This window comes from Cygnus atratus, chromosome 14, assembly GCF_013377495.2.
Source record: "Cygnus atratus isolate AKBS03 ecotype Queensland, Australia chromosome 14, CAtr_DNAZoo_HiC_assembly, whole genome shotgun sequence".
Lineage (NCBI taxonomy): Eukaryota > Metazoa > Chordata > Aves > Anseriformes > Anatidae > Cygnus > Cygnus atratus.
Window position 1 is genome coordinate 12,757,157 of NC_066375.1, and position 69,395 is coordinate 12,826,551.

Below are 69,395 nucleotides of genomic sequence, written 5' to 3' on the forward strand. Positions count from 1 at the left end.
AACGGGGAGGCCAAGGCCCAGGGCAGTGACGTGCATTAATGCACAGGGAACAGTGATGCTGGTGGCAGGACTCCTGGTATCCGGAGGGCATGGGACGCTCCGGGAGGATCCAGGTAGCGGGCCAGGCAGAGAGGTCGAGGCAGATGAACCCCATGCTCCTACAACTCCTATGACACCCCCAAAGTGTGCCTGAGCAGAGGATGCGTCTTGCAAACCCCGTGTGTGCCCGGCCTCTGCAGTAAGGAGCACACTGACTGCCTGCGTCTCGTGTGAAATGGAAGCCTCTGGTCACAAGCGTTCTCTGAAGTTTGCCTTCTCCCCCCTGCTGCCCTGGGTGCACAGGGTCAGGGCTTGCTTGGCTCTTCCCGTCGCTCCAGCTCTCCTCCCTCCCAGGGGGACTGCCAGAGCCGAGAAGTCAAACCTCCTGTTGTCCCCAGGGAGTTTTGTTCCCACTCCCTATTTGGATCCTGGTTCACGCTGTCTCAGCAGGGTAAGCCCTGACAAACCTGCAGCTCCTTTCCCCACCCTTCCACGGTGGGCTTCGACCTTCCCTGGGCTTTCGCTTTGTATCCTCTGCTAAATTAGCTTCGGGAGAATTGCAGCCTGGAAAAAAACCCACGCACACAGACGTGGCGAAGCCAACGGCACTGATTAGGAGCTGAGATGGCCCCGCTGCGGGGAAGCCTGGGTTTTCCACCCAGCAGGGTCACTCCCCAGCCCCTGCCCAGCTGGGAGAAGCCCTGCCGGGGGCTGAGCTGCCTTCTTGCGGGGGAGATTTGGGGCTGAGACAGAGCCAGGGCTGCTCGGAGCCAGCCGGCGCTGCCTCTAGATGGTGCAGTCATCGCAGCCGAGCTGAGCATGTGTGCAGCGAAGGGAGCTGCGCAACAGGTTGCCGTAGCTCAGCGGGAAGCTGCTCCCATCCCCACGCTGCGGAGGAGAGGAAAGGACTTTTCCAGCATCCCGGCTGCAGTCCCGCAGGGCCATCGGAGCAGGAGGGTGCCGCTGGGCGAGGGGCCCCGAGGGTGCCTGGCGGTGCTGGGTGCTGGTGGCCACCCCAGCAGCTCCGGCTGACGAGCAGCGAGGCCTTCGGCAGGGCCAGGCTGCAGATCCCCTGCGGGGACACGGAGGCAGCGAGAGCGGGGACACCCCCAGACCACGCTGTCCCCAAGCCCCGGCCACGTTTGGGGCTTACACTCGCCCACCCCACATCCCATGGGGGGTAACGGGTGGGGTGGCACGGCTTCGTGCAGGCATTGCAAGGGCGGCAGGCAGGTGCTCGCTGCTCCCCAGCCCTGAGAGCCTGCAATAAAGGCGTGATTCACCCAGGTGGGGTGGGAGGGGATGGCTGATCCTGCAGGCCTCACCTAGGCAGGGCTGGAGGGGGGGGGGGATGCGAGGAGCCCTGCCCTTAACACTGCTGGGTGCGCCCCCCGCACACCCCTTCCCTGAAAGGGCGCGAATGAAACGAATGAATGAAGAAATTCAGGAAGAAATGAATGGGTCTAGCAGGGACCGAGCGGGACGCTTGCCCTACACCTGAGACCCAGGGGAGAGAGGGGCCAAGCCGGGGGCGGGTAGGGGGTGCTCCGTGGGGGGATGCTGCGACCCCCGCGAGGGGTTGGGACCGGGATCGGGCCCTCTCGGCCCGGCCGGGTTCGGGCTCGGGCTCGGGATCAGATAAGGAGCCGGAGCTCCACCTCCCCGTGGCGGCGGCGGGAGGCGGAGGCAGCGGGGACGGGGAGCGGGGGGGGACGGGCGGGCAAGAGGGGGGGGAAAGGGGCCGTGCCTGCGCTGCGCTTCCCTTGCACATCCTCACACACACCGAGGGACGGAGGCGGGCACGGACGGAGCTGCCCACCGGGGCTGCCGCCAGCCCTGCCGCCGCCGCTCCGCCGGAGGAGCCGCAGCCCCGGCCCGGGGGAGAGGAGGGGGGGCGGTTCCCACGGGGAAACACACATAGAAATATATATATATATATTTTTTTTTTCCACCCTCCCTTCCTTTTTTTTTCTTTTTTTTTTTTCCCCTTTTTAAAATTTGATTTTTCATCCGTGGATAACGAACCGGAGGAGCCGGGGGGGTGGGGGGAGCCCGGTCCCGGCGGGGAGGAGGCGATGCAGACGTCGCTGGATCAGCGCTCCGGGGACCGGCCGCATCCAAGTAAGAGCTGCGGCAGGGCCGGGAGCCCCCACGCGCAACCGTGGGGCTGCCCCGGGGCCGTGGGAAAGGGGGGGGAAACGGGGGGGAGGGGGCACCGGGGGCGCGGGGCTGGACGCTTCTCGCCCCGCTCCCGGTATTGCCGGGGCTGGCTGGGGCGGGCGCTGCCACTTGTTGTGCGGCACGGAGCCGTGCCCCCGCGTGGGTGCGTGGCTGGGCGGGGGGGGGGGGGGGCGCAGCGCGGGGGTGTTTTTTTCCCCGTCTGGGTGCGTATTTGGGTGCCGGGGGATCGGGGCGTGTGTCTCCCCCCCTCCCACGTCGGGGGTGGCTGTGGGTGTGGGCAGCGGGGGTGAGAGCGGTGCGTGGGAGAAGTTGCGGGTGGGCAGCGGGGCCGTGTCCGTGGGGGTCGCGGGGGGGGGGGGCTGGCAGGTGTGTTTGGTGGCCGTGGGCACGCCTGTGGCACCCGCGGCGTGTCCCCGTCCGTGTGCGTGTCGCCGGGGTGCGCGGCTGGTGCGCGGAGGAGCGTGTCCGTGGGGCGGGTGCGTGTGAGTGTGCGTGTGAGCGCGCGTGGCAGCGGGCTGCGTGTGCGTGCGCCGTGGGAAAGCCGCGTTCGCTGCGTGGGCGCCGGGCTAAGCGTGAGAGCGGGGCCGGCGGAGCGGCTCCCGTGGGTTTCCCACGGGTGTCCGCGCAACGGGCGCGCGTGTGCGCAGTGATGCGGGTGTGCGCGGAGCCGGCCCCCGGTCCTAGCGGAGAGCCGCTGCCGCCAGCTCCTGCGGAGGAGGCTGCTCCGGGCCCGCCACGGCACCGCCCGCCCCCGGAGCGGGTGGGATGGTGCTGGGGGGGCGCAGGAGCCCGCAGCATCCCGGAGAGGCTCGGGGGGGGGGCCGGGAGGGAGGACGGAGGCTGCCCCCCGGGAGGCTCTGACAGGTCTCTGCCTTGTCGCCCGGCCGAGTTGCAGCGGCGGGGAGCAGGAGGAAGGAGGGCCCTGGGCTTCGCCTTCTTCTCTTTCTCCATGTGGCTCCCGAGAGATGGTTTTGGGGGGAAGCTGTCGGAAGCGAGCGGTGCTGGGTGCTCGGCTTGGGGCGCCTGGGCCCAGCCCGCATCGATGCCGAGCAGCCGCAGTGGCTGGAGCCGAAGGAAGCAGCGCGTTGGGCATGGGACGTGCTGCAAAAAGCCGAGGGTTCGGCCCATCCGCGCCTCGGGTGTAAGAGTAAACATCGGTGGCTGTTTTTTGGGAAATATTGTCCTTAATCTCATCCCCATGCTGCTTGCTGGGATGTCGCTCCAGCTTGGAGCGCTGCAGCAGGGCTCGGGGAGGCCGGGGGGCTCGGTGCCTGCGTGCCCAGCGCAGCGTCTGGGTGGATTTGTGAGCAGGGCTCGGAGCGACGCCGCCAGCCTTCGGGAGCAGGGAGAGGGTGGACTTTGGTGCCCGTTCCCTTTTGGTGCTGCCGGCTGTGGAACGGGGCCAAGAGGCTGTGGGAATCACAGGCAGCAAAGGCTTGTTTGAGCAGTTGCTTGAATTTGCAGTGCTTTGTAACCTCTCCCTCATTAGGGCTTGGTATTTGGGGGGGAATGACTGAATTCTGTCAGATTTTGCATGCCACTGTCCTCTGAGAGCTTCCCAGTCATGCATTAAGCAGCGTGACTAACGCCTCTCTCATGTGGTTCGGGCTTTCTCGCACTCTCCCCGTAGGGAGAATTGTGTGTGCAGAGGAATAGTTGTTTTGGGAGGGGTTTTTATTTTTAAGTGCTCTGTATTCTGCCAGCAGGTCGGAAAAAGGTGGCTGGCACCAGAGAAGAAAGTGTGGGATGGTCCTTAGATCCCATGGGAAAATAGCCCGCTGCTGTGCACTGGCCCCTGGGAAGCCTCTGTCTCCTGCACAGACGTGCTTTTCCCCGACGGTGGAGCTTCCACCTCCTCCTCACACCCTGCTCCGGGCTCTCTACGTCGGCGCTGTGTCATCCCCACCCCAAGCACCCAGCGGGATTTGTTCCCCCCGTGGATCTGAGCGCCCGGCTCCCCCCTGCCTCTGCTTGGGGTGACGGTCGCGCCCTGCCTCCAGCCTCCCCACTTCAGAGGCTCCCTCCACCTGCGGGAACTTGGGGTTCAGGCTGCGGCCCCTTTCCCGGAGCAGATCGCGTGGCTGCCGGGCACCCTCGGTGACTCCCTCCCTGCCCCAGGCTCCTGGCACGGCCCCGCTGCTGGGTCCCTGGTGCTGGTGAGTCAGGGCCGTGTGACGGCAGAGCCGTGGCCCCACGCGGGGACTTTCACCTTTAGCTGAGATCCTCGCGCCCAGGCTTAGTCAGGAGGCTACGTCACCGGCAGCGGCCTCGTGCAAACAGTGCCGTGCCGGGTGCCTTTCCCAGACGGGGCACATTTCAGGTCCCCGTTCTCCTGCTCCCTTCTCCCCACCCCTCCTGCGTGGCCGAAGCGATGGGGTGACGATGCTCAGCGTGGGTCCGGACCCACACCCACGGGTGCAGATCCCCCACGCAGGGTGACATCGCACCAGCGCACAGCCCGCGGTGACGGGGGCACGCGCACGCTGCTCCCCCCGCGCAGGCACACGCGGTGCTCCCTGCACGCACACGTGCGTGTGGTGCAGCAACGCGAGCCCCGATCCGCTGCGCACACTCAGCTGGTGCGGGCACGGATGTGCACACGTGTGCATACCCTGCTCGTGCACACATGTGCTTTTTTCCTGCTCTGTGTGGGTGCACAAATGGATGCATCACACTCTGTGCACACGCGTGTACACGTGCACTCACTGCCGGGGCTTGCTTGGATCGATCCAAAGCCGTGTCGTGCTCCTGCTCATCTCCCTACCTCCATCCCTGGCCCCGTGCAGGGTGGGGATGGCTGCTTTTTCTCCTCCCTTCCACCCGGGACATGCCTCCGGGCGGCTGTGCGTGCCTTCAACAGGGTGGGAATGTCTGTTCCCTTGCAGGAAGGATGGTTGTAGGATGAGGGAGCAGAGCGGAGCTAGGCTTTGGGGCTATAGCTTTGTCTCCAGCAGCCGAGCTGCCTTCCCTCCTGCCGAGGGAGAGCTCCCCACTTCTTCATCCAGCAGACGCCTGTCCGTGGGTGAGCGCAGGGACAGAGGGACTGTGAGCTGCTGGCTTGCAGGAGGCAGGCACCAGGGCGGACAGTGCCAGATGCTCCACTTGTTGAGGGTCCACCCGATGCTGGGGCGAGCAGGAGCTCAGCACTGAGCTTGGCACCAGCCGTGTGGCACTGCACAGGGGTGATGCCAGAGGAGCACCCACCCATCCCACAGGCTGGGTGCAGCGTGCAGAGAGGAGCAATGGGGGTGGCGAGAGTGGGTCACCGCCGCGGGGCCGTGGCAGATGTTGCAGATGCTGATTTTGGGGCACGCAGTGAGGCCAGTGTGTCTGTTCCCAGCCAGGGAAGCAGGGGGCAGGGAAGCTGGTGGCCACGCATAGCACCGAAGCGTGTGGCTCGGCACAGAAGGGGGCAGTCCTCGTGGGGCTGGCGCTGCCCCTGCAGCTTTGGCACACTGGGAGGAGGTTTCCAGTGGCCGGGCGACTGCAGTGCAGCGTGCAGTGTGCGTCTGCAATGCAGGGGGGCAGCGCTTTGGGCGCCGTCTCTGCAGCGGGCAGCGTGGGCACTGGCACCCGAGGGCACCCCACTGCGTGCGGGCATCGTCCCAGCCTGGAGCGGGCAGCACCGGGAAGGAGCAGCGCTCCTGCAGCAAGCGCAGGGGATGTTTTGGGGCTGGCGCAGGGTGCGGGGTTGCCTAGTGACCGCGCAGCAGCGGGGAGATGCTGTGCCGACCGGCGCGGCGTGCAGGGGCTGTGCGGAGCCGCCGCGCCGCGGGGAGGCTCAGGGGCTGCGTGCGGGGTGGGCAGCGGGGCTGCGTCCCTCAGGCCCCGCGCTGGGCACTGCCCCTGATCCTGCGGGGCCGTGGGCAGGGGGCAGCGCCCCGCATGCAGTGTGGGGTGGGTGATGTGCGGGGCTCCTGCATCCCTGCAGCACCGGATGGGTGGCGCCTTTGTAGTGCGAAGCCTGTCCCGTGCCGCTCTGTCCCTGCTGTGGCAGTGCCCTGTGTCCCTGCAGTGCTGGACTCGTGGTGTTTCTGCAGGGCAAGCAGTGCCCCGTGCCCCTACGGTGCCAGAGGGGTGGCATCCCTGCAGTGCAATCAGTGCCCCATGCACCTGCAGCGCCCCACAGGTGTCATCCCTTCAATCCAGGCACAGCCCGTCCCTTTGCTGCCGCCACCATGCAGTGCTGGCAGGGCACACGGTGCCCTGTGCCCCCAGGGTGCGTGGCAGGCAGTGTCCCCGCAGCTTGTGGCACGCAGTGCCCCCATGTCTCTGCGGTGAGAGGCTGTGTCCCAGCCCAGCCAGCTCCCGTCGGGTCGCTGGCAGCAGGCTGCGTGCAGCCTGCCCCGTCAGCGTGCCTGGCTGGCTGTAATTACAGCTTGCATGCTGACGAAGAGGGTGGACGGTGGCAGGAGTGGCTTCCTGTCCCTTGCAGGAAGGGCCAGGGTTGCAATGACGGGGTTGCTCACTCGGGCAGGGTGGTGCAGGAACTTGGTACACCGGGACCAGTCCTCCCAGGCGCTCGTCTGTGGGGGCTGGGGCCGGGCGGTCCCCTGGTGCCCCTTCCCCTTGGGGACACCGCTTTGGGACCACGTCCAGTCCCACCGGCTGCACCCGAAGCTGCTGGGGCTCGCGCCGCTTAACCCACGGTGTCTGTGTCTCCTTGCAGCTCCCCTGCGGCGCAGGATGAGGCCCCTCGCCTCCTGCCTGGGCCTGTGGCTCCTCTGCCAGCTGCCTGCCCTGGTCTGCGGGACACGGGTGGTCTACAAAGTGCAGGAGGAGCAACCCCCCAACACACTTATTGGCAGCCTGGCCTCTGACTACGGCTTCCCAGACGTGGGGCACCTCTACAAGCTGGAAGTGGGGGCCCCGTACCTGCGTGTGGACGGCAAGACTGGGGACATCTACACCACGGAGACCTCCATCGACCGGGAGAGCTTGCGTGAGTGCCAGCACCTCCTGCCCGGCGAGCCCTGCTACCTGGAGTTCGAGGTGTCCATCACTGACCTGATCATGAACAGCAGCCCACGCCTGCTGGAGGGGCAGATAGAGGTGCTCGATATCAACGACAACACGCCCAACTTCGCCTCGCCCGTTCTCACCCTGACCATCCCCGAGAACACCAACATCGGGGCTCTCTTCTCCATCCCCCCGGCCATGGACCGCGACTCGGGTCCCAACGGCGTTGCCTCCTACGAGCTGATGGCCGGCCCCGAGGCGCAGGAGCTCTTTGGGCTGCAGGTGGCCGAGGACCAGGACGAGAAGCAGCCGCAGCTGATCGTCATGGGGAACCTGGACCGGGAGCAGTGGGACTCCTATGACCTGACCATCAAGGTGCAGGACGGGGGCAGCCCGCCGCGGGCGAGCAGTGCCCTGCTGCGCATCACCATCGTGGACATGAACGACAATGCGCCCAAGTTCGAGAAGGCCCTCTACGAGGCAGAGCTGTCCGAAAACAGCCCCGTGGGGCACTCTGTCCTCCAGGTAAGTTTGCGGGGGCTTTCTTCTCCTCCCCAGCTCTCCTTGCAGGGACAGCCTGGGGGATTCTCTATGGCCACGTGCTGCCTTGGGAGGGAGAGCTCAGAGGAGCCTGCAGCCTCACCCTGGGATGTCACCTCCGCTGAAAAGCGTTGGGACGAGATGCTCGGGAAGCTGCAGCCAGGGCAGGGGCTGCAAGACCATGGCTTAGAAGCAGCAGCAAGGCTGGCGGGTCTGCAGGAGCACAGCTGCAGGTTTTGGGGAGGGCTGGGACTCACGGTCCATAGAAGAGCCTGGCTTCACGCCTGGCTGGTACAAATGCTGTCCGCAGACAGGACATTGACCCATTTGCAAGTCACATTCCCATGGCTGCTCCCTGGAAACTCAGGAGACGGGGGGTACCGCCTGCAGATCCGGGGGTGCTTTGCTGTGCATGGGGCTCTGCCCCATCACGGGGGGCTCTGGGGGGGGGGGGTTGGCAATGAGATAGCAGCCGACATCTGTTTATCTGCAGCTGCCATCTTAATAAGCGGAGCGTGGCCAGCTCTCATCTGCTAATTCTGATGTGGATTTTTAAGAATTCATTTTTCACTGTTAAGAGAATGGAAGTTGGAAGCAGATAAGGGAGCCACGCGGCCGGGAGGAGAATGGGCTGAGCTGCTGCCGCTGCCATTGCTCAGCTTTTATCTTTCGGGGAAAATGACTTCCGCCTTTTTTTGTGAGTGGAGGTAAAAGGTGGAATTTACATTTAACAACTTTCGTTCTCCATCCAAATCTGCTGAGCAAGATAACAGCGGAGCAGCAAATGGTGCAGAGAAGAGGCTGCTCGGAGAGCCGATTAGGGAGGCAAATGTTAGACAAACCTCATCTTATTTAGAAAGCAAATAATAGGCAGGTTTATGCGAACGCAGAGCTGGTGGGCTGGTGCACCCCTGCAAGCAGGGAGGGAGCTGCAGTGGCTCTGTGCAGCATTGCCATCCTCAGCACCATCCTCACTGGGGCCAGGCGGCTGCTCAAGCCCCCCACTGTGGCTGCGGGGTGATGGGAAGGGAGGGTCTGGGGGAGCAGGGGCAGCCAGGGCTGTACCTCCCCGGTGCTGCCTGGGTCTGGCAGTGCTGCTCCCTGGAGGATTCCCTGCATGCTGGAGCGGGCCGGGAGGGGAGCTCAGCCCGACCGGCACAGCCGGTTTCTCTGGAAGAGCGAGGGACAGCCTCCGTGCCGGAGAGCCACTCCCAGCCGTCCTGCCGGTCCCAGGCTCTTTGCCCCATAGGTCTTGGCCCTAGAAGAGGAAATCCAGGTTTTTCCCCCCGGCCTGGCCTCTCCTGCTCACTGTCTTCTCCCTCTGTCCCACAGGTGAAGGCCAACGACTCGGACCAGGGCGCTAACGCCGAGATCGACTACTCCTTCCACCAGGCCTCAGACATGGTGCGCCGGCTGCTGCGCCTTGACCGCGCCACGGGGCTCATCACTGTCCAGGGACCCATCGACCGCGAGGACGTCAGCATCCTCAAGTTCTCCGTCATGGCCAAGGACAAGGGGGCCAACCCCAAGAGCGCCCGCACCCAGGTGGTGGTCACCATCAAGGACATGAACGACAACGCGCCCTCCATTGAGATTCGGGGCATCGGGCTGGTCACGCACCAGGATGGCATGGCAAATATCTCGGAGGACGTGCCAGTAGAGACAGCAGTAGCTCTGGTGCAGGTGTCCGACCGAGATGAGGGCGAGAACGCTGTGGTGACATGTGTGGTGGCTGGTGACGTCCCATTCCAGCTGCGGCAGGCAAGTGAAACTGGGAGCGACAGCAAGAAGAAGTACTTCCTGCAGACCACCACGCCACTGGACTACGAGTCGGTGAAGGACTACACAATCGAGATCGTCGCGGTGGACTCGGGGAACCCGCCCCTCTCCAGTACCAACTCGCTGAAGGTGCAGGTGGTGGACGTGAACGACAACGCGCCAGTCTTCAGCCAGAGCTTCACCGAGGTGGCCTTCCCCGAGAACAATGAGCCTGACGACCTGGTGATGGAGGTGAGCGCCAGCGATGCGGACAGTGGCTCCAACGCCAAGCTGGTTTACTCACTGGTGACAGACCCCTCGTCCAAGGGCTCCTTCACTATTGACCCCGACTCTGGGGAGATCCGAGTGAAGGCGGTGCTGGACCGCGAGCAGCGGGAGCGCTACGAGTTCTTGGTGGTGGCGGCAGACAAGGGCAGCCCCAGCCTCAAGGGCACAGCGTCTGTGGCCATCAACGTCATGGACAGGAATGACAACGACCCCAAGTTCATGCTAAGCGGCTACAACTTCTCGGTGATGGAGAACATGCCGCCCCTCAGCCCTGTGGGCATGGTGACGGTGATCGATGCTGACAAAGGAGAAAACGCCCGCATCCAGCTGTCGGTGGAGCAAGACAACGGGGATTTTGTCATCCAGAATGGCACTGGCACCATCCTCTCCAGCATCTCTTTTGACCGGGAGCAGCAGAGTACGTATACTTTCCGGCTCAAGGCAGTGGACGGTGGGGATCCTCCCAGGTCTGCATACGTGGGGGTGACCATCAATGTCTTGGATGAGAATGACAATGCCCCCTTCATCACTTCACCCTCCAATGCCACCTACAAGCACATCCTGCCCCACACGAGCCCTGGCCAGCAGGTGAGCAAGGTCAAGGCAGAAGACATTGACTCCGGCGTCAACGCGGAGCTGACCTACAGCATCACGGGAGGCAACCCCTTCGAGCTCTTCCAGATCTCCCCGCACAGCGGAGACATCACGCTGGAGAAGGAGATCCTGCGCAAGCACCACGGCCTGCACCGCTTGGTTGTGCGCGTCAACGACAAGGGCAAGCCCTCGAGGCACGGCACGGCGCTGGTGCACTTCTATGTCAACGAGACATTGGCCAACCGCACGCTGCTGGACACGCTGGTGGGGCACAGCCTGGACACGCCGCTCGACATAGACATCGCTGGAGACCCTGAATATGAGCGCAGCAAACAGCGAAGCAACATCCTCTTCGGAGTCATCGCTGGCATCGTGGCGGTCACCTTGGTCATCGTGCTGGTCGTGCTGGTGCGCTACTGCCGGCAGCGGGAGGCCAAGAGTGGCTACCAGGCAGGCAAGAAGGAGACCAAGGACCTGTATGCACCCAAGCAGGCCAGCAAGAGCGGTAAGAGCAAGAACAAGGTGAAGAAGAGCAAGTCCCCAAAGCCACCCAAGCCCACGGAGGACGAGGAGGAGACGGGGCTGCAGAAATCGCTCAAGTTCAACCTCATGAATGACTCTGTCAGCGACAGCCCTCGCATCCACCTGCCCCTCAACTACCCGCCGGGCAGCCCGGACCTGGGGCGCCACTACCGCTCCAACTCGCCCCTGCCCTCCATCCAGCTGCAGCCTCAGTCGCCCTCTGCCTCCAAGAAGCACCAGGTGGTGCAGGACCTGCCGGCCACCAACACCTTTGTTGGCACCGGGGACAACAACTCGACGGGCTCCGAGCAGTACTCGGACTACAGCTACCGCACCAACCCCCAGAAATACACCAACAAGCAGGTAGGAGAGCTCATCCTGAGGCCGGCAGCGGCCCCCCCGCTGCACCGGGGAGCCATCTGGACCGAGGTGTGGGAGTGAGCCTGGACTGGCCCCCGGCGCACGTGGCCGGGGGAGGCTGGCGGAGGACGGCCACCGTGGGGAGGGGACAGGGAAGGGGACAGAAAAATGTCACAGCCCTCGTCACGGCGCCCGGGGCTGGGACCTGGGTGGCGGTGATATGAAGGGCGCTGCATGCCTGTGCCTCTGCATGGGGAGCACCGGGGGAGGGAAGCCCACCCGCCCGGGTCCCTTTTGGGGATCGGCACCCAGCAGGGCAATGCCACCCCGGGGAGCACGGAGCGAGGCGCTTGCTGTGGCCAGCTCCCTGTGCAAAGCATCCCGAAAAAGGGAGCTCTGTGGCTGCCCGGGCAGGCGGGGCTGGGCTGGGGAGCAAAGCGCTGCCTTTTTCCCAGGCTCGGGTTCTGCCTTCCCCGGGGCTTGGGCCCTCTGCCATAAGCTGGCACGGTGAAAATCCACCTCGGTGCGAGCAGCAGAGCCCGGCGGCTTTTCTCCACGCAGGGCTCCTCGCTGGTGGCACGGGGCCGGCAGGGGAGGGTGGCCGAGGAGCGGGGCACTGGGGTCTCTGCTGCGTGCTGCGGTCGGGTCACTGCTCTCCGTCTGGCCAGGGACTTCTGCGGGGCAGGGCGGAGGAAGGACTTGGCTGCCGAGCGGGAAGGGCTGCTGGCTGGTGTGCTTGGAGGTCGCGGGAGGACCGCAGGGGTCCGGAGCTTGCGGGACCTTCTCTCCTTGGGCTGTCTGGCCAGTTGGCTTGCACCACGTTTCTGCTTTGGCGCCTGTCGGGTCTGTCCTTAGCGAGCTAGGGAGGGAGAGCAGGGACGGGTGCCTCTGGCTTCACCTGTTCCCGGCCCCATGGGTGAGGACCGCCCGCTCCGCCCCACGCCGTGCTGTAACCCCGTGTGCCCCGTCAGCGGCAGGCTGGGCTCCTGCCGTGGGGCTGAGCTCTTCTGCCCTGTTGGATTTGACTTCAATAAAGTTTTCTATTTTTGACCACTTGTGCCTTATTTTCCGTGCTGCCCCTGAGGCTGCTCTGGCTCACGGCCATTTCCCAGGCAGCCTTCCCCTGGCCCCAGCACCCAGAAGAGATGCGAGTGTGGGCCAACATTCCCCTCTGCCCCCAGCGTGGCCCCCACAGAGGTCTCAGTGTGACGCCATCTGTGGGGGCCATCTGTGTTGGCCCCCTTGCTCCACATCTCCCATCTCCAGCCCTCTAAGAGGAGACGCCTTCCCCAGGATGTGGTGCACCATGCACACACCCCGACACCCCTTGGCTGTGCTCATTCCCACATCCACTTGAGACCCTCCATCTCCCCAGGCCAGCACGTGGAGGAGCAGAGCCCTGCCTGGGTAGCATGACCCAAATCCTGCCGCAGTGCTGCAATGAGGACGCGGATGCAGATGGAGCCCGGGTGCGTCAGCAGCGCTGGGGGGGCACCCGATGCAAGGCACTCCCCGCCCTGCCATGCAGCGGGCACCCTTGCAGTGGAGGAGATGTCCTCCCAAGCAGGCCTGCAATGGGGCAAGGTGACCAAGCTCCCCTAAGACCATAGTGCCCCCCTCCCTGGCCACCGCATCCTCATTCTCAGGGTTTTTGGTTCAAATGGGGGCGCGGGGGGGCACCGGATTCACTTCTTCCCCAGGGGCTCCAACCGGCCCCACCAGCCTGCTGAAGGAGAGGAGGTCTGGTGCTTGGAGAGATTAGATCATCCGGGGAAACCAGTGCTTCTGGCTCTGGTGGTTTCAGCCCGGTGCCAGCCTTGGCTCTCTCAACCTCCTCGTTTGTTTTGCTAACAGCGTAAGGTTTTATCTCGAACCGCTCAGGAAGCGTCTGGGCCTCCTGGGCAGGCATGGCTGGGCCCCGCGGGGCGATGTGGTGGCTGCAGAAGAGGAAAGGAGACGGCAGCACCCACCTCCAGCCCAGCCCCTGCAGGGCTGGGCCGGGCAGGCTGGGGACCTGGCTCGGCGCTGCTATCTGCATCCCTTTGGGAACCGTCTGAAAGCCATTTCCCTTCCTTCCTTGCCCTCAGCAGCTCTTTGATGAACCTGGAGCGAGAACGCAACCTCTCAGGTGCTCAAGTTCTTCTGCCTATCTCCCAGCCTCCATCCTTTGGGGCATTTTTTGTACTTTTTTTTTTTTCTCCTTTATCCTCTCACGGCTGCACAGAGCCGGGGCTGCCCCAGGTCACTGCAGCCCCCCACCACTCCAGAAGCTGACTGGAGTGATGTTGGCTTGGGCATGCTGCTGCGAGCTCAGCAGAGGCACCTGCACCTGCCTGCAGGCTCAGGAGCACGGCGCAGCATTAATTACTCTCCGCGGGTGAGGGGGAATAGGAGGAATATTGTAGCTGTAATGGACAGAAATGAAATTGTCTTGTTGTAGAATTTTGCTTAGAGTCTCCATAAATTGCAGGTTTAGGTGTTGGCAGATGTTTGGGAAAGTCTCCTGCTGTCCTGGGTCAGTGGATTTTCTCAAGGTCGCTCACGTGGAATGAGCTGATAAATGGATCCAGCGCCAAGCTGCAGATGGAGCAGAGGGTTCAGGGAGGACCTGCCCTGTTTTCTTCTGCTCCGGAAAGATTTCCCAGTCTGCAAATCAGCTCCTGCTCCCCACATCATTTGGGACTGGTGTGGATTCAGCACGGTTGTGGGCACTGGGGATGCAGTGCAGGGGACCCTGAGCATCCATAGGGAGCATGAAAGGGGCGAGGAGCGGGGCAGGTTGGGGTGCTTGCAGCCTGTAGTCCCCGGCCACAGGCTGGGGTGCCAATGGGGTGCAGCCTGCATCCCCTGCAGGAGGAGGTGGCACGGGAATGGGAACCATGCTGTCCCAGGAGGAGGTGGCAGGGGGTTGCATGCAGGCTGTACGACGCAGAGAGGTGACAGTGGAGTGTGCGGAGCACGGTGACTCCTCAGTGTGCATCCAAGGGGGCCGTGGTGCTGACCTGGTGCTGACTGTCCACATCCCGCTGGGGAGAGCATCGGGTTTCTCCTGATTGAGGCCCCTGGCCCCGCTGCCACTGGGGACCTCACCCTTTGCTCCTCTGATGGCTTGCAAGGAATAACTTTAATCTCTTCCTCTGCATGGAACCCCTGTGCCCTGCGCTCTCCTCGCCGTTGCTGCATGCCGGGCTGCCTGGGGGGCTCTCAGCTCCCCAGACCCTCCAGCTGCAGCCGGTTCCTCCTCCCCACCCTGCTGAGCCAGGTGCTGGCCCGCTCCCCCCTCTTCCCTTTGCTTCTCAGTCCCACCCCCCACCGGCTCTCACATTTACGCCTGCCCCCTCCTTCCCTCTCCCCTGCTCTCTCCCCCTTCCTCCTGCTCCACCCAGGCAGCGATCTCCCCCTTCCCGGTTGCTTTCCCCTCCCCAAACCCCAAGGGATGCTGAGCCCTGCTGAGTCCCTGCTGGCTCCAGCGGGTCCCCAGCGCGATGAAAGCACTGGCTGTGGCCAAGGCGCACTGATTGATATTCCCGGCACCGCTCTGCCCGCTCGGCCGGGCTCTCAGCTGCAGTGCTGCTCCCGGACCCGCCTGGAGCAGGGCCCAAGCCTGCAGCCTGTTTAATCAGGCACCCTGACTGGGGAGGAGGGGGGAAGAGATTTCTGCAATGCCAGCATGTGTCCCTGGGCATTTTCTCATCCCTCTGCAAGAGGGGAGAGGCGAGGATGCATCTTTGGGGTGGGATGCAGCAGCAGGAGCAGAAGGAAGGGTGTGGAGGGTGGGGTGAGGACAGGGCTGGGACATTTTGGGAGGGGACGGAGCGGAGGCTGGGGTAATGCGAGGGTTGGCGATGTAGGGCAGGATGGGGTGGGGTGGTTGGGGAAGGTGCGTGGAGCAAAGCAGGCAGCTGTGGGTGGGGAGGGCAGCCCCACGGCAGCACGGGGCAGCAGTGGCGAGGTGACCGCTGGGTGCTCGTGTCCGCCCCAAGGCACGGCAAGCAGGGGCTGCCCTTCATGGCTGGTGGGCTCCAGGGCACTCAGGGGCCCCGTGCGACCCCACCAAACCCCTCTTTTATGTTCTTTTGAAAGACAGCTCCGGACCTGAGCCCTAAGGCAAGCCCAAAGCGTTTCCTCCCTCCCCGCCCTCCATGCCCACACACACTGGCCATGCCCACGAATCCCAGGCTCAGCCCCTCTCCAGGCAGAGCCGCATTCCTGCCCAGTGCCCTGCCAGCTGGGCCCTCCCGGCTGCGCTTGCACAACCCCGGTGCTGCTCCTGGGAGGCACCGAGGTGGTTGGCGATTGTTGCAGACAGGACTTCCCACGGCCCCCCTCTCCCAAGAAGCAGGCGCTGTCCTCGGCCGGGATGGTTGGACTTGGCTGGGGCAGGGCAGGGTTGAGCTCAGTGGGGTTTGTGCCCTCTGCTTCCCCCACAATGGGGCGAAAAGCCCTCGGCTTCTTCTTGTCACCTCGAGCTGTGGTGTCCATCAGGTCTGCCTGATGTCACCTCTGTGAGCCAGCGTCAGGCCCCTCAGCCCCCCCACAGCGGGTTCCCCATTGACCCTGTCTCCTCTCCAACTTTCTGGAGGATTCAGGAGGCCTCAGTCTTCACCCTGGAGGCCCTTGAGAAAGAAAACTCTCCAAGATCCCTTAAAAACTCATGGTTATTTTACACCGATGGCTTCCACGGTGGGAGCTGCCTCAGTCCTTTGGATGCTCGCAGGATACGGGGTGGGGGAGAGCAGCGACCTGCAGGAGGGCAGGGCAAAGGCCACACATCAGCCCCTAACTTACAGCCCGCTTCAGCGCTCACAGCCATGCCCCGAGGATCCTGCTTGGAGACCACAAAAGGTGCCCCCCATTAGCAAACCCCCCTTCTGAGCCCCTCCTCACCAGCACGGTGCCTGCTCTGCCATCGAGGCACAGCACCGCTGGGCAGCCGTGCACCTCGGCAGGATTCATCAAAGCCATCTTTAGGGCCGTCATTTTGGGAGGGCAGCAATTCGCCACCTCTCCCACAGGACCAATCCTGCTCCATCGCAACCAAGTCGGAGCAGAGTGCCCTGATTCGGCTCCTGTGAGAGATCTCTGAAGGCCCAAGCAACCTGAAAGCCTGGAGCTATTTTGCTCCCACATGGCCTGGTTTTCACATGCTCCCAACTCCCCCATGCTCTTGAGCATCTGCAAAGCTGCTGCCAGGGAGGATCTGACAGATATCAGTCCCTGCTGCGGGGGTAAGGCTTGTCTGAACTCAGACTGCAATCCTGCTTTAAACATCTTGCTAATATGATGTCTGATGTTCCCTTACACTAATCTGTTAATCTTTCTGCTTTTTCATCAAATGTGCTCAAGCCCACTAGAAGGGAAATCAGTATTTCAGATGTCTGAAGAGCCCTTCTTTGTTGTTCAAGGCTGGGTGAGACCTTTCAGGGTGTTGTAACACTGATTTAAGGTGCCTGGAGGGGCTCAGGCTGCTTTTCCCCAGGATTTCAAGAATATGACAGTTTATTAGGGAACATCTCTTGCACAGAGAGCGGAGCTCAAGAACCTTTATTGTCCAGGAATTTTTTCAAGAGCCACGGTCTGCAAGGTCTGGACCAGGACCTGACAGGATTTGAGAACTGGATCAGAGATTAAATTAAGGACAGCAGATCTGCAATACCATTAGGGTGTAGCTGGGATGTTTCTGACTCTCTCACTCATCTGGGAAGATACTTGTGGGCTCTGCACAGGAAAGAAGTGAAGCAGAAGCCGGTCCTTTGAGATGTGCTCCACAGCCTGGATCCTTCCACTCACTGCTCTTTAGAACTGCAGTTTTACAGGGGAATGGAGAGGGGCAGGCACTTGGGACATCCTCAGGGAGCAAAAAGGACTCTGAAGTTGTGGCCTACAACAGCCTCGTGCTGAGAGATCCTGACACTGGGCGAGACACATTTATTTCACAAGTGTCCTCACCCAACTGGCTCCCTTTGGTGTGACTCCCCTTGCTCTTCTTGCCAGTCATGCCAGAGACAACACTGCAACAGGCTTTGCACCTTACACTTTCCCTCTTGAGTGGCCTCCTTCAAAATTCCTGCTTATAATGGGCAGTCAAACCTCTCTTGTCCAACCACACCTCCATCTCTCATGTTGGGAACCAGCTCAGGCATGAGACGCAATGCTGGGCAGGATCCTCATTGCCATCAGGCACACGTGGGTGCAGCACACAACCCAGGGCATGACAAGGGCGCTTCCCTTCTGCCCACACTTTTCGGGTGCAGCCTCCCTTCTGCCCCAGATCCCCCTGAGGCCCCTCCGGCTCCCTGCCCTGTAGCCATCCTGACTTCCCCCACCATCCCCACCGCCCATCACCATGCAGGTGCTCCCAGAGGCAAAAACACCTCCCTGCTCATCCATACGTATCCCATGGTAGCAAGAGATGCCGGATAGAAGGGGACCAAAGCCTGGCCATGTTGCTTGTCTCACCTTTTTGATCACTCCAAACGAGGGCAATAGCTCGTGTCCTACCCTGCATCGTCACCAGGCGCAGCTGGTTGCAGAGCACCAACGTCAGGGCTCTGCTGAGGTCCAGAGCTGCAGGGCACAGGCTCGTGGGTCAGACACGATTCCTCGAACAACCAGGAGAAGCTTCTGCCCTTTGCCGGTGGAAACAGAGTTGGTTAGGAAACAGGCTTGCCATTGGGGAGAATTTTGCACTTAAAAACAAACCAGGAAGAATTGATAACCATTTTGCTCATTTTGGCTCAAATCAGTCAACAGAAGATAGATAGGTAGGTAGATAGATAGATAGATATACAGAGAGGTAGATAGAAAGATAGATAGATAGTGAGATAGATAGATAAATAGAGAGATAAATAGATTTCCTCATAATTTATGGAGGCAAAATTTCTGGCTGACTTTTTAATTTAATTTTGTAACAAGTACTAGGCTTGAATTCTGAAGTGAAAATTACCTTTGCAAGAGCATCATTTTTTTTTCCTTTTTACACTCCCCTTGCCCTGGCTTTGAAACGAGAAGCCCATTTGCAAGAAGATCTGATTTCAGCAAATTGACATGTTCTCCAAGCAGAGTCTTCTGCTGAAGCATCCCTGGTTCTCTCTTTAAGAGGCCTGAGTCTACTGCTGGGGACCCCCTGCTCTCCTCAGAGCCCTCCGTGCTATCTGTCAGCTCCACTGGGTGCAACTGGGAGCCAGATTAGCTCATTATTTTCCCAGCATTATTTTCCCACTTGGCAGCTGTTGGACTCCTTGAGGGCTTTGTTCAAGTGTTTCTCCCAGTCCTGGAACCTTTTCCTCCCTGGGATCTTCAGATGGTTTTAATGCGATGATGAGACCTCCCTCTGTGTCCCGAGCGATTTCTGCTCTGTACCAACCATCTACAGTATGTCTTTATTATCAGCTTGAAGGTGATAGACATTTCAGGACACCATGGTCAGTACAATTTAGACATTATTCCATAAAGATTATGTCCCCTTTAGATTTTACGATTCACCCTTCTGATGATTTATTTCCATATTTTCCTTTCCAGTCCTCATTTCAAACAAAGAAAAGCCAAATTGCACATCCTTGATGGGCTTGGAGCTCTGATAGGCTGAGAGGTTAGGCAATCTCTGTCCCGAGGCTGTCTAAATGGGTTTCTAATTGCGTTAGATCTTGCTATGAGTTAGATAAATTCGATCTGACCAGGCAGGTTGGCACCGGGCTTTGGCGGCTTCTTTGAGCAGCATGCAAATTTTGGGAGGCTTCAGGGCACCTGTGCGGAGTCAGCCCACATTTTACCCAGACTTATTCATTAAACAGTGCCTCGGCATCTGATGTCCATTTCAGGACGGCTGTTCTGCTATCATTATTTCAGCAGGACTGGTAACACCTCTCCTCTGAATGCAAGGTCAGCACTTGCTAATTGCCAGAAGTGGAAGCCATGCGAGCAGTCACGCAGAAGAGCGAGCAGGTGCTTCTCAAATAATGCCTGCTTTTGGGAAGTGTGATCCGCGTGGATTCCTCTGTGTCTTCCCTGCAGTTGTGGGTTCCTTCTGTGGCCTCCTCTGTCCATAGCCAAGGAGTTAGAGGGTTGTTGGGAAAAACCTCACTTCAGACACAGGGAAAGGGGTGGGCACGAGGAGCAGAGCAGAGCCGAGCCACCAGCCAAAACCTCATGGACCAGAGGGGGACCAGAGCAGGTGGCCCCATTGCTAACGCACCTTATGCGACCACGGTAGATATGGCAGAGGTGGCCCCAGCAAACCGCCCGCGGGGAGGCCAGACGGGTAGATCAGGAACAGGGAAGGGCTGTCCGCCCCATGCAGAACACCAGCAGGCACACCCACAGCTGCTCGGACGAGCTGCAAAGCAGTCAGCTACTGATGGCCACGAGCTGAGCTTGGGTCCTGTTTCCTCACGGTAGAGCCTAGCCTTGAACTGTTCTTGGCAATTATGGTCCTGCTTTCCTAGAGCCTCTGGATTTGGTTTCCATATTCCCCTCAGCATCCTGCTCCGGAGCCTGTGTTGCATTACAGTGGAGCTTCCAGGCACAACACTAACAAATAAAATAATTCCTGCATGCAGCAAAGCCTCTGTATGCAACAAGTTGGAGCTCTGTGGTTTTGGGCACAGTCCCTGTACTTATCTTCTTATTTTTTACTGTAACCAGGGACGTCGCAGAGCTCCAGGTTGCTTTTAAAGGCAAGAGGAGGTTCGTGAATTAATCTGAAGTTGGCTAACTCCTGGGCCACAATGGCTCCCTTGTCACTTATTTTTATATTCTGGGCATCGGGTCTGACATTGCCTTTCACTCGCAGCCCTGTGAGTTGCTGCATTGTGGCGGCGGCCGGGGAAGCAAGCTCCTTTGGCAGAGGGCTGAGAGGCTGGGGAGGCTGAGAGGCCGGGGAGGTGCGGGAGCAGGCAGAGGCTGCTGGACCAGCCCCAGTCCCACTGGCGGGGCAGCAGCGAAGGGGTTAACAATTTTGACGTTTCCACGGCTCCAGCATTAATCCACGCCCGCACAGCTCCCGTCGGCAGGAAAAGGGCGCCTGGGGCGGGTTTTAAGGTTCCTTTTGTGCAAATTGGGATTTCTGGGATTTCTGGGTCAGTGCCGCAGCACGGGGCGACACATGCAGTTGGGGCGCAGCATGCCCCAACCCTGCTCCCTTGTATCCCATTGCCGCTGGTTTGCAAGCAGAATCTGCTTGGTGCATGCCCGGCTGCGAGCTGGAGACGTTTGCAATGAAGCCGAGAGGTGGGGGGGAGCAGAGGGGGTCTCCTGGGTCCCCTCCAGCAGCCGTGGTCTGTCCTGGGGACCCTCATGATGGAGAACAGTATGAAGGAGCCCCTTGGTGGGGCTGTATGAGGGGGTTGTTGCTGCAGGATGCCGTGGGGGCTATTCTAGAGCAGTAGCAAAGTGGAGGCAGCAGTTAGAAATAGAAAAGCAATAAATACCAGCAAACAAAGTAGGGGGGGGGGGGGGAAGCATATAACAATTAGTAGAAATGAGTAGTTTTGGAGTGTAAAAAATTGACAAGGAAAGCCAAAAAACATTGGGGGAAAATCAATTTTGACAAGCCGAACACAATAAGGAGCACTTTAAAAATGCACTAGGAGGAGGCAGCACCAGCAATTGTCATTTCCAAATGGAGACTGCAAAATTGTTAATTATGTAGAAAAATGCAAAAGTATTCAGTAAATAGTTCTAGTAATTTGGACCGAGACAGAACAAGGCAGGATGCGGTACCTGCCAATGCGCTGATAGCAGAGAAAGACATCCAAAATACTGTCTCCTTGGAACAGCAATAGTTGGAATAATGCCATGGGCCGACTGGAGAAGCGAGGGGACGCTGGGTGCGACTGTGCCGCCTGGGAAGGGCTGGGTTAAAAGCCCCAGCGGGGGACTCGGTGATGGAAACAGAGCTGACGCCAGTCAGCGCAGTGTGATGGGAAAGGATGCCGGGCAGCGTCCTTGCATGCTGGGTCCAGCTCCTGAGCCTCTCCTTAGGCATCTGCTCCTGGCCACCGCGAGGAGCAGGATCCGTGCCAGACGTGCTGGCGGGGCCACAGCGGCAGGGCTCCAGCAGGGAGCTTCGCGCTCATGCAAGATTACAGCGTGCAGCCGATCGCCCCGGAGTTTGATGAAGACGCTGAGTTGATAATGCTTTATGTTATTATTATTATTATTTTGAATTAACACTATTCATTAAATGTGAGGCATTGTCAGCTAGATGAAGATCTGGTTTATCAGCAGCTTTGGGGAGAAAAGCAGGCGCTGGCTGGGAGTCCTGGTGGAACCAGGTTCTCCTGGAGGAGCTCTTCGGCAGCACGATGGTGCCCGCTGCCATTCAATGTTGCAATCAACGATCTGGAAATAAATATAAAATCACCGCTGATAAAATTTGCAGCTGACATGGAGATTGGTGGAGTGGGAGATCATGATGAGGATAGAGCAGTCATGCAGAGCGATCCAGATTGCTTGGTAAACTGGGCCCATTTAAACAAAGTGCATTTTAACGCAGCCAAATGCAAAGCTGTATGTTGAGAAATAGGGAATGCTGCTGCGTACCCTGGAAAGCACCAGCTCTAAAATGAATTAAGGGTCACACAGCACGAGGAGCTCAGCATGGACCAAAGGGCTAACGTTGCCCTCGGGGGAAGAAACCGAGAGGTGGGAGCAGAGGGAAAGCCCTGGTAAGGTGGGCTCCCTGTTACAGGGATCACCCCAATGAGGAATGGAGGGCAAGCCAGGATGAGGGCCACAAAACGGACTTACTGGCTCAAAAACTGCCTTGCAGGTTGAGGCTTATGGAAGACGGTTTGTTTAACTTCACAGCAGAAGATCGAGGGGTGCCTTGGTTGCCCTGCACAAGCAGCTTCTTGTGTGGAAAGCACTGCTGGCTGAAAGGCTCTTTAACCTCGCAGAGAAGGGTCAGACAAAACCCAATTTCTGCAAGCCCGTGCCAGACAAATGGAGCCAGTGTCTTTCTGCGACTCCAGAACAAGGCTCTCCGGGCAGAGAGATTCAGCCAGACACAAGCTGCTATTATTGTGGAAGCGCACTGGTCACAGCATGGTGGGGCCCTGAGCCCGGCCGTGCCACGCCGGCTCGGCCCCGCAGCGAGGAGCAGAGCCCGTGCAGGGCCTCCAGGCAGGATCTGGCCTCCGCAAGAGGTGTCCTGCAGGTAGAAGCCATGCCCCTCAGAAGGAGGCCTACAGGGGCCAGGGCTCCACAAGGTGTTTGCTTTACTGCACACACCCCACGGAGCCCTCGTGGTTTGTCTGGGGCTCTATGGCACAGTGAGAGTGGAGGGTTTGAACTGGGCGGGGGGGGTCATGGTGCCAGCATGAAGGCTCCCAGATGGGCAGTGGGGTTGGAGGAGGGAGCGGTGGGGCAGCACGGCCGGGCACGGCCTGGAAAGCTTCGGTGGGCCTTGAGAGCTGTGTGTGATGAGCTCGGCTCCTGAGCAGCACACGGAGACCTCCTCGGGGGAACTCAATCCCACTCGGGAAGGGTGACACCGTCTGCTTGGGCAGCACTTGTCAACACCTCCCAGGGCAGTCCTGTCGTGGGGAGCCCTGGCCTCCCTCGCTGCAGGTGCAGGCCGCTCCGCCTTGCTTACATGCAGTCGAAAGCAGCAGTCCACCCTGTGCAGAAGGCTGTATGAGCCCCACAGCTGCTGCCTTTGGGCCCCTTCAGCTTCCTCCTCCCCAGCCTCCTTCCCTCAGCCTTCCCTGGCTTATTGGGACTCTTCTCGTTCCTGTCCCTGTGCCTCTTCACCTCACTGGCACACGCGGCCTTGAGCGCGGTGTCCCAAAGGCACTACTGCTGCAGCCCCGCTGGAGCCCAGCAGCGCAGACAGGTCCCTGGGTGACCTCAAGACAAACATCCTGCTTGTGCATCCTGATATAGACACATTTTTTGTGAGGCTTTGATGCTGCTGATGGATCGTCGACCCATGATCTGCTGTAACCCCCAATCCTTCAGCTAGCCTGCTGCTTCTGTGGTGATTATTTTTCCCAAGTGTGCAAATGTGACAGATATATTCCACATCTGTCATCCGAGCAGTTAATGAAAATACAGGCTAGCAATGGACTCGGGACACAACCCGAAGAATTTCATTTGATACATCGTCCCAGCTGAAAGACCTGTCTTCAGTAATTACTTTCTGAATACGACTTTCTAAATGCTTTGCATCCACCCTGCAGCGAAATGCACTATATTACCGAAGCAGAGAAGTACTATGCTGCACCTACACTATTTTCCTGCATTACTTATGAGAATATCATCTAAAATAGTGTCAGAAAACTTCCTAAAGCCAAGACATAACATTTACTGCTCCTCCTCCATCCACGAGGCCTGATGTCTTTTCAAAGGAAGAAGTTCAATGCCTTGACATGTTTGTTTGTGACAAACCTACAGTGGCTGTTACTCATTTCCTTGTTATCTTGTAGGTACTTACAAAGAGTTCTTTTATCTGTTTCAGTATTTTTCCAGGAACTGAAATTAAGCTAACTGTTTTATAATTCTCCAGCTCTTCTTTTTTCTCATCTTTATAGACAGGTGCTATTTTAGCTCTCTTCCACTCTTCTGGAGCCTCCCTCATTTTCTACAAATTCTTAGGAAAAAAATAAAAAAATAAAAAAAAGAGAGAGAGAAAAAAAGCCCTAACAGCTCTGAAGTTACTTAAATCAGGTCTCTAAGCACCTGGGGTGAATTTAATCAGGCCCAACCAACCTAAAAGCAGCTAGCTCATTTAAATGCTCCCTGTGTGTTCCTTCCCTTGGTTAGGTTTGATTTTTTCCCCTTCCTCGTTGGTGCTAGCTGTGTGGGATGCCTGATTGCCACTCGATCTTAGTAAAGGCTGCAGCAGAAAAGGTATTTAGCCTAAATCGTGCTGTCTTTCAGCGTGTTGGCTCCTCTGCCTCCCCACCACGTTCTGGTCCCGTCGAGCAGCTCCTTCCCATGTTGATTTTGTGTGTCATTCTCTCTCGGTGTTTGTGTTCTCATCATCTTGCTTTTGCCCTGTGAACTCGAGCTACCCTTTCTGCTCTTCGGTAATCATGACAAAGAGGGATTTTCTGGAAGGATTTGAGGAGGCTGATGATGCAGCTTAATGGCTGTTTGCGATGAGCTCCTCCCTAGCATGAGGCAAGGCTGGGGAGAGCAAGCGTGAAGTAGGGCTTTGAAATCTTTAACGAGCAGACAAAAGAAGCGATTGTGACCCTTGATGGAGAGTCTGTTGCAATGAGAGATGGCAGAGGCTGGGTCAGAGGCTGGAAGGTGAGGCGAGTGTCACCGGAGGCCTTGTGCTGAGCACTGATCCCATTAGAGAGGCTCTCGGCAGAGGTGGGTCTCCAAGAGCATCAAGGGTGTGTGGGAGGTCTGCAGGCAAGGTGGGGGCACCTGATGAGGGTGGGGTGGGGGCCAGCCCACCACCCGAGGCCCAGTGCCACTGGGGAGCCTGCCCTGAGCATGCCTGGGGACTTCATGTCCTCTGCGGGTGGCAACGGAGGCTGGGGCTGGAGGAGCTGCTGGGCTAAGGCACGCAGGGGGTGCTCCCAGCTGGGATGGAGCCTGCAGCCCTGGCAGGGGGCTGGTGCTGCTCCCTGCTGCTGCCAGGAGCTCTGCCTCCATTTTGGGGTCAGAACTGCTGACCCCCTGCCCTGTATCATCGCTTGCTGCCTGGCTGACACATGGGCTTATCTCTTCTTCCAGTTACCTCATCGCCGAGTGACGTTCTCTGCGGCCAGCCAGGCCCAGGACCTGCAGGACCCCTCCCAGCACAGCTACTACGACAGCGGGCTGGAGGAGTCGGAGACCCCGAGCAGCAAATCATCGTCGGGACCCCGCATCGGGCCGCTGGCCCTGCCCGAGGACCACTATGAGCGCACCACGCCCGACGGCAGCATCGGGGAGATGGAACACCCCGAGAATGGTAGGTGCTGGCGGCATGCGGCTCTGCACCCTTCCTGGGGACCTCCTTCGGCCTTAACGCCTCGAGGCCCGGGTCAGGACAGGCTCGCCTTGTGCAGTCTGGTGGGGCTGGGGGGCTGGAGCAGAGGCGAGGCTGAAAGCAAGGGAGCAGCAAGGATGCGGTGGGGTGGGGAGAGGGGTGAGGGCAAGGAGGTCTGGGAGGAGGCCAGGAGATGAAGGGGGGCAAGGGCTTGGCACAACGTAGAGAGAGGGGTCCCAGAAGGCTGCTCTGAGATGGCAGCGAGAAGGCTGTAGCCCAGCCAGTGGTGAGGTTGCAGCCGGGGTCCTGTGGGTGCCAGCTCCCACGGCACAGCAGAGGGCAGGGGAAGCCCTGCAGCTCCAAGACCCCAGGGAGCAGAGGGAGAGGAGGTTCAGCGGTGTAGGGAATGCATGGAGTGAAGGATCCAAGAGCAGGGGTGGAAGAGCCGAGGGTGACAAGTCCTGTCTCTGGAAGCCTTCGGGTCCCCTCTGGCTTGAGTCCCTCTGCAGCTGAGAACCCCCTGGCAGTGCCAGCAGCCTCACGGTGGGACAGCCGGCTTTCCCCTGCTCTGGCACAGCTTTGCCCCTGGTTCTGCTCCTTGTGCTGCCTCTGTGCTGCCTGTCTGGCTACCCACAACCAGCCCACTCCCTGAGCTATCTTCTCTGGCCAGCTTAAGTTGGTTGCTTCCTTGGACTTGGCTCTGGCTGTGCACATAACATCTACTTTCCTGTACCTGCTGCCTTCTGTGCTCTTGTACTGAGGGGGAGCTTGCAGTGGAGCTGGCAATTTCAAAGGAACCCCTGGGAGGGGAAGGAGAGGTAGTGTGAAGGGTCTTCCCAAAGTCTCCTACTTCTGGGAGTATCCTTGACTTTGGGACAGGGCTGGGAGTGTGTTCAGATGGTCTCAGAGCTGGAAATCTGCTGGGTCCCTTTCCTAAGGAATGTGATGTGCCCAGAGCAATTTGTGGTTCTGAAGGTCTAGCAGAGCATCTGCCACTTCTCCCCAGGTGCATTCCTGGGGGAATGCTGGAATTCCTGTGCTGTGATTGCTGAAGCAATGCAAGATGGTGCCAGGTCTGGCAGGACTCCCAAATCCGTGCATTGCTCCAGCAATATGAGGCACCCTCCTGTCTAGGAGTGTATTACAGACCCCTTTCTTCCCTAAATTACCAGCCAGTCTGCTGGGAAGAGCAATGTGGAGACTTTCCTGGAACCCTGCTGCAGGACAGTGGTAGCGGGCTCCTCAGATGTCCTTGGGCACCAGCCATGTGCATGTGGGAGGCTGAAGGCAGGCATGCAGAGAGCTGCAGGTGGCTGCCCTGATGGGTGTAGGAGGAGTGGTGGTGGCTGTGGGGCTGGGAGAGGAAGGCTGGAGCTTTTGAAGGCGAAGGGTGACCCGGAGAAGATGAGGGAGGCGCAAGGTGAGAGAGGAGAACCTGGAGGGGCTGTGGCAGAAGACGGAGGGTGGGCAGTCTGTAGTTACTGCAGTGTTCGGTGCCTCCCTGAGGGGATAGCATGGGGATAACAGACCTGTGGGTGTTCAGAGGACAGGAGTCACCACACCCCACCACAAACAAAGCCAGGCAGGACAGAGGTGTGCACAGGCTCCTAGGGACGCCCCCAACCTGTTCTGCTCCCTGCACGTGGCAGCCGTCCTGCCCTCCACAAACCCAGCTCCATGCAGAGGCCGTGGCAGGGCACATCTCTGGGGATTAACCCTGTAGTCCTGGTGCACTGCAGATAATCTGGCAGAGGCAGTTCAATGACTGCGAGTGGCTGGGGTCAGGGCTGTGAGGGGAGCCTGGCGCTGGGCTGTGCCGTTTGGCCATCATGAGGTACCCGTTGTGTTGGTTTGTTGGGTCTGTGTTTCCCATAGCCAGCCTCAGACCTTGCTGCGACATGGGATGTGTCTCCTTTGCCAAGGGTTAGGCCTTGCCCCCCAGCAGCAATGGTGTGGGACCATCGTGGTCCCATGGGGAGAATCCCACTGTGCTCCTGGAGCCACTCGAGCAGCAGCAGCCCCACCGGGGGGGCAAGGCCCTGTTCTCGTGGCGCTGAGGAGACTAAGCTGCTCTTGACCTTATATTAAACCGAAGAGACTAATTGGATCCCACACACCCTATCTCGCGGCACGAGCTCAAGACTGACACGACTGTGCATTTTCTAGGCTTTCATCTAGTTATAAATATCCAACATAACAGGGCTTCCATTGCTTTCTCCAGGAGATTATCCCTGCAGCCGAACCAATCTGATAAGCAAGTATGCAAGGCTATTTATAGCTCTTCAACTGGAAGACAGATCCATGCCTCTTCTTTGTAGATGGTTCTTCACTTGATTAACACACAAATCAGTGTCCTCCTTTTTTGGACACCTTTTACTCTGCAGACTGCAGTAAAATGCTGTATTGCAGGGGCTGAGCCAGGTCCTTTTCAGGAGGAATTATGATGTTACTGATGGAGACTTCTCCAGTATCTTGGCACTGACGTGCCAGCTCCCCAGTCATCACTGGCATTTGTCATCCCTGCTATTTTATCTAGCTGCCCACTGCTTCCTCCCCTGCATTTTGCCACTCTGTTGCCCACTACTGTGAGGATGCTGGGCTTGGTCTCCCACTTGGCTACCAGCTGCCTTCCCTAAAGACAGCTACTCCTGCTGTCTGGCTAAAAGGGAGCCTTTGATAAGGAGCCTGGGAATGATTCTGTGCCACAAAGAATCTGCCCCATCGTAGCACACGCGGAGACTGGATGATGCAGGTGTTGCACTCGTTCCTCTCTCCTGTGGTGTGCACTTGGTAAGACTGCAGGACCAAACTGCAGTTTAGGAAGCATTACATGAAAGCTGTTAGATGTTACCTGAAGGCTGTTTCTCTCCATTGTGTGGTGCGGAGGTTCCTGAGATGACAATATAGTGGTTGAAGCATTCCTGAGTCGTGTTCTCTAGCTCACAAAACAGGGGAAATGTTGAATTTGTTTTATCCCCGTTATTTAAAGTGGGGACCCCATGCCACTATTAATGCATGCCATTACAACCCCGCACTGAATCTGTAATTATCAATCATCCCACGAGCTTTTGCAATGCACTTAGTGCAGTAGTATCTGTACTTCACAGATGTTAACGAGCTGATCCTCACAGCTCCCCTTCCGGGGAGGAAACTCCACTATGGGTGGGGGATGACGCACAAAATGATAATCTGCGTTTCCTGGGAGGTTTGCTTGGGCTGCATGCTCGGCCCTGCTCTGAAGGCACCTCAGCTCAGCCCGAGTGAGTGAATCAAAACACCATTCCCAGGGCTTGGCTGCTGGGCTTAATAAGACCCTTTAGGTCTGGATTTCTTTCTTTTGAGAACGATTGGTGGGTTGATGGCAAAGGCAGGAGGAGCAGCTCGTCCAACTCCTGTGATGCAGGTCATGCAGTTTGACCCTGTGACTTTGGCAGCGTGCCGTGGCTGAGTGGGAGCGCTGCTTTGAACAGATCCGGCTGTGACAGCAGGCTGGTGGTGAACGTGTGAGAGCCCCGGTGAGCTATTCCAGCTGCGGGTCCTCTCTGCCCCCAGTTTCACAAGCCTGTACTTAAAATTCCACTTGAGCGGCTCTAGCTTCCATTTCTATCCATTGAACCTGACAGTATCAGAAGATGTCTCACTTCATGCATGCTTGTGGATCACGTGCAAGCAAGTCAACATCTAAAGTTCTTTTTGATACACTCGAGCTGAGTGAAGTCTCTTCCTGCGAGCAGAGCCAAGGCAAGACGTTTTGGCAGCTGGGTCCCTCTTCCTTTCCTCCCACCCTTCCTCTGGTTCTTCCCAGCCACGGCCATCTGCTCGCGATGCCACTGTGGCCCTGCAGCCCCATTCCTGGGCAGCAGCAACATCTGGCAGGGCTTGGATGTATGTGCTGCTTGCTGGCAGCCCTTCCAGGCAGCCTGGGGAGATTTTTCCTCCTGCTCCCCTTTGCTACACGTCTGATTGTAGCTCATGTCTTCCTTTCCATCATATAATTTCTGTCTCTGCATGACCTCCCATTTGCTAACAACCTCTTATCGGTGTGGATGCAGCCAGATGATGGCCCACAGCTTCCCAGCACCACCTGTAGCACCACTGGGCGCAGACGTAACGTGGCTGCTGGCATTTATCCTCTTGCCTTTGAGCACAAACTGAGCTGCTTCTGGTGGTGCTGGGCTGCGTGTGCCCCATCTGCCCTGGGGGAGCACGGGTGGCTCAGGAGAGCCCTCCCCATGCTCGTGGTGCTGAGATGTTTTTTGCAGAATTGGGCAGCTGCTTTTCCCCATCTTCTGCTTAGTTTCAGCCTGGTCATGAGCTTCTCTTTAAGTGCCTTGCTATTATTGTTGTTCTGTTCCTTCCAGCCAGCAGATGGGACAAAAAAAATTACTTTGTCTCCTCCAACACAGATCTGCCAGAATGAAGTCTCTAGATCTTAAAACCTATTCTTCTTTTTTGCATTATCTTTAAATGTCCCTTTTGTCTCGCAGAAAGTGTTCCAAGCACATGTTCAGTCTGCGGATTTTTTTTCAGCCGTACCCTGCAGCATTTCTGCTTTGTTGCAGAGCGCCGAGGAATGCTTTTGACTGGGCTCCCTGCTCAGCTGTGGGATTCTAGCTGGCTCTGTGCTGCTCCCAGCCAAGCACCAGTGAGCCTGGCTAGGACATGTGGGGCACCGAGACCCTTCTGTAGCGGAAGAGGTCTTACCTCGTTGGATGTGGGTGGGACAGGGTCAATGCTGCTGTCTGTAGAGCGAAGAAACATGGTCTCTGGCTGGCACTGCATGCCTGTGTCCCCTCTGCTGGGGACCACAAGGTCACCTCTGACCACTGGCTTGGGTCTGGCTGGTGCTTGGACTCTGTAGCTGAGATTTCTTGAGATTTACGTCTTACCAATCTGTAGTCTCCTGCTTTTTAGCACTCAGTGACATCAGGGTTGGAGCTGCCCATTGTAGGTGTTACACTGTTACGAGTGGTTTCCAAGCCTTGCTCTTGTTTGTTTAGGGTATGTGTTACAAAGGGCTCCCTATGACCATCTTCCACATCTCGTCTGCTTCTACAAATTAGATCTGGGTTTCTCAGTGGTCCTCAGGTCTGCAGACACCTGCACTTCTTTACAAGAAATCATGAGCTTCTCTGCTTTCTTCACCTAATGTTGGTTCATCCCAAAAGATAGCGTCTGATTTTCCTAATAGCTCCTTAAGAGTGGTGTGGGAAAAGATTCTTATCGTGAGAGACAATCTGAGAGATGGCTAATGGTCATGGATTACATCATCCTGGTTTCAACATGCCATTTCTGTCTGAGCTATTATTTCAAACTCGTTCTCACCCTATTTCTTCTTTTCCGTACTTTCCAGCACCTTTGTCTGGGTAAAGCGGCTCTTACGAAAGAGTCATTCAGGTCAGAGCAGCCGTGGCATGCCACGCCACCCGTGTCACCTTCCTTAATTGTACTGAGGATCCCAGGGGGAACGGTACAGCTGTTTTTTCTTCCCCCGACTCAATAACAAATACATTGCTACCAGCTACAGAGAGTGCCTTTAATCCTCTCAAGACCTTCTGAGGAGGATGCCACTTGCTTCAGAGGCTGTCCAAAATAGCTTTAATAATTTATTTGACATTCTCTTTTGTCTCACAGGATTATGTGGTAATGCACATGTAAGATTGTCCTGAAGTTCTCCAAAGATCCTTGGCAGATCCTGGACATCTCCAGAGGGGTTATTTGAAGGAGCCAAATTTCCCTGCTGGATTCTGATGACTTTTTTCAACCTTTCTGTCCCTGAACTGTGGCTGCAGCTTATGAAAAATCTGGGCAGGACAGTTGCTCTGAGTCAGTGCCCCAGAGACAAAAGCTTCATATTTCAGTAGGAAGGTGCCTTCTCTTGGAGAATATATCAGTCCCTGTGGCTGTGTGTGTGTCTCCTGCATTTAGAATGGGATTCCTGAGATTTCTGCTATTCTTTCCAGCCCTGCGCTGGGCTTTGGCATCTTCCATTCCCTTGTGCTCTCTGTGGGAGGACGATGGAAAATGTCATCTCCCTTCTCTTATGTCCTTTGCATTCTTCCTGCTCTGAACTTAACCAGGTGGAGCAAGTCCCATCATTTTTCTTACATCTATTCCTTCTTCCATTTGGAAGCACTTCAAAATTTTACCTTATTAAACCAAAACAAATGAACAGGGAAGAGCAGTTTTGGAGCCACCAGGCTCGGTCAGCTCCACAGCGATTGCTGAGACTTTTCAGAGAGGAGCCTACTGCAAACAGATGAGAGGAGACAGTTGTTATCTAGGACCTATAAATGAGCTTATGCAGGGGAGAAGATTCCTGCTGTCCCAGACAAGGGAGGATTTCCCAGCCCACCAGGCGATGCCACGTCCCTGCTCCGGGGCAGGAATGCTTTCCTCCATCAAGGCATCCCAGTGGGGCTGGCTCCCAGCTCTCACCTGTCTAGGCACATGCTCTGGCAGCTCTCTGGCATTAAAATGGGGAACTCTTCACCTGCACAGTGTCAGCTGCAAGGGGAGGTGTAGGTTACAGCCACTCAGCCCACGCAGGGGTTAGGTTCTTTGCTATTGCCTGGCGATGGCTGCAAATGCCAAAGTGTACCAGTCATCAGCAGCTATTCTTATCTGCACCATATCTAAGCACCCTTTCTTCAGTACCAAGTCTATTTGCCAAATAATAGGTTGTCATCCCCAAACTATTTGCGGGTTTGGGGCCAGGTCATTTAGCTTTGTTATTGGAAGAAGCTTAGAATCAAGTCTACAGCAGGGACAAGAGCATGGGTCCCGTCCCTTCTTCTTTTCCAGCGTGTTGCTCCTCCAGAGAGGACATTGCTGAGAATGAAAGGTTGGATGAAGCTCCTTCAGGCTCCTTGTTTGCGTTTTCTGTAACACTTTGAAATATGCATTTGAACAGGGCTTGAGACCTATTGTCCTGTACTTGTTCAGACAGGTGCTCTGGAGCAGTTGCAGATGGTCCATGTGACATCTACAGGAGATGGAGAGGCAGCCAGCACCTGAGTTAGGTGCGTTTTGGTTGCCAAACCTGCTCACCACAGCCAGAACCCTGTCTGTTTTGTTAGCAAGGGTGCCAGAACAGGCAGCTCCCCTCCTCTGTTGCATTTTGCCCATGCCTGTCCCTGTGCTGTGTTGTGCTAGCACGGCTGTCCGGCTGGCTGCATGGCAAACTGGATGGGGGAGCGGAGCAGGTTGGTGTCCTGCTGGATTCCTTTCTGCTGTTGTGGCTACTGTGGGGCTCCTCTGGGAGCTGAACTTGCAGGAAGCAGGGCTTCTGCAGAGGGGCGATGAGCAGCCGGGTGAGGTCGGAGCTCAGATTTAGAATATGTCTAAACCAGAATAAGCAACGGAGAGTAAAAGCAGTAGACAACTAGGATCCCTCAGCAGTCCCAGACTATTTGTTGTTTTCAAAGAGCTGCTCCCTTAGAAAGCTCCTTTTGAAGTAATTTGACATGCCATTTCCAGCTCCTCTATGATCTAACTCGGTTATTTCCCCTTTATCTTTCTCCGAATGCACCTGAGCATCTCTATAAGCCTGCCTGCCTGCCAGCACCTCCTCCCATGTAGAGGGACCTGCATTAGTGTGGGATTTAAACTTAATGCCCGAGAAGCTTATGAACTCTCCTATTTGAGCTTCTTGAGGACTTCACACTGCATTTTTTTTCTCATAAAAATAGCATGTGCCTGAGTTTGAAGGATCGGTCAGCTGTAGATCCCTCAAATGGAAAATCCCTCTTGTCGGCGTGAGATAGAGGATAAAGGATTCATTCCTGTCCCCAGTGAAATCAACGTGAGCTTTGCTATTGAGACAGGTCAAATGTCAGTCTCAGTTGTTCGCTCTTCCCCAGGATTTTATCCTTTGTGCTCTCACTATCAATGAATCTCTCTTCCTGTCTCCTTCCCACAAGCTCTCATCCATCCTGATTTGAAGTCACCTCCATTAAGTGGTTGTAACGCTAGCTCTTTGCTTTACTTGCAGAGAGGACACTCCATAAATCTAACATTAGTCATGGCATCTGGCGAGAGCTACCAAGGATAGGCTGCTTTGACTCAGAGGTTATCTAACCGTATCGGCCCCTGCGTTTGCCTTTCCTCTAAGGAAGCCAAGGCTCCCCGGCAGGATCTAGGGCTCATTTCATGTGAGCTGATGCAGCCCTGCAGCCTGCTCGGGGCCGGGGCCCATGTGGCCGCTGAGCGGTCAGCTCTGTGTCTGGGCTCCCTCTCCATCCCCCCTGCCTGCTCTGAGCAGCACAACGAGCTCCTGCAAGCACCTGCAGCCCCTTGTGTGCTCTGCTTGTTTCGCTGCCTGTGCGTGTTTGCTGTGCCTGGGGATCGTGGGGCTGCGGGCATGGGGCTTCCCAGATAGCCTGCAGCGGGTGAGCCAGCAAAAGTGCTACGAGTCAGGAATAAAGCAGCTCAGCTGGCACGTATGTGTGCCTCTGGTTCAGGCTGGCTGCAGCCATTTACTTATTCAGGTTGTAAAAAGCAAAATGGTCTTTTGTGGATGGCCGTCGTCCCTCTGCAGGGGGGAGGCTGGGGAATGGGATGGGAGAGAAAAGCAGGATGCTGGAGCTGCATGGGCACGGGCGCACGACAGCAGCAGTTCTCCATCGGTTATGTGACTGTGTCTGTTTTAAAATGCCCTTGATCGGAAGTGAACAAGCGAGGAGGCAGCGAGAGCAGGGAGAGGGTTAGGGTCTGATCTTTGCTCAGGGATGCGTCAGAACAGCATGTTGTGTTGTTTTATAGCTGCTGAGGAAAGAGAAGATGGAGTAGGGAATGTAAAATGACAGAGAGTGAGTAGACATGGTATTTGCCTGATGTATTTTGCTAGTAATTAGTATAACACCAATTAAACATAAGTCAACTTTTTTTTTCTTCAGCGGTATAAGTTATTGCTTGAAAATATGCCAGCTAAAACCAAGATATTAAACTTTGAGGGATATGGAGATCTCTATTCCTAGAGGATCTCTAGATGAAATTACCCAGACAACAGGGATCTTGACAAAAGCAAGACTTATTATTATCTAGAAGGAAAATGAATAAAAGCAAAAGAAATTGTGTATTCCACATCTAGCGTCTTGCTGCTCATTACACACTCAGGAAGGGGCACCCACAGAGATGCAGATACATCAGTGAGCGAAAGCAAATATCTCACTTTCCCGAAGACAAAGCTGCTTTGCCAGTATTGTTCCCCCCATTGTTTCCCTCGCTTGCCCGCCTTTGGGCTCTTCTCCACGGCACTTCTGCAGGCAAACCCTGCTGCCCGTATGCATTTTGCTTTTTTGTTCTCCCAGCCCTGTTTTCCCTCTCTGCTAACCCACGTCATGAGACTCGGGACGGCTTGCCTCTCGGTCACTTGGCACATAAACCTCCTTAATGATGATTAATAGCTTCTTCCTGAGGGTCAATTGCTGATCTTATACATCTCAAATTGCAGATGCTTTTGAGCTCTCTACCTGGCCAGGTCGGGGCTGCTCTTTCCAACAGGTTCGCTGCTGCTTTGCTCAGTGCTACACACTGATTTTTTTTACTGAACTGTAAGAGCTGCTGCTATTATCTTCTCCTCTTTGAAAAATAACCTGAACAAATCTTGCCCTTGGACCCATTCGGGAAGTTCTCATCCATCTCTGGTGGACCATGAAATCAAAATCTCCTCCTGATAGTCCTGCTGTTCCCTTGTGCTGTGCATTGGGGGTGTTGGAGCTGGCAAATCCCTTCGGCCAGCGTGCCTGAAGTGTGAGATGAGGATGTGTCCCTTAGGCCTTGCTAGGTGTAATCCTTGCTCCTTCGTTAAGCATGTGTTATTCATTCAGTGTCTGGCAGCCCTCCTTACAAGGGTGCAGGCTTTGTGGTGTCCGACCCGCAGCCAGCAAGCTGCAGCACCCAGGGGTGGGAAGGCTGGCATTCCCCCTCAGAGAGGAGATTGCCCTTCCCCTTCCCGCTCTCCCATGAGGCTGACTTTCTGCCATCCTAACAGCAAGCGTAGGGCAGAGCAGTTTCCATCAGTGTCAGATGAAGGCTGATGAATGTTTTTTTTCTTCCCCCAAACAAACCGCAGTCTGCTCTTTTTCCCATTCCTAAACCTCCCCGTTTTCGGAGATGAGCTGATGTCCTCCCGTGCTTGCTCACCTTTAGCAAGCTGCAGTGGCGTTGACGCCTCCTATTTTTCCAGGAGATGAGATCTCCCCAGTCACGGCCATCAGCTGCAAAGCTCCCCGTGCCTCCGTGGGGAATCATGCCAGCATGATGGCAAGCCGTTTAATTCAGAATCGTTAACCACCTGGGCTGATTCCTTGGCAGGAATTTTGGCTGCACTGCGGGAGGGTTTGGCCAGTGTGCGCGCTGCTTCTGCCGTGTGCCAGCCACAAAAATCTTTACCATTTACCGTCCACTGCGGACTTCCAACCTGTGAGCGCGTGGCTGTTGGGGAGCGAAGGACGTGCGTTTTCAGCCGGCCTCAGTGCCTGGTTCGTGCTCTCCCCCAGGGGCTGCTCCTCACCTTCCAGCAGCTGGCAGCCTGACACCCTCCTCTGGTGCCGGGGTGTTCCTCGTGGTTTCTTGGCTGTGTTTTCAGGGAGGGCTATTTGTGGTTGAGCACGCCCTACCCCCTCGTCTCCTCGTTCCAAACCCTTTCTCATTTTCGCTGTGATAGCCCCTAGCTGAAGCCTTGTGCGGGGTCTCAGCTTCAGGGCCATGTCCCTGCCTTAATGCTCACCCAAACTGGTGCATGCCGCATTTCACCTGCGTTGGGCTCTCAGGCTGGACGTGGTGCTGGGTGCCCACACCCTGTGGTGCACAAGAGCATCAGGCTGGGTCTGGTGCCCATTCCTTGGCCCTCCAAATGCCCACTGCTCGCTGCTGGAGCCCTGCGGGGACCTGCTCTCTGCATTTCTCCCTCCTCGGGGTCTGCGATACTGTGCAGGCAACCAGCAGGCTGTTACAGGCAGACTGCAAAAAAGGTGAAACAACAGGAGCCTGTGCTCTCTTTGCTCTTAAGCATCCCAGGAAAGACCCTGGAAAGGAAACAAAGCACCAGCACACAAATCCATGCTGCTGATTCCTCTCCAAGCTTCATTGGGGTTTAGGCTTGAGCCCCTTCCAGGGGCGGCTTCTCCTCCTCCCCCTGCTCTGCGTCTCCCCCTTGTGCTCTGGGGTTCCTTTGTCTGCAGCCCCCCCCCGGCTGAGGCCAGCCCTTTTCATAAAGTTGTGATTTCTTTTGTCACTTAAACACCTATGTGACTTCAAAGGCCTTGAGCAGCGCTTTGCTCCACGGCTCCTGGCCCCCCTGCAAGAACAATTTCCCCTGATTCATTGTCCTGCTAGTGAAAGATTATTAAATTGTTGATGGAGCTTAACAATGGTTTTGTTCAAAGGCAGACACACGTATGCCAGTTCTTTTCTCCTTGACACAAGAGCCGCAATACAAGCATACAATGAAAGGCAGCCACCGAGGAGCAAGCGCTGAGCGCTCGTAAAGCCGGCGTGGTGTCCCACGTCCTGGTGCACCTCGCGGTCACCTCCTGGGCTGGCGTGCGGCTGTCCAACGCCAGCCTCTAGGTGAGGTCCAAAACCCACTGCAAAAAGACTTTTTTTTTTTTTTTTTTTCCTGTATTAATTCTCACTCATACGCTTAGGGGGCTGGGAGGGCCGAGGAGCCAGGAGGCGAGCAGCGGTGGAAGGAGCACGGCACGGTCACCCCCTTCCTCCCCTCGGAGTGTGCCGGGCGCGCGCCCGCGTCTCCACTCACAACCTGCGGTGGGGATCATTATATAGACCGCACAGCCCCGGGCTGCCTGACATTTTACATTGTACAGACTTATTTCCAATTGCTTATCACTTCAGCAGATTTCCAACACTAAAGCTTAAATTTTCCATGCTGGGTTTCCCTCAGGTTGATTTCTTTTTCTTTCTTTCTTAAGTTTTAGCTAAGGCATTCCAGCTGTTTTCTGAGAACAAGACATGCTGTCTCAGCCGTGCTAACAAACTGGTTATAAAAATTTCCTTTCAAGACACATTAGCTTAACTATGCTTTGGAAGAGAGGTGTGGAATTTGGCAGAGAAGCTGTCAGCATCGGCTGGGGGTTGTTTACCCCAAAAGGCTGAGGTTTGCACCGAAGGGATGCCAGCACCAACCCCCCGCATAGCTGCGCCCACACGCCCTGGTGCAGCCTTCAAGCAGCACGTGGGGGGGGGGGGTCACAGTTTTTTTCTGGGGGGCTGGTGCTGCATGGCATGGGCTGCTGCTTGCATGGAGTGGGGCTGAGAGCGGCTTGCCCAAAGGGACTGCCCTTCTGTCGGCTTCTCCCTTTTTTTGGCGTTCCCAGGGCATGTCTCCTGCCCTTCTCCCGCTTCCCACCGAGGCTGCCGCAAGCTCCAGTGCGCTCCCTGATGAGCTGCTGCCAGGAAGGGAAGCACGGCTGCAGCTTTAATTAAATGATAAGGGCAGAGCCCCGGAAGTGGGGAGATAAGTGCAGCGGTGTCTGCCACCGCACTTGCCTGGGCTCTTTCTAATTAGCTCACAGAAGCTCCGATGAGGAGAGTTAACCCTTAGAGGGAGGCTGGCTGCAGTGGCAGGAGGGTGCCAAGGCTGGCCCCAGGGGTGGGATGCTGCAGTTCCCATGGGAGCTGGGGGGGACCCCTGTGTGTCCCCCACGCCGTGCCACAGCAGCAGGATTAGACCTCCGCCTTTCACAGGCAAAGTAAAGCTCTGGGATTAGCCGGCCAGGTTCCTTCTGTCTGAAGCATTTGCTGCTTTAACACATCCTGTGCCTGGTGGGTGGCCTGGGGCTGCCATGCTGCGCTCGTCCCCTCCTGGGGACAGTGGCAGGGGTGCGGGGCACGATCCTGCCGCAGGAGCCATGGGAGAGGTCTGTGGGAGCTCTGGGAGGGGAGGAAGGAGATGGGGTAAGAGGACTGCTGTATGTGGGGAGATGTCAGCAACCCATAATAATAAGGACCGGGAGCTTGCCGGGGCCTGGTGCTACAACAACATAGCCTCTGCTCTGCTGCTGTTCACCCAGACACGGGGCTGCAGAGCGCATTGCTTCAGAGGGCCAGCGAAGGGCTCCTCGGCTGTAGGGCAGCAGGTAGCTGGAGCTCGTGGTGGCCTGGCTCCTTCTGGTCACCTTGTCCCATCAGCTGGAGCCCCTGGGCCATGCTTCCATGCGTCCCCAGAGAGCCCTGGTGGGACAGGGGGACAGGTCATCCCCACGGACACAGGCTGGGGAGCATCTGGGAAGAATCCTGTGCGCAGGAGGCGTTGGCAAAGGCGAGGTGGGAATGTGCATGCGGCATTTGTGTCGGTATTTGGGCAGCAGGAATGCGCACACGAGGCATGCATGAGCTGACAGCCCCTGGGGACGGCAGGTGTTGTTCCTGTGTGGATTTACATAACCATCATTAGCTCCAGCTAGAGAGGACGATGCAAAAGGCAGAAGGGGAAGAGTGGCTGAGGAACCAGCTGCGAGCTCCTTGTCCAGACCTCTGTGTGCTCCAGAAGGTGTCACAGGGGCTGGTGCTCCCTTGGGTACTGCAGGGGCGAACGATGAGACCAGGAAGGTGATTTGGGTACGGCACGGTTTGGTTGGGTTGCTGCGTGGCTGCCCAACCTTCCGGGTGGTCTTTTGTTGAAGGTCTGTCTTTTGTAGGAGTCGTGAGGAGTTCCTGGCTGTCCAGAGGACAGTGTTTGGGCATTATAGGCAGTGGGGTTTCATCTCAGAGGGAGACTTGTCACTCTGTTTGATAGAGCACAGGTGAGGAGGGGTGCCCAGTAATGCCCATTATTGGACTCTTTACGTTGTTTGGAGTTTTGGCAAACCTGAATGACAAGGAAATGGTTTTTCATGGTGGATGTCTGTGGCTTACCAAGTATTTTGAAAAGTGTTGTTGAAACCTGCCCAGATATCTTGCTTCCAAAAGGAGATAGGAAAGGAAATGGCTGGGCTTACTCCATAGTAAAAGAATCCCGCTGCCCCCCAGCCCCAAGCTTTGAAGATGCAATTTGCTGTGATTTCCTGACCCTTTCATTGTGCCTTCTCCGGTTTCCACAGCCCGTGGGGTGGAGTCTTACTGGCAAAGGCTCTTGCCCCTCCCCAAAAAGCCCAGTGCATCTCCCAGGTTTTCCTGTCCTTTCCCCTGCAGCCCCAAAGGACCCCAGGGAAAATATTTTCCACCAGACAGTGCCTCTGGTCTGCCTCGCGAAGCAGACTTTCAAGAAATGAATTAAGACTGCAGGGACAATCCTAATTTTGGCATTTCCTAACCTTTGAACCCCCTAATCCTATTAAGGTAGTTCTTAATGTAATTATTCTGTAATTTAATGTAATAATTCTGCTTTTTATAGCCCAGAGAAGGTTGAAGCCCCGTGGTGCCAGGGTAGGAGATCATCCAGGCAGCACCACAAGTGCAGAATCTGTTACAGGGGATGGGATTTGCTTCCCTGAGTACTGCAGGGATTGCGGTGAAGTTGGGGGGCCGGTGATTTTGGAGGTCTTCCTCTGAGCCTCAGGAGCATGATCAGAACCCAGAGCCTTCGGTCTGGATGCTCCCGGTGCCAGCGGTGCGACCCGCATCCCATTGCTGCGGCGATGGCTGCGGGATGCTGGTGCGTCACAGCCACCCGCGGGCTGCAGGTGCAGCGGCGGTGGGGACGTGGCCCCTCCAGCCCCAGCAGCAAGGGAAGGAGGTGGAAGATGTCCCCTGGGAGCCTGGGCTCGGGCCCTCACTGCCGAGGCCTGTGACAAAGCGTTTTAGCGTTACGCTGCCTGTGCCGGTGATGCTGAGGCTGGTGGGTGCATCTGTCCCCATTAATTACACGCTGGTTCTGCTGTGATACCCTTGGCAGGATCTGGGAAGTTGTTTGCTTCGGTGCTGCAGTTAGTATATGCTGCTGTAATATACTCCAGGGGCCATGGTTTGATCTGTGTGTGCATCTGGGGGCTGACAGGCCATTAACTTTGGAGCGAGCTGTCTGCACTGGTGTTTAGACACCGTCGTTCAGCGTTAGGGGAGCGCTGCTCGCTGCTGCCGGGTCTGGGGGAGAAGGCTGCGTGCGCTGTATCTGTTGACTTTGGCGCCCAGTAGAGATCCACCTGCGTGCTGACATCAGAGCCGGATCTTTCTCAGTATTTATTGCGAGCTCTGGTGATGCTCACCATGGCCCAAGATCTGTAGGTGTGGCGTGGAGCTGCAGTAACCACCTTGATGGGCACTGTAGGGTCGCGCCCAGACACCGGCAGCCATCTGTCTGCGCGCTGTCACGACGGCGTTAAGTTTGGAAAGCCATCTGCCTGGGTGTTGTCGTGCTAGAATTGGTCCCCGAAGCCGTCTGTCTGGGTGTTGTAGTGCGAGGAGTGGTCCTGCAAACCGTCTGCCCGGGTGTTGTGGGGATGGCATGAGCTCATTCTAGGAAAAATAGGGACTGACGTGGACGGCGGGGAGCGCGCCGCTTGTGCGCTCAGCTTCTGATATTTCTCTGCTCATTGATCTCTGGAGCATCGCTCTGGAAATGGGCATCGGTCCAGCCGCCTTCCCCAAGGCCTGGAAAGAGAAATTGGTGTCACGCTGGTGCTGCTCTGGAGGTAGAGGGCTTGTGCTGGTGGCCACGTGCAGCGTGGGAATCAGGGACCAGAGCGGGTTGGTGGGGGACTGCAGGAGGTGAGCTTGGTGCTCCGGTCCCCCCGTGTCCAGAAGGCGAGCATCCACTTGTCGTGCCCACCTCGTCTGGGGGGCCTTGAAGGGGAGGACCTGGTGTCGGGGCTCTGCAAAGCAGCGCGGGGCTCCGCAGCCACCTGCAGCACGGCTCCCCCCTCCCAAAAGCTCTCTGAAGGGGAAGGGGCACTGGGGCAGAGCCCCTGAGCTCCTGCGCACCAAAGAAAGCTCACGCCAAGTCAGGGGACGAGCAGGGGACGGGCTGTTGAGCATCTCCTGCTGCCAGAGGTGCGGGAGAAAGGCACGGAGGAGGGTGCGTCGAGGGGAGGGATGGTGCAGGGGACGCATCCCTGCAGGACCGGGGTGTGAAGACATGGAGAGCACTGGGGCTGCAGCATACAAAACCAGGATTTTGGGGCGTGCTACCCAACCGGCTGCACTGTGACGGAGCAGCCCATGCAGCAGTGGTGCCTGGAGCAAGCGGCACGGCAGGGGGAGAGGTATCTGGAGGGAACAGCGCTGTGAAACGTGGCACCTGGGGGACGTGGTGGCACCGCGGGGGACCGGTACCTGTAGGCATCAGCGCTGTGGGGGAACGGTGCTCGCCGGGAGCGGCACGGAGAGGGGATGGCACCTGTAGGGGGGAACGCGGCAGGGGAGTGCTGCCTGGAGGTAGGCTCTTGTAGGGGAGTGGTGCCTGGGGAGAGCAGGAGAATGGTACCTGGCAGCGGGAGCGTGCGGGGGAATGGGGCCTGCTGGGGGAAGCCTGCAGGTGCTGGTGTCTGTAGGTGCAAGAGCTTTGGGGGTGGGACATGGAGGGAGTGATGGTTCAGGAATGGCCCCAGTGAGCTAGGGTGGAGCTGGGGAATGGCACCAATTTGAGGGAGGTGTGCTGTAGGGAGCTGTGGGAGAGAGCAACACCAGGGAGGAGCTGTTTCCATGGCAGGGACACGGGCAGGGAGGACGGTCCTGCTGGGACAGGGTGCCATGGAAGGTCACCACCATAAGGGACGTCCCAGCAATGCTCTGCAGAGCCCCGAGGGCTCGGTGCAGGAGGAGTGGTGTTGCCAGATGTCCACACCAGGGAGCGGAGTTGGTGAAGCAGCCCATGCTAGGAGCAGTGTCCTGCCTCGGCCAAAAGCCAGCAGTTTGGAGAGCAATTCCTGGCTTCCCCATCCCAGGTGGGATGGCCTGGGAGAAGAGCAGTGCTGTTGGGTTCTGAGCGGGGGGGGCTGGTTGAAGTTAGGGTCTGATGTTCTCCATGCCGTCAGGTAGGGAAGACGAGTCTTTCCAATCTAACACTTCAGGAATGCGTCCTGCTTTGCCTCCCAGCTGCTCTCCCAATCTCCCCGTAGCCCTGAGCCTCCCCGCTCCCTCCTCGCATGCTCTGCTTCCCTCTTGCCCCTCCTGGGCTTCTCTGCATCCTCTGCTGTGCCCTGCTGTCTCACACCCCCAGCCCCATGTTCCTCCTTCCCAGAGCTGCTCCTCTGCATCCCCTCGCCCCTAAATACCTGTCCCTGTGTGCTGCAGCATCCCCGCTCCCCCAGCCCTGAGCACCGTGCTTATGGTACTGATGATGTCTGACACGAGTGGAAGAACCAAACCAGAGCGTGCACATTGGAGATGGTGGCAAAAAGCTGTGGTCCGGGCTGGCTGTCAGCCTGTGCTTGAAGATACCTGGCTTGTAGTGGGCGAGGGAGCCCCAGCCCATCTACTGCAGGAGATGGAAGTGCCTGCTGAGTGATGCTGCCTGCTTTTGTCTCCTGTCTAATGGCACTCAAGTGCACTGTTGAAATCTCCCATGAAGAGCAATAACACTACTAGAGGAGCCCTTGCAAGTGGGATATAGAGAGATAATTAGCAGCGGCACCAATATGTGCCTCTAAGGAGACCGCCCGGCACAAGACTCCTTCCAAAAGAGCAGAGGTGCCCTGGATGCCGGGAGAAGAGGGGGGAGAACAGGGCTGCTGCTCAGGGAGCTTCCCCTCCTCCAGCCAGGGCCAGACCCAGAGCATCTCTGAATGCATGTCCCATAAAGCCCCCTTTTCATCTGAAAAGTTCAAAGGGATGCGACTTTTACTGCCCCGGCTCATTCCTATGCAATGAGGCCGAGCAGCCCCCAGGCAACCGGAGAGAGCCAAGCAATAGAAAGGGGGGAACCAGTGGGCTGCAGATGCCCAAACAAGCACGCATCCCTCGGGGCAGGGACGTTCAGCCTTCTGGCACGGAGATGCTGATAACAGGATGGGCTGACCCCTCTGGCGTGCAGTGAACAGGCAAAGCTCTGGGAAACAGCGTCTGCATGGACCTCGCACCCAGAATCGGCCCTTTGTGGGCAGGATTCCCACCGGCGCTTACCCCCAAAGATTTGTGCTTGCCTGTGGCGGCACATTGAACTCCAGCCCACCGGCATGTGCTGAGAATTAGGCCGTGGGGTCGTGTTTGCTGTAAATTGGGGCTATTCAGGAATTGCACCCTGCCCCGTTCCCGGGCTCTGGAAGCGGAGCTGGTTGTGCTCGCGGCACATAATGCGCTCCTTTAGCGGAGAGCGCGGGTGCCAGCATCTCACTGCAAGAGACAACGCTGGAAAACGGCTTTCGTGCCAGAAACAGACAATGGGAAAAGCAGAATAAAAGACCCTGAACACCGAGTTCCTGCTTGACCCTGCGATTTCTCAGCTGCTATTGGCGCAAGGAAATCTCCATAGCTTTGTTCCCTGGAGAGGTGGCTTTATTTCAGCCCTGCCCTCGGCAGAGCACCTTCCCTCGGAGCAGGAAGTGGGGGCACCCAGGACTCCCCATTGCATGAGTGAGCAGCACCCAGGCTTTCTGGATGTGGAAATGATGACCAGCTGTCCAAATTTTGCGTTGGGAAAGGAGATGACAGGAGACGGAGACGTTGCTTCTTGAACAGAAGCGAAAGGCAACACAACGTGGCCAGCGGCTACCAGAGCATCCTGTTAGTCCTGAGAGGTGAAAACTGAGGTGACCCACGTCTGGCTTTGAGTGTTTCTCTCTACCTGTGGCTCAGAAAAATAAATGAGGCAACTCTGCACGTGCTCAGGGTAGGACAGTTCGTCCATGGCCCTGAGAATGATCCCAAAGCCCTGTGCTGGCAAGCTGAGCTCTCACGGTGGCATGTGGGGGCACCTTGGTCCCTGTGATGCTTGGTCCCCTGCTGTTGCACCCTGCAGCATGAGCATGGCTGTCCCCTGCGCGCGGGTTCCTCTGCGTGTGCCCACCTGAGCGCCCACGGAAGCACGTCCAGTTGGGTCGTAGCAGTGTGCCTGTGCGCACATCTGCCTGCAGGGCTTGGGCCACCACGAGCCGGGTGGCCACAGGCTCTGTGAGCCCTGCAAGGGCCAGCTGAGAGGCTAGGGTGAGGCTGGAGAAACCAGTGAGAGCTTGGCAGCGGTGGCCAAGCAGCCTGGAGGAGGCTGGAGCGGGGCCAGGAGAGGCCAAGGGACTCCTTGGAGGCAGTGGGTACCGAGAGGACATTTTGGGGCTTGGTGCAATGCAACGGGGAGGGCTGGTGGAGGCTGGGCTGTGCACTGATGTGACCCTCTCGTCCTTTTTCTGCTCCTCATTAGAGTCCCCCGAGCGGAGCAGGCTGTGAAGGGGGTCTGCACGGAGGTATGTCCTTGTGGCGTCTGCCAGGATATCACAGCTAACACGTGCGCCAGCGGACGGGACAATTTGGGATGCAGTGGGGGTTGTTTTAGGGCAAGATACGTTCCCACACTGGTTCACTGCTAACCGTGCCCCCTCGTCCATGCCTGTCCCTTTAGCTCTCACTTCTGACCCTTTCCAACCGTTCCCAGCATTGTACAGAGCCTTCTCCTGCAGCGACCTCGTTGCAACCACGGCGGTGCCTGTGTGTGAAGGCTGTGCAGGGTGACTTGGGGACACACGTGTCCTCGAGCCCCAAGCTGGTGACAGGAGGGACGTGCTGCAGGGACAGAGCCTCAGCACGCTACAAAGGGCTCTGGTTTGCTCCCTCCCAGGACCAGGGGTCCTGAGCAGCCTGCCCTTCTGTCCCAGCATCGGCACCATCCTTGAGCGGCCAGCAGGCGCCTGTGGCAGTGAAGTGTCCTGGCGGTGGCAGAGGGGGGGTTGTGTGGTGCCCTGAGGGGGCTGATGGCAAGGGATGGCTTGTGTCCGGGATGGCTCCTGAAGGGTCACTCACCTCCGCCTGGAAATGCCACACTGGGGCCTCTGCAGACCTGTGAAGGGCACTCCCTGTGGCCAGGACACATGGCCAGGGCACAGAAAGGCCTCGAAATGTCTGGGACGGAGAGTGGCCGGTGCCTGAGGACACCAGCCCACGACGCGGTGCAGCTGGTGGCCACTTTCCAGCAAGCAGGGAGCTATGATGCCCTCAGATATCCAGCGCTCTCACGGGCAGGTGCTTGGCACAGAGAAGTTTGGACACACCTGGGACAGGGATCCACGGGTATCAGAAACGTCCAGCCACTCTAGGGTGGCCGTGGGCTCGCCCAGGTGTGCTTCGCCATGTTCTCAGACTCTGGGAGACCAGGAGAGGTCTGAGGACCTCTGGCTGGTTTCGGGGAGGAACCTCCAATTGGTACTTAGGCTGGCCGGTGGCAAGCAGGGCAGGATGGCCCATGGCTGGTGCTCAGGAGACCTGGCTGTACCTCAAGGCAGTGAAAAGCCTGGCTGTGTTTGGGGCAGTTCCCTGAGGACTCCTGTCCATGCATGATGAAGCTTTTGGGGTGTCCAAGGGTGCGGGACCAGGGGGATTCCTGGGCCCTAGGGTGGGCGCAGGGAGCTCTGTCTCACCGTTGTCCCACCCGCACCCACTGCAGGGATTTATTGTCCATGGGGAGCTGGGCTGAGCTTGGCAGGAGGCATCGGCTGCCAGGAGCCTTGGGCTCCCCACCCAGCTCTGCCTCCATTCCCTGGGTGGCCGCGTGTCTGTCCGTCCCCGTCCCCCCGCTGCAGGAGGGCAGAGGCCTCCCAGCCCTGCTCCTCCTCCCAAGGGGTCGCGGGGTCCCTCTCTGGCCTGGGAGCCCGGCCCTCTTGGTCACCCCATGGGTGCCGGGGGGACCTCCAGCCTCACCCCACCGACCCGGCGGGTCCCGGCCGTGCCTAACAATGCTCTCCCTTGCTTCTTGCAGATCTCCGGCCTCTGCCCGATGTAGCCATGACTGGGACCTGTACCCGGGAGTGCACGGAGTTCGGCCACTCCGACACCTGCTGGATGCCCGGCCAATCCTCCCCCAGCCGCAGGCCCAAGAACGCCCTCAAACTCTCCACTTTTGTGCCTTACCAAGACAGAGGGAGTCAAGAGCAAGTCGGGAATGGCAGCCCCAGACTCTCAGAAGAGCGCAGCACCAAAATGGCCAACCTCCGCCTGCTCCCCACGTACAGTGCCTTCTCCAATAGTAGCCATGAGCCCTGCAAGGACTCTCCCATGGAGGAAATTCCTCTCACCCAGACCTCGGACTTCCAGCCAGCCACCACCCCCTCGTCCCAGACCACCAAGAGGGAGATATACCTGTGAGGCTGGCCCGAGGGGCCGGGAGCAGACGTGCTTCTGAGGCCAGCGTCCAGAGGAACATTTGAAACTTCGATGCTTTACAGGCTCCTGTGGCCGGGTCTCCTCCGGGTGGTGGTTGAGGTGCCCAGGGGCTGTGAGGACAGCAGGGCAGGGCAAGGCAGGGATGGAAGGAGCGCCTTTATAACCCATTTTCCGGGGCGGGTGGGAGGGGTGAAGGCATCCAAAACCCGATTTCTGAGCACTTGCGGGTGCATGCCTCTGAACTGCGTGGTCGGGGAGGGCTGGGCAGGCTCCTGGTGCGGAGGGCATGGCCGGGGAGAAGGGCTGACGTACCAAAGGTCCGCGCAGAGCTGGTGGAGTTCCTGGGGCTTAGGAGGAGGGGTGTCCCTGCGCACAGGGAGCGAGCTGCCCGGCTCTTCGCTGTAGACTCCTGTAAATACGAACCTTAGGAATGACATTCAAGTCCTGCCTGATCGAAACTTTTTATTGTCCTTGAAACAAAAGACATTTAAACGAACACACACACACACAATCCCAATCCACAGGGAGCAAGTTCCAGCTTTGAATGATTTGCTGCGTGGAAGAGCCCGCGGGAGCGCAGCGTCCGGCCCACACTCGTGTTCTATACTGTAAATAGAGATGTGACCAGTCCCTGAAACAGCAGCTGGGGAGCTGGAGGAGAGGGGCAGCCCTAGCCGGACTGTAGGGACTTGACTATTTTTCAGCCTGGATCTCTTTCGGAACGTTGTCACTGTGCCCACAAGCTGCAGGGTCCCTAGGGACTGCCCGGTGCCATAGGTGGGGGCTGCGCTGGGGGTGTCCCTGGTGGCCCTGCGCCCGATGGCCGGAGGAGGGATGGGGAAGTCCCCAGGCAAGGGACCGGCTGGGTCCGGAGAAGCCCTCAGTCCCACTCCGCTGGCAGGCAGGTCGGCATCGGCTGTGGCGTCTCAGCCCATCGCCTTGTGCCTCCTGCGGGGCCGGGGATGCCAGTGGGGCCGGCTGTGCCATGCCTTCGACCTCCGTCCTGTCCGCCTGTAAGCCACCATTGCCTTCGTCAGGAGGAGCGTTGTCTCAGGGTCACGCCGGGGGCCACCACGCCCCTGCCCGCTGGTGTCCCACCGCCCTTAGGCCACAGGGCCGCTCTCACGGGCTCCAGCTTTCTCTTCCATTGTCCGGTCCCCGCTGCCCCCGGCTCCCCTGCAGGGTACCCAAGCGGGTGACACCGCGCAGGCGGCGGGGACGGCGCTCCCGGAGATGCGCACGCCGGAGCGGGGATGCCCAGGTGGTGCGTCCCTGAGCACCTCCGCCTGTTTTTTGGGTGACCCCAGCAGGAGGGCTCTGGGGGACTCACGCCTCATTCCTGGGTCACCCTTCCCCGGTCCCCCCCTCCCCGCTGGGACGTGGGGACGGGCTGTGCTGCACCCTTGTTCTTCCCGTACTTGCGCGTCGGTCGTCTTCATCTCTGGGATCTTCCTTAGGGAGCAAGGCCAGTGGTAGCTGCAGGACGGTTTCCCCCGCTGCTCACCCTCGGTCCGTGCACGGGGAGAGGCCGGGGCTCTTCTCACCAATGGCTCGACCAGCACGGGGTGGGGACACCGCAGGGACACGGCGCCCCAGCGCCGCCCCACCGGCTGCTGCGGCCAGCGGGCTGCCCTGCCGGCGCTGCAGTGCCTGTTGGGGACCCCCTGCCCACCTCCCAACTCCAGCAGCCCCTCTCTGAGCAGCTCCTCTCCCTTTGCTTGGGCAGCAGTGGCAGGATGCGGCCAGCTCCCAGTGACCTGCGGGGCTGCGCGGCCCCAGCCCTGCTCCTCACCTGCCCCGGGGACCTCAGGGTGCCACCCGGAGGGGGCAGGACCCTCCTCCCGGCCCCCCGCTGCTGCTCCCCACCCGCCGGCCGGTGGCCCCGTGGGGCAGGCGCCTCGCTCCAGGTGGCTGTCCGTCCAGGCGTCCCTGCTCTACCCGCGGCCACGCAGCAGGGCCACGCTCTCCTGGCCTGGCTGCCTGAGCAGGTCACGCTCCTGAACTTGTTTTTAATTGTAGCTCTGTAGTTTCAGGGCCTAACTGGGCAGAATGTGCAATTTGGCCGCGCTGGCCAGGATCTCTGACTCCACTGCCAACTCGACTGCTCACGCCTCCCCGCGGCTCCGGCGGTGGCAGTGTCCGGTGCCCCTCTTGGGGACCCCCCGGCAGACCCAGATCAGAGGGGTGCTTGTCCAAGACCAGCTTCCCCTGGCTGCTGCCTGCGGGTGGGCTCCCTACCTTCTGCTCGGGGCCACCAGCAGGACCCCGAAGCTCCAAGCCCTGTGGCTGGGGTTGCTGTCTTGTCTCCTGGAGCGCCTGGCGATGTTCTCGGTGCGAGCGTGTTGCAAAGGGGGGGGGTGAGTGCAGAGGGGACAGGTTCCCGGGGACCCGTGGGGTTGGCAGGGATGGGAGCCGTGGGGATGGGAGCCGTGGGGATGGGAGGGATGGATGACATGGGGATTCGTGCCTTGGGGATGGGAGCCAAGGGCATGGGAGGGATGGGAGCCGTGGGGATGGGAGCCATGGGGATGGGAGGGATGGATGACATGGGGATTCGTGCCTTGGAGATGGGAGCCAAGGGCATGGGAGGGATGGGAGCCATGGGGATGGGAGGGATGGAAGCCATGGGGGTGGGTGACATGGGAATGGGAGCCATGGGATTGGAGGAATAAGGGGTGACGAGTTTGGGTGGGCGCTCAGAGGGGTGTTGGGGCTGGGTCTTTGGAGGGGAGCACAGTGGGGAGAAGACATGGGTGGTGGAGAGGGGATGGGCATCTTGGGGGGGGTGAGGGCAGGTGTATGGGGAGGAACAGAGGGGGCAGAGGGAGCGGGTCCTCCATGGGTTGCCAAAGGGGGCAGCAGATCCGTGGGGGGGAGAAAATACTGGGCATTGGTGCTGGGATGGGGCAATGGGGGGGGCGGTGAAGATGATGGTGTCACTGGGGACCAGTCTTGGGGGGGTGAGGGGGTTGTACGAAGAAGAGGTGCTGTTGGAAAGAAGCTCATTTGCACAATTATAAGCCAGAAGGATAAAGCCTCCGTGCACGTGGGGGGACGCTCCCCACGGGCTCCAGCCTAGACAAGCACAGGGAAGAGGAGGGGGTTGGATGCCTCTGCGGGGGGGTTCACCGTATCTCACACTGCACTAGGACAAGCCAGGGGTAAAACCAAAGGTGGGAGCCAGGGAGCAGGCGGGCTGCGTGGGAAGGATCTAAGCGACCCCTTTGTAGCTCTTCAGTGTTGGTTCTATTTATACGAGATTTCATTTCCTTGCTTGTGATGCCTTGTTTTTTGTACAGTTTTATGTACATGCAGGTGTAGCTTTTCTAAAGGAGAAATCCTATGGCAGAGTAAAGTACCCAACTATTTTTCAGATGGTGACCTATGTCTAAGGCAACGCCTCTTGCTAAGGTTGTATTGCTCTCAATGTGTGATGCATTTCCCTGTGCGGGGAAGGCTTTTGGCCTTGGGCTTGGTTTTCCCCGGGCGCTGTGAGCACAATTGATTCCCTTGTAACTTTCTGTTCAGAGCAGTGAGCATGACACCGTCGTGATCCCCTTTCCGTTCTCTCCTGTTCTGTTTGTTTGCTGAGCTGTCAGATGACCAACTCCATTGTAATTAGCCCTTCCTAAAGCTTTACAATAAAAGTGTGAAAACCCGGGTGCCTGTGCCTGGCAGCTTCTTCCCACACCTCGCCTCCCCACAGGAGAGGGCACGTGCGGGCGGCGGACAACCTCTGTGGCTCCCACCTCCATCGCTGCTCCTTGGGGACCATTTCTCACCCTTTCACCACCTCCTTCACCAAGCAGGTGGTTTAGGTCCTTTAGACCCCCACAAAACATCTGCACCACCCCTAACTAGGACAGTGCCAGGCTCCCACGGCTGGCACGGGGGCAGGCAGCACAGATGTGCCCCTGGGTAACCCGGGAAGGGACCATCCCAGGTCCTCCCAGGCTCTCCTGGCTTTGTGCCCCCCCACTCCTCGTGCTCCTTCCTCCTCCCCACTCACCCCCGGCTCTGCAGCCCCCTTGGCCCCCCATTTACGCCTCCTTTTCTCCTCCTCCCACCATACCACCTCCTCCAGTCCCTCCCACCTTCACCCTCCCGCACCGCGCTCCCCCCCTGCGCCCCTGCCCTGCTCCCTGCGCCCTCCCCACGCAGCAACCCCCCGCGCCCCCCCCCCCCCCCAGCATCCAGCCCCCTACACGCTGCTCTGGGAACTGTTGGGTTTCCATGACAGCGAATATCGATCGGGGAAGGGATGCTGCTGAGAGGATGCTGCGGCTGCCCTGCACCACTGGGTGCACGGGGCTCCCTGGTCAGTACTGTCTTTAGGGTGGGTTTTGGTGCCTGAGAACCCCACGTCTGGACATGGAAGAGGTATGGTGGGACCAGGGTGCTCCCACAGGGCTGGGCATCATGAGGAGCCGAACTGGAGTCGAGTAATCCGGCCCTGGTGTCCCTGCTGGGTCTGTGGGCGCTCGGAGGTGTGCAGGGGGTGGCTCCTCCTCCTTCTCCTCCTCTTCTTCCTCCTCCTCCTCCTCTTCTACCTTCTCCTCCTCCTCCTCCTCTTCTTCTTTCTTCTTCTCCTCCTCCTCCTCCTCCTCCTCCTCTTTCTTCTCTTCCTCTTCACTCTTCTCCTCCTCCTGCTTGGTGGCCTCCCATGGGCTGGGGACGTGGGCTGGGGACATATACAAAAGGAACAGCAGGGGACCAGCTGCTGCATAAGCTTTGGTCTGACCTGGGTTCTGCAAGCACGTCTGCTTTGCAAGGGTCCTCACCTTACTGTAGGACCTGCATATGTTCTGGGAGGATGCCAGGCTAGGGCCACGCATTTGGGTGGAAACCTCAATTCTCCTGTCTCCTGAGGGCCCCCCCATTCAGCTTCAGCTGTGCAGCTGCCTGTGCAGATTTGGCAGATTCATCTCCAGTGCTCGTGGAGCAAAGTGGAAGAGGGCTGGGATCTCTGGGCTTTGACCAGGTGCAGCAGCACTGTCTTACTGATGGAGACTGCCTCTCCTGAGGCTTTGTCCCAGCAGGGCCTTGCTCAGTAAAAATGCCTGTGAAGTTTAAAGCAGTGTTGTCAGTAAGCAGAGAAGGTCGCCTTTACTTGGTTCCCTGCCTCAGGTCCTCACTTCTGGAGCAACGAGCATTTCTGCAAGCCCGAAACAGGGAACTGGGTGGAAATCACAGAAATGGCTGATCCATTTTCACTGAATCGTTAAAGAAATTAAATGTTGCTGAGGTGGCTCCCGGACCAGGCAGACCTGGCTGAGGTGGCCAGACGATGATTTCCCACCATGGTGGTTTCCTCGCACGGGTGAGTGACGGGATGGCACGGCTGCTGCTGCAGTGGGGGCTGCAGATGCACGGCTGGCCTGGGGGCAGGCAGTGGGCTGCTGCTGTGCCGGCCTGGTGCTCGGGGCACAGGCTCAACATGCACAGAATCATGGAACGTCTCAGGTTGGAAGGGGCCTTAAAGATCACCCGGTTACAACACCCTGCCACAGGCAGGGATGTCACCCACTGGATCAGGTTGCCCAAAGCCCCATCCAGCCTGGCCTTGAACACCTCCAGGGATGGGGCATCCACAGCTTCTCTGGGCAGCCTCTTCCAGTGCCTCACCACCCTCTGGGTGAGGAATTTCCTCCTAACCTCTCATCTAAATCTCCCCTCTTATAGTTTAAAGCCATTCCCCTTTGTCCTGTCATTATCTGACTGAGCAAAAGGTCACTCTCCATCTTGTTTACAAGCCCCCTTGAAATACTGAAAAGCCATAAGGAAGTCACCCCAGAGCCTTCTCTTCTCCAGGCTGAACAGCCCCAGCTCTCTCAGCCTTTCTTCATAGGAGAGGTGCATCAGCCTCTGATCATCTTTGTAACCCTCCTCTGGACCCACTCCAACAGATGAACAACTTTCTTGTGCTGGGGACCCCAGACCTGGACGCAGGACTCCAGGTGGGGCCTCATCAGGGCAGAGCAGAGGGGGACAATCACCTCCCTTCCCTGCTGCCACGGAGACCAGGATGTCATGAGGGACCCTGTCAAAGGCCTTACAGAAGTCCAGGTAGATTACACTGGTTGGTCTTCCCTTGTCAACTGATGCAGTCCCTCCATTACAGAAGGCCACCAGATTGGTCAGGCATGATTTACCCTTGGTGAAGCCATGCTAGCTGTCTTGGATCACCTCCTTTGTGCTTTGATATTGCTTCCAGGAGGATCTGTTCCAGGATCTTCTCAGGCACAGAGGTGAAGCTCACCAGTCTGTAGGTCACCACATCCTCCTTTCTACCCTTTCTAAAAATGTGAGTGATGTTCCCTTTTTCCAGTCACCAGGGACTTCACCTGGATGCCAGGACTTTTCAAATAGAATGGAGAGAGGCCATCAGCCGGTTCCCTCAGCACCCTGGGCTGCATGGCATTGGGCCCCATGGACTTGTGCCTGTTCGGTTCCATCGGTTGGTCTCCAACCTGCTCCTCGCTTACAGTGACAGGGACTTTGCTCCCCCAGCCCTCACCTGCAGGCTCAGGGGAATGAGAGCCATGGGGAGCCTGACCATCAGCAAAGACTGAGGAAAAGAAGTTGTTGAGTCCCTCATCCACGTCTGTTGTTACCACTTCTCCCTTATCAGATGAGGAACACTCTCCTTGGCCTTTCTTTCCTGGCCTATGCACCTATGGGATCCCTTCCTCTTATTCCTTGCATCCCTTGCCAAGCTCAGTTCCATCTGTGCCTTGGGTTTCCTGATCCCATCCCTGCACATCCAGGCACCATTCCTGTGCTCTTCCCAGGCCACGTGCCCCTGCTCCCACCTACCCGACATTACCTGCAGGCAGTTCAGGAGCTGCCCCAACCCTTCTCGCAGGGGAGCTGTTTCATGCCAGGATGCCCACAGGTTGCTGCGGGGCCACAGACATGGGCCGGACGTGGAGAGGGCAGGGGTGGGCTTCACCCCCCACAACCCACGGTGAGATCCTGCAGGAGGAGCAGGGCCACGGTGCTGGGGAACCTCAAAGCCCTCCCTCCCCGGCTGCATTCAGCTGCCTGCACTGCCGTTAGCAGGATGAGCAGGGCTGCCATGCTTGTGGTGGCTACAGATCGCATCCCTGTGTATGTTGGGGAGTTCTGGGGGAGATCTCTGGGATTCTGGGCTCTGTGCCATGGGACAAGCCCCTGTAATTGCCTGCAGGATGATTGGGATTTGTGGGGGCTGAGGGCAGGCGGGGGGGGGGGAGGGGGGGGAAGCCCCAAGCAGCTCGCGGCCGTGTCCCTGCCTGGCGGTGTGACGGGGGGATTTAGGGGATTTACAGCCAGCCCGGCCCCCTCGGCGGGGGGCCCTCGAGCTGAAGCCCAGCAGAGCACACAGCCCCGCTCATTCCCCAAGGTGACTGACAGGCTGGGGTGCTGCCGGCGGTGGCCACTCAGAGAGCAGGGGATTTTACCCCTTTGCGAGCAGGGAACTGGCATCGCCCAAGCCAAGATCGGCTCCGCAGCCAGATCTCAGCCCCCAGCAGCTCCAGCCCAGCTTTCACCCCACATTGCCGGTCTCATCCCGACCTTGAGCCAGCCGCATCCCCTCCACCATGCTGCAATCCCTGGTGGGATCAGTGCACGCAGGACCCCCGCTCTGCTCCCCACCGGCCTCACCTCTGCATCCCCGCCTGCCCGCCACCCCCAGCCGGTGCCCGACACCAGGCAGCTCAGCAGCAACGCTGCTCACAGCAGGCAGCTTTCTCCCACTCGCTGCCCTAGGCTCCTCCAAAAACCAGGGTAAGAGAGATCTTAACTCCCCGAGCCTGCCTCTCCGCCCCGATCTCATTACGGGCAGCCGGCAGCTGTTGCAGAGCCCACTTTCACTTTGTGAAAGCCCCAGATTCATAAATCACCAGGTTTGCCCCTGGAGAAAAGGTTTTTCATGAGGCTTTAAACCGATGGTTTGCAGTGTCAGGATGGACTCTAAAGCCTTCCTCCAGCCTGTCGTGTTGTCACAGCTCCAGCGCTGCAGGGATGCTCTGGAGCCCTGAGATGCTCTGCCTGCCTTTCTAGCTGATTTTCACTTCTCCTGCCCTGTTAAATAATCCCAGATCAGAGGAAAGGGCTGCACAGGCTGCGTTCCCGGCAGAATGTTTTTTTCCAAGGCCACACAGAGCTGGGACAGTCCTTCATTCATTAGGAAATGGCTAATAAAGGTCATCTTGCCGTGCCCACACACTGAACACATCACCCTGACGTGCATCCCATCCAACCACTTCCACTCGCCTCGGCTGCAGCAAAAATCGAAGCAAGCAGGAAAGCCTTGAAGGAAGCAAACGTCTGCGTGCCAGCAGTGCTGGGCTGCGAGCTGGGGAGGTGCAAAGAGCTGTGGCCAGGCTTGAGGGGCTGTGGGGGGAAGGACCAGAGGAAACCTTTCCCTACGGATGCCTGACCTTGGGCTAAGGCTCTCCATCCCATAACACATGGGTGGGCACTGGTTGCAGCACTTCCCCTGTGTTATCAGTATAACTGCCTCCACTCAAGGCTGTGGTGCACGGTGATACTTCTCGAAGCTCACCAGAAAGGATGGCACCTTTCCTCTTTGGTTGCTGGGGTAAATCTGCCATGGGAATAAGGCAGGCAGGGAGGGCTGGCCATTTCCAAAGAGGAACATGGAAAGGAGAAGCTGCCTTCCCCTGCCTGGCTTGGCCTGAAACCAGCTGAATTGTGCTCATGACTCCATCCTGCAGGAGACAACAGGGAGATAAAGCCCAGCTTGGTGTTCCTGAGCTCTGTCTCCATCCCAGTGCGATGCTGGAACCTGCTCCACCAGCACGGCCCCCAGCAAAGGCTGAGCTCAGCAGCGCCCCAGAGCAGCGCTCAGACCCTTTGCAGATGTCACCTGCCAGCCCCTCTTTGGGGCACGGTGACACCCGAAATTGGGATCAGCATCCCACCTCCCCAAGCCAAACTGGGAGAGGGCAGAGCTGCCACCAGGGCTTGGTGAATCCTCCCTTGCCCCATCCAGAGCTGGATGCAGGGGGGTTTCCAGAACCAGAGGTGGGTGGTGGCAGGGGGAAGGATGCAGGCGAGGCGCTGCTCTGGGAGCTTTCTCTGCTCACCCTGACAGCTCTCGTGTAACCAAGCAGCCTGCAAGGCTCAGCGGAGACAGCAAAGGGCGTGGAGCCAGCACAGCATGCAGCCCTTTTGGGGCAGCTCACTGCAGTGTGCACATCTCTTCCCCCAGGAAGGGGGTCCCAGCGAGGACAGGGCTGCTGTGCATGTGGACATGTGTCTGGGAGGCACAGGGCACGTCCCCATGTGTCCTGTCCAGCACATGCCGCCTGCGCTCACACACGGCCACGGGCAGGTGCGTGCGCTGCGTTTGGCCAGGGGCGCCTATTATTCTTTATTAGTTTTCCTGTCTGTCTGACATATTCTTTATCACTCTGTCTCAATCTTTCACTCACCCTCCTTCCCTCCCTCAATCATCCTCGATTAGTTTTTCTGTCTGCCTCCCCTTCCCGTATTCTTCGCCAGGAGCTCCCTCTCCCCCTGTCCTCCTCTCCCCCCATCTCCCCACCCCCACCCCATCTCCCCTCCTGGCTCTCTGCAGCCAGCCGGTGGCTGCTCCTCCGCACGCTCCTGCTCCATCCCATCGCTGCCCTGACTGCAGGGCACTGGGGATTCTCTTTGCTGCCAGCAACAGCCTGGGGATGCTGAGAGCCTCCGGCCCCCCTGCCGGCACGGATACTGCTATGCTGCTGAATCGGTTGCAAATTAAGCCCCTGGCTGAAAGCAGCTCAGGAGCTGACATCTCCTTCGAGAAGGAGCAGATCCCCTCGGACACTTGTGCCTCGCCTCCTACTCCCCCTATCCTTCTGCTCCTCCTCCATCCACCCCTCCGCATCCTCACACAGGGAAAGCACTCGTCCTGTGTCCCATCCACTTCCTGTGCCCCATCTCCATCCTGCTTCCAGGCCAGCATTGGACATCCCAAACAGGGCTGTGGGCATGCAGGCAGCTCGCCTGTCACCAGAAGAGGCTCTGGCTGACAGCCCCAGGCTGATTCACAGCCTTGATTGCCTCTTATCCCACTCCATGCTGCTCCTGGAGGGTGCCTCTGCCTTGGGGACAGCAGGGAGGGGTGCTCTGGAAAGCCCCTTTGGGTGAGGGAGGGATGGGTGAAGAGGCACCCTGCCTCCCCCAGTAGATATTTTGCAGATATTTTGCCTCATCTCCTTCCCTTTGGATGCCAGAAGGATAAAATCTGGCGTGTAGGAGTATTCGGGGAAGGACCCGGGCACACGGAGCCATCAATCCACCCAGCCTGCTGGCAGCCCTGCATGGATGGGGACAGGGACACGGACATGGACATGGAGGAGACCCCCCCTGAGCCTGCAGGAAGGGGGTGCCTGCAGCTCGTGCTGGCTGCAGCCGGCACCTCCCCGCAGCCGTGTCCCTGCCTGCCAGCACCAGGAACACCTCAGCCAGCATTGCAGGCAGGGCCCTCTGTGCCGCAGCAGCTCCCTTGCTCCTCTTGCAGGCTGAGAAGCCGTGCCACTGCCCAGCCCCGGAGCCGCTTTCCTCCTGCCCACAGCAGCCTAAGAGCCCATTTCGGGGGGTGGTGGGGAGCTGATTTGCAGCCGGGAAGCCGCATCGACCGGGAGGCCTCGTTAGCGCTCATCAAAGCCCCGGGGCCCCTGCTGTAGCCTCTTGGCAGAGGGGTGCTGCAAGAGGCGATCGGCCCCGCTGCAGCCGATGCGGATGCTGATGGATGTGACAGGCGCGGGGGTTGCCAGGAGACAGCATCCTCCTCCTCGGGCGCTGCGCTGCGTGGCCAACGCGGCCCCGCGCCGGTGACGTGATGCTCCTCCGGCACCACTCATTGCCGGGCCGCCCTGTCTCTCCCAGCCAGGCCAGACACGGTGGGGAAAAAGAAGAAAAGGCTTCGTGGGCATCATGCAGCCTTCCCCAGCCTGCCCTGTGCCCCTCGTCTTGCTCTCCCCTCTTTTGGGTGCAGCGAGCAAGCGCTTGCAGAAACCAGCTCCAAGGACGGCACCAAAAATGTGCCCGCAGCCATCGTACAGCGGGTCCGGTCTGCTCCCTGCATGCAGGGTCCATCACGGACCCCGTTCAGATTTTGTTCACCATCAAACAGATTAGAAAAGGTCTTCACCATTGCTCGGTTGCAGGGGGAGAGGGGGAGGCAGATGGCCCCTCACACGCACAGCGGCCGGTTGGATAAATATCTGGCTACAAATTATCTGCTGATCTAATAAAAAAGATATTACCTACCTCTACAAACCTAGTTTCAAATTATTCCTTCTCCTCCATTCAGTAGCCTACTGGGAGATCACTGGCAGGTTAATTTGCTATTGAACGGGTCCCAACTGGAATTAGCACTTCAGCCTGCCTCTGGTTTCGCTTGACAGTTAATGAAAGCTGCTGTTATTCACTCCTGGCGCTGGACTTTATGTGCTGCACCGTGTTTCACGGGTGTGAAAGAGCTGACCAGGGTATTTTTCTTTGGACTCGCAAGGTATTCAATGCTTGCAGGACCCAGAAGGTGCTGAGATAGAAAATAAACTGCCATTTGTATGCATTCACATGAGAACTTGGTGTGTTCCTAACAAAAGTGGCCTTTATCTGGGGACTGTCATTTTGATTATTTTATATCTGTACAGTGCCCCAGAGGTGTGCATGGAAAATGAAAGCAGATAAAGAGCCTAAGCCAGGCAGCACTCTGCCGGGGGCACGAGCGGAGCCGCGCGCCGCGGAGGCCAGCACGGGTGGGCAGCCGAGCGGCCCCGTGCCCCCCCAGCCGGGCCAGTACCCGCCGTGTCCCGGGGCCGGGGGTGACCTCTGGCTGAAGGGGGGTGTCAAGGGACCTCATGCGGGGTGCTCAGCAGGAGGTGGCTTCCCCTGTGCTCACCCCTCGCATCCCCTGTGAGCTCCGGCACCGACAGCCAGTTCAGGCATGATGCAGGTGCAATGGTGGCTTCCCACGGGGCCGTGTTGCACAGGTCAGGGTCTGTCCCCATGCAGCAGCAGGGACAGCAGTGTCCTTACCTGCTGGGGACAGCAGTGCCTGCAAATGTGCCTGGCCAAGAGCCCTGGGACCTGCTCCGTGCCCGGCTGAGCGCTGGATGCCCACTGCTGCTGCTGCTGCTTTGCCCAGGGCTCTGCTCTCATGGGGATTCAACGCCTCCATGCTTGCTCTCTGCAAAATTTAGGTTGAAATCTCCACTCTGGGCTAAAACCAGAGACATTTCTGGTAATGGCAGAGAGAATCTCATGGCTGTGGGGAGGAGGATCTGATCCAGCCAGGTTTGCCTGGCCCTGCAGAGACGACAACTGAAGGTCATGGAGAGGGAAGCTGCCCTGCTTCCTTGGGTCAGGGCTTCGGGGGCTCCTCTTCCACTTCTCTGCAGTATGAAAACTGACCTAGAATTCAGTGTTTCCACCCTGGAATCATCCAACGGATGTTCCTGGCACCCATAATTGCTGCTGCTGCCCTTTGACCTGATTGGGACCTTCCTTTGGCTGCCCATCCAGCTTCCCACGAGCAGCCGATGCATTTCCAGCACCAGAAACTGGCTGCTATGCAAGGAGAGCCCTAACATGGGGGAAGAAACACCTCCACGCCACCAAGCATGAGCTCACCGACTGCTGGCATGCATGGAGAGAGGGCAGGGGTGCTACGGATGAGCCCCGGGGGCTCATGGCACTGCTGTGGTTTTGTTCCTTTCCAGAAGTCTCCCCGGCCATCGGCTCTATTGTTGGGTTGAAGATAGAGCCTTAAAGTTATCGCTGCTGGGATCGCTGTCTTTTCATGCAGGCTGGTGTACTTCCTTTTTCCAAATCCTCTGGTAATTTCCTGCTTCTCTGTAACTTAAACAACTCTATTGTCAGGCCCTGCTTTATTTCATAAGCTCGGTCCCACCCCGCTCCGTGCCACGTGCCCCCAGCCCCGCTGATCTGTGCAGGTTCACCCTGCCTGTGCTCAGGAATTATATATGACAAGGTTTTCTTTGCTTCCTTATTGTCTGAGGACGCTCTTTAGCTTTTTTTTTTTTTTTTTTTTTTTTTTTTTGGTTAAAGGCAGATTTTAGAGCACTGTGCAGCAGTTCAGCCATTTGAGAGTCATCATTAATTTAATCTTCTTCCTAATTTATTAATGGCCCATACTTTCTCTCCAGTATTTGAGACTCCCCTGGTATATTTGCTAAAACCATCCTATTCCCCTTAACCTCTCTGGCAGGTTAGCCCGTTCTGCCTCTCCTCTCCTCCCTCTGTCACCAGCCACCCCTCTCCCTGCCCGCAGGCTGCCCACGTCCCATCCCAGCATCGCTCCGAGGAGTTTCACCGCCCGCTCCCAGTGTGCTCCTGCTTGGAGAGCTGTGGGAAGTTGCCCTCCTTGGTGGAGTGGGTCGGACCCCAAAGGCTATGTCCTTCCCTGCTCACAAGCACATTTCACCCCCTCTTGCTGCCAGGCAGCCCTGGGCTCGGAAGGGAAGCTTCCAAGACCCATAGCTGCTGGCACGAGCCAGCCCCACGCCGCACACGGAGTAAACTGATGAGCAAACAACACCTTTAGAGCAGGAGTAAAGGGCCGAGACCAATCTGTCACAGCAAATATATTAGGATTAATCCATCCCTGGTTAAGTCCCCTTTTTGTGACCCAAGGTCCCAGATGCTGTAGATGCCTCCGAAGGGATCCAGAAGAAGGTCCCGGGAGGTCCCCTGTACTTGGAACGTGGCAATAACAGAGCCAGGTCATGGGAGGGGGGGTCGTGGCTGGGGAAGGACGGGCAGCATCTGCCAGGGGTGGCTGCAGTGGGGACGCCACTGCCGGGACCTGGCCAACCCTTTGTCCTACCTCACCAAGCCCGGGTGCTGCCGGCACCCACCTCCCACGACCCTCCTCACCCCTCACGGGGCTCTGTGCCAGCACCCCCAGCCCCAAATACACCCCCAGCCCCAAACACACCCCCAGCCCCAAACACACCCCCAGCCCCAAACACACCCCCACCCCAAACTCACCCCCAACCCCAAACACACCCCCAGCCCCAGCAAGCAGCCGTCACCCACGACACAGCATCTCCCACCCGTCCCACGCACCGTGGGAGAAGTAATGGAGCCGTGCTTTCACAGCAAATGCTGAGAATGGGATTTTTTCCTTTTTCTCCTTCATTTGCAAATGAAACAGCCCCATCAGTCTGTGTTTTTTGTCCTTTTTTTTTTTTTTTTCCCCAAGAAATGAAGTTCTGGAAGGATTTCTTCTGGATCAGACCAAATGTTCAGTGTCAATAAAGCTGAAATATTTCATCGCAATTTGGACTTTTTCAAACAGAAGTAGACAGAACACTGAAATTAAATTTGTTCCGAAATGTCATTTTGAACAAAGACAGAAATTCTTTAACTTGGAAATGTTGAAACAGACATTTTGATAGCACCAGAATAGTTAATCCTATTAAAATAAAATAAAATGGGAATGGACACTTTTTTTTTATTATTATTTTTTAAAATTATTTTTATTTGGTCAAAACCCCAGGAAAAATAAAAATTTTAGACAGCGTCACTTTGCACCACATGCTCCAAGCAAGGGGATGTGGTCCCAGCACTGTGCTAGAGGCACATGGGGCTGTGGACCTTGCTGGCTCGGGAGCAGAGAAGCAGCTATGGGGCTGCACCACTCCATCCACCTGCTGCAGGGTGCCTGGGGGCCATCCAGGGCATCCCCCCGTGGCTGCAGCAGCTCCACCTCCCTGCACGAGTGTCGCATGGTGTGCTGCTAAAGCGTCTCAGAAATAACCCAACAACAACAAAAAAATAATGTCTCTTTTCGGGGCAGTTCATTTTAGCACAAAATCAACTTAGGAGAAAAAAATATTACCATGGACTGGAACTGTCAGAGCACAAATTGTGTTCCCAGATTGCTGGAAATGGGCACAATGGAGCCTGGCCGGCAGCAGCTGGGGCTCCTCCACCCTGTTATTTGCTCGGGTTTGTTTCAGACCTCTCCCTGCTGCGCAGCTGCCCTCCCTCCTACTGCACGCTCCTGTGTGCGCTTCGTCCTTGCAATGCCCAGGGCCTTGGTGCAGTGGTGCCACGTCCCTGCCAGCCCCACCAGGACCAGAACCAGGACCAGGACCAGGACCACCAGCTCTCCTACCAGCTCACCCACCAGCTCTCCTCTGCCACCGCACACCCACTCCATCCTCCTGGGCACACCAGGTCACCGTGTCTCCAGCTCTCAGCCTCCAGGCTGCCCAGGTTCTCTACCTGCTGACCAAAAGGTTACTTGCAATACCTTTACTCTAAGTTGAATGGTACTTAGCAACATATTTTGACTACAAGGAGGAGATTTTTTCCCATAAATCACTAACAGCTGTTAAATGCTGACCAGGGAGCATGGTCATGAAGACGAAGAGCCACCAGCCCCCATCCCCAGAGTATCCCCTGGAAAGGGATAAAAGGGCAAAGTACAAGCACAGATGCTGAGGCCAGGCCAGAGACCCACTCGAGGCTCAGCATCTCCATTTCCACCACCAGCAGCAGCAAGGGCAGCTCGGGCAGCACGAGGGCATCTTGGCTTCCTTCCCTTGGAGCCCTCCTCCCAAGCGCGGCGGAGCGGCAGGCTGCGGCGTGGAGCCGGGCCAGCGCTGGCGTGTCAGCGCACCCGTTCATTTCTTCAGATGGGCAAAAGCAGAAATCAGAAGCGCTTGGACTGGAATGCCCTGTGGTTGCCTGACAGCAGAAACCAAGCTCCGATACGGTCACACAAACACCGAGCAGACAATGAGACGATCTAATTATAGAGAGGAGAAAAGCAGCCATCTAACCGAGAAGAAATTCATATTTCTACCGGCAGGCCCGGAGTGGAAGGCAGAAGGACAAAGGAAACAGGAAAACGTTGCTCTGGGCTGACTCACGGCTCACTTGACCCCAGGGGAAAAATGACCCTGTCTGCTGGAGCGAGCACTCCCCGTGCTGGTGCCCGTGAGTCCACCTGGACGCAGGCAGGTTCCACGGCCCCAGCCCTGCTCCACGCCAGGCAGCCTTGGAGGCAGCCTCCCCAGCCTAGGAGGGAGGCTCACAGCCTTGCAAACCATCATCCCAGGCAGCTCTCCATGGCAAGACGTTCATCTCGGCAGGACGGGCTCTGCAGGATTTACAGGACTCGCTTCCACCTCTTGCATGCTCCCAGGGCAGCACTTGCAGGCATGTCGAGGCAGCAGGGGCTGCTTGGCTGCAGGGACCGCCCTACTTCTGCTCATGCATGGGGAACATACAGCTGAGGGGGGACGTACAGCTGAAGCAGGACATACAGCTGAAGCTGATACACTGTAGGACTGGCCTCCCTGTGTCCCTGTGCTGCAGGGTTTGAGCTCCCAGGGACAGCCCAGGGCTGGGATCAACCTCAGCAAGGATCTGGGGCTCCCCTATCAGCGATGCGCATCTCCTGGCACCAACCTGGACCCCCACGGATCTCCCATGAGCAAGACCCAGGTGGTCCACAGTGGTTTTCTTTAATCAAGGATGATGGCAGTTTGGGTTCATGCTCACTGCTCACAAATATGCTTCAGAGCGGGGTGAGAGACACTTCTGTGAGGAAATAAATGCGGCTCGTGGCTTGTCTCCAGGAGTTCTGCTGGGCACAGCAGCACCAGCAACTGTCCTCTGCCCAGGGGAAGTAGAGTTCCTCTAAACTGCCTTGGGGCTCCCATTTTGGGTGGTGACACCCCCTGAGCACCTGCCTCCACCTCCTGTCCCACCCGGGCAGTCGCTTTGTGGCACTGCAGAGGTGCCACATCACCGTGGGATGCCTGGCAGCACCCATCACCAGCCTGACACGGGTGCTGGAGCTTTCTCCAAGAGCTGATATCTGCGAGGTCTTGAGTCAAGGAGCTGCTGCTGCTGCCAGCGCTGAAGATCTGGTCCAAGAGGAGTGATGAAGTGGAAGCAGAAACAGCTGGCACCGGCGCTCGGAGAGCAGCGTGTGCACCCTGCCAGCGTGTCTGAATGTCCTGAGCTGTCAGGTTGGATGGAGAAGTGTCACCTCAGCCTCATCAGTCCCATCATGCAGGCAGTGCAGCGTGTCGGCAGCAGCATGTGCAGCTCTCTGCAGAGCCCCGTGTGCTTTGGGGAGGCCAAAACAAGTGGCAGCGTGGAGGTGGTGCCAGGCTCTCTGTGGGGAGGTTTGCAGCAGGGAGGGGCTTTGCGCCTGCGTGGGCCCACCAGTGTTTTAGCACCCATCAGTACAAGATGAGACATCAGCAAGTGGCCCTGGAGGAGATCTGGCTGGTACCAACACTGAGACCGGGCCACCATGCCACATAGACCTGCTTGTCTTGTGAGCCTTGGCACAGGCTCCCAGTGTGTGGCAGGTGCCGTATTTTGATGGATGGCTTTTTCACCCAGCTTGGTGCCAAACCTCCAGGCAGCAGGCAGGGAAAAGTGCAGTGATACATGAAGGCTGCAGAATCGCACCAGCTGGCTCACTCCTGCAGACCTGGAGAACCATCAGAGCAGGGCTGGAGGTCCCAGACCCTCTCCAGCATTTACAAAAACCATTGCACAACCTGTTCCATAAACTTTGCTCTCCTCCGCCCTGCTCCAAGCAGGTTACATCCAGCTGCTGTCCAGAGATCTCATTTCCAGCCCCGCGGGATTCGTGACTTGTTTGAACTCTTTTCCTTTGTGCCAGTGTCATCCATCAGCCCAAAGGACTCTCCTCCTGGAGCCTTTTTGGCCCCTCGCAGCCATCCTGGTGGGTGGGCAGGCAGCATAAACCCTTCTGCAGACGGGGAGGGTGTCTGCACCATGAGCAGCACTGACGTGGTATGCTCCTGATGTGCCTCACTAATGGGAATTCTGCAGCACTGATGGGTTCCTCTCTCCAGGAAACCTTGCAGCTCGGCTCACGCGTGCCTTTTTCCCTGCTCAGCCGCATTGGCAGTTCATGGCCGTTCAGTGACTGACTCCCCCAGCAAGCTGCTCATGATTTTCATTTACTTCCAGCTACGGCTGAAGTTCCTGCATTAATACCTAAGTACCTGACCCCACATTTGTGCTATTGAATTTCCTTCCAGGTCTCTTACTGCAGTCTTTAAGGTCACCCAATCTCTTCTTTTGATATTCCACTGCTGCCATGCATTGGATTCCTTCTTTGAATCATCAGCAGGTTTTATCAGCAGTCTCTTACCTTTTGTGCAAAGATCATTAACGGAAATATTAAGCAAAATCAGACCCCAAATGGATCCTTGAGAAATTCCATTAGTAGCCTGCCTGCAGCTTACTACTTGCTTTTTTAACACTATGCATTGCTGCTTCCCCTCCAGCCATTTCCCATCTCACCCCTGTTCCTTATCATTTCTCTATTAATCCCCATCTTCACCAGTGTAATTAATAATTTCTCATGTGCATTACATCAAATGCTTGACTGAGGTTCAAGGAGATGAGATCTACTTCAATTCTTTTGCCTGGGAAATCAGCTACCTTCTTAAAGAAAGCTATCGAGCCAACCTGCCACAGTACGCCTTTGGTAAATCCATGTGGCACTTAATCCCATTTTCTGTATATTCGATGTTTTTAATTACAGCTTCCTTTAAAATCTATTTTAAAGCCCCAAGTAATGCTCTGGTCAGCTCTCAGGTTGTGTTTTTTTCCAGATCACATTTTTCTTCTTTCTGCTCGGCCAGCTTTTCGGCCCAGGGAAGGATCCTGAGGGTGTGAGCGTTGATGCGGTGTAGGAGAAGAAAGTCCAGGCAAGGTGTGGACAGCTTGGAGAGGAGCGTGTCAGAGCCCCAGCCTGCTGCTGGCAGTGGCCTGGACATGACCTGGGCTGAACCAACAGCTCTGCAATGGGAGCTGGAAGCTTCCCTTGGGAGGGGATGGCACTGGAAGGCGCAGACTGGCTGTCACAATGGGCTGCTCTGGTGCAGGGACCATGATGTCCACAGCCCCACCGAAACCTGTCACCTAAACCTTCCCGGGACGGAGCCCCTCGCCCAGGGCTGGACACCCTCACATGCTGTGCAGGCAGCAGGGCCTCTGTGCAGGGAGCTGAGGGGCTCAGCAGAGGTGGGAGAGGGCCTGGGGCCAGCTCCCAGGGAGCTGCACGTGGGACGGGGCGCTGCAGTGGTGGTGACGGGCGGGAAGGGAATAGGGTGCCCTGCATGGTGTGATGTGACCTTGTCTCCGAAGGACTCCACTCGAGTGGTGGCAGCTCTCACACCAGCCCTGTGACCAGACTGGGTGTTCCCACACATGGACATGAAGGGGACGGTGGACCTGGTCTCTTCCCAAGCACAAGACCCACGGTGACACCTGACAGCACGGGGCACTGTGCCGTAGGTACTGGGGGTCCAAAACCATGTCCTTGAATGCTCCTGCCCCAGCCTTGCATGGAAAGAGTGTCCTCATCACTTGATAGGTCCCGGTGTTGAATAAGAGCTTCAGATGTTGCAGAAGCAACAAGAAACCCTTTGCCCAGCAGATGGAGAGCAGACTGGGGACCCACAGGGTGCCCCCACCTTGCAGCCCATCCTTCCCCATTCCTGCGCTGAGCCTGCCCCTGTTCCTCCATGGCCCTCGCCCTTCTCCCTGCTAAATGCACTGGGAGGCTGGGACAGCAGCGGCTGTCCCAGGCCTGGCCCAAACTTCAGCTGATAAATCCCTGCAGAGGTACCACAGAGCCTGCACCCCACGCCCAGGTTCATCTCGCTGAGGTTGCGACGCAGGATGCAACCAACCATGACCTGCTGGTCATCTCCAAGCTCCTGAGAAACCTACCCTGAAATGCTAGAAGTGCCTGTGAACCAGAAGAAACCTAAAAATGTGTTTGTATTTATGTTTTTTCCAACAGCATATGTTGAGCAGCAGATGCTTCCTATGGGAATGTGACCAAAGGAGGGATGCCTTCGCCTGACCCTCGTTCCACAGTGTGCAGACCCAAGGGGAAATGGAGAGCAAACATTTGCTTTCAGAGGTTCAGGAAGCTGCATTTCCACCCCGACAGCCCCTTCTCTCTGTGTTTGCAAAGCTCTGTGCTCACCAGCCCCGGTGTATAAACAACTGTGTCCTCTTGCCAGCCTGCGTTTATCTTACAGCAAAATTCACAAGCAGATTATATACAAATGAGTTCTGGCGCAGCAATTTTTGGTTAGTTCCCAGAGCAGCCTGATGTGCTGAAGACATTGTGCATCTTTGAATGGGGGAATGAAAGAGTCCGAGGAGTTCCTGGAGCTTCCCTGAAACATGAGGTTTGGTCGTGTAACACTTATATGTGCTCTCCAGATACTGATAACCCATTGGCCCTTCCTAATAAAAGCCCCCAAACGTCTTGTACCTGGACCAGACCCTTGTCCTTGTAGCCTGGGATCACAGGGAGCTTCCAAGCAGAGGGTAGTTGTGGGGAGCGGCTGGCCCCCAGCCCAGAAGCACATCTCCATCCCGCTCCCCAAGCAACAGCAGATCCTCTTCCACCTCTCCTCCTCCACAGGAGATGGAGGCATGGCGTGCACCAGTATGGACCAGTCTGGGTGACCAGAGGGGCAGGACGGGGGTGGAAGAGTCAGCTTCTGTGTCCAGAGCCCAGACAGCCTCTTGGTGATCCCTGCAGTCTGGGGCCATGTGCTGAGGCCAAACCACAAGCGCAGGGCTGTGGGCACCGACCTCCCCTGCGTCCTGGCTGCTGAAGGGTCTCAGAGCAGCACATAGCCTCTTACAGCCCGGCTCTGCCCTTCCCCAGCAGCAGTGCCTGGGTCTCCAACCACACGCATGAGCTATGCATTAAATCTGCTGGAAGGACAAAATGAATTAAATGTCCCTGATTCTGCTTGTGCCGCAGTGGCATCAGCTCGAGGGCAGGGCCTCCAGCAGCGAGGTGCAGCCCTGATAAATGCTGGGCAGCCTGTCGGTGCTACAAGCATCTCCTCTCTCGGCAAAAGGAGCCCGGCTTTTGTCACTTCCCATTTCTCCGCTTCCGAAAACTGGCTGTTCAGCTTTGCAGGCTCCAGCCTTCTCCTGCCGATGCTGTCACACTCCCCATTGCTGCTCACAGGCACAAACCAGAACCAGCACACAGCTGGTGCCAGCAGGGCTTGTCCCACCACACAGGCGTCTCGCAGAGGTCTTGGCAGCTGGTGACACTGCCCAGCGTACGAGCAGACACCCGGAGCAGAGCCCCTGAAGCTGAGAGAGCCAGTGGCTGCAGCAGCTCTAGGTACACCAAAATACCTTGTCCAGAGAGGCTGTGGAGTCTCCATCCTTGGAGATACCCATAACCCAGCTGGGAGCAGCTCTGAGCAACCTGCTGCTTTGAGCATGAGGTTGGACTAGAAGATCTTCATACATTCCTTCCAAACTCAGCTATTCTGGCTTTTACCCCATCATCAGCTGGTGTTAGGGCTCATCAGACTAAAAGTGCACTCCTGCAATCCTGCAGCTTGTTTCCTGAGCTGCCACAGGGCTCCTCCCTCAGGTAAACCCTGCGAGCATCATAGGACTGGTGGAGAGGGGTGGTCTGGGGTCACAAAAATTCCTCCTGCAGAACCAATTCCTGGGCCGAGATGTGCTTCCTGTGGTCCAGATCTGTTTGCTTGCTTGGTTTTCCTGTGCTGGATACAAAATCCTACGGGATAGCTCCATCCATGCAAGGAATTTTGCCGGTAGAATGTGTCGGTATTTGTGCACCAGCAAGGCACTCCGCCTGTAGACGGTCCCAGATGAGATTATTATAAAACTGGTAGCTTAACCGTGATGCTAACCTCAGTCATGTGGCAACAGGCAGCTGCCTGCTCACATAACCTTTTCCATGTGCCTTTGTCTCCCTGCTTTTTGCTAATGAATTATGATCAACCAAAAATATAGCCTTGCAGCTTGATATTGCAGCTATTTGCTGTCTGTCCAAAGGGCACGGCTTCGCTGAAGTTTCAGGGAGAGCAGGGAAAAATGTCTCTATCTGGGAAGACAGATATATTGGGGAAGAAAACAGCCTCCTTCTCAACACAAGCAAGCTCCTCGATCCCCAGTCCCCTGGTGCTCATTGGACTCAGCACCCCGGTTTGTAGGAAGGATCCCATGGCAGCAACCAGCTCCCAGGGGAGAGCACAGATTTCTCAGCTCAGGTCCCGAAGATAGATTTTGGAAAGAAAACTCCTCTGGGATGACTGTCAAAGCCTATCTGTGACATCTAAGTCCCCTGGCTCAGCAGCAGCAGCAGAGGAGCCTTGCAGCCCAGTGGCTGGAAATAGCAACCCTGCCAGGAGGCAACTGCCTCCAAGAGGTCCAGAGCAAAGGGCTCGGTGCCACTACCTGGTCCTACACCCCAGGAGCCTGCCAGCATGCTCTCACAAGGGCCAAAGGGTTTTGCTGGTTCTCCTTTGGCAGATTTTCCAAAAACCCACGTAAAGACTTGCAAAATATGGTCATTAGCAAGTATGGAGAGGAGTGCCTACAACCCTTGCTTCTGGTCTCGTGACTGTAATTAGTGGAAATGTACTTCCATGAGCTATTTTAGGTAAAGTCTTCTCATGACAATCTGTCAAACTCTGAACATAAAGTCCTCCAAACCACTTAGTGGTGCCAGCTCAGGAACCCTACATCTGTAGAGATGTCTGTGATTTAGATTTGAGTTCTTAAGGAGCTCCAGAGTCACTTTTCTCTGTGCTTCCCATTAGCTTGTATCTCACAGAAAGCTTTTCCTGTTGTGCTCCATACAGCTCCACCTGCCCCTTCAGCAGAGTGCCTTGGTTTTGCTGGGATGCATCAGGTTCCAGAAGCGGCACAAATGTATTTGGGGTCTCTTACTTGGAAATGATTTGGACGTAATCATCTCATCAACCTGAGCACTTGATATGTTAAATATGATCTGTCAGCAGCTGCAGCAGTGCTGGTGCAGGGGGCAGAGCCCCTCAGGTGGGCGCCAGCTCTGCGATGGCAGCAGCGAGCCACACGAGGTGACAAGTGTCCGTGGTGACAAGTGTTGCAGGGCAGCACGCAGGGACGTGGTGCCTTGCAACCAGGTCGGCACGCT

At 57.6% G+C, this 69,395-nt stretch overlaps 1 protein-coding gene across 1 annotated transcript; it reads left to right on the top strand.

The window, feature by feature from the left end:
* Positions 1-2,048: 2,048 nt before the first annotated feature.
* PCDH1 (protocadherin 1) lies at positions 2,049-46,360 on the top strand. Its single transcript, XM_035562960.1, has 5 exons — positions 2,049-2,160; positions 6,890-7,704; positions 9,052-11,244; positions 24,934-25,153; positions 45,975-46,360. The coding sequence occupies exons 1-5, from the start codon at positions 2,115-2,117 to the stop codon at positions 46,358-46,360; spliced, it is 3,660 nt and encodes a 1,219-aa protein (XP_035418853.1). The 5' UTR covers positions 2,049-2,114.
* The last annotated feature ends 23,035 nt before the right edge of the window (positions 46,361-69,395 follow it).

What these genes read in the sequence shown, in the direction of transcription:
- PCDH1 (XM_035562960.1), top strand. Translation starts at nt 2,115, where the DNA reads ATGCAGACGTCGCTGGATCAGCGCTCCGGGGACCGGCCGCATCCAA. An exon ending in CGGGGACCGGCCGCATCCAA is followed by an intron (nt 2,161 to 6,889) that starts GTAAGAGCTGCG and finishes GTCTCCTTGCAG; the next exon opens with CTCCCCTGCGGCGCAGGATG. An exon ending in GATGGAACACCCCGAGAATG is followed by an intron (nt 25,154 to 45,974) that starts GTAGGTGCTGGC and finishes TGCTTCTTGCAG; the next exon opens with ATCTCCGGCCTCTGCCCGAT.